The 58,310-nt window shown below is 42.4% G+C and overlaps 3 protein-coding genes across 4 annotated transcripts; all 3 read right to left on the bottom strand.

Moving 5' to 3' along the window:
* Positions 1 to 31,118: 31,118 nt before the first annotated feature.
* foxk2b (forkhead box K2b) lies at positions 31,119 to 46,601 on the bottom strand. Of its 2 annotated transcripts, none has more exons than XM_071528601.1 (9): positions 46,140 to 46,601; positions 40,461 to 40,655; positions 38,320 to 38,473; positions 37,450 to 37,596; positions 36,886 to 37,079; positions 35,664 to 35,866; positions 34,849 to 35,094; positions 33,840 to 34,046; positions 31,119 to 32,859 (listed from the first exon to the last, which is right to left on the bottom strand). In XM_071528601.1, exons 1-9 carry the CDS (start codon positions 46,430 to 46,432, stop codon positions 32,642 to 32,644), a joined length of 1,857 nt encoding a protein of 618 aa, XP_071384702.1. In that variant the 5' UTR covers positions 46,433 to 46,601; the 3' UTR covers positions 31,119 to 32,641. The 2 variants fall into 2 exon arrangements, with proteins under 2 accessions (XP_071384702.1, XP_071384703.1); XM_071528602.1 differs by having other exon boundaries at positions 31,119 to 32,853.
* Positions 46,602 to 48,855: 2,254 nt separating this feature from the next.
* On the bottom strand, positions 48,856 to 53,716 carry LOC139651612 (transmembrane protein 238). Its single transcript, XM_071528605.1, has 2 exons — positions 53,174 to 53,716; positions 48,856 to 52,987 (listed from the first exon to the last, which is right to left on the bottom strand). The coding sequence occupies exons 1-2, from the start codon at positions 53,679 to 53,681 to the stop codon at positions 52,977 to 52,979; spliced, it is 519 nt and encodes a 172-aa protein (XP_071384706.1). The 5' UTR covers positions 53,682 to 53,716; the 3' UTR covers positions 48,856 to 52,976.
* Positions 53,717 to 54,867: 1,151 nt separating this feature from the next.
* Positions 54,868 to 55,834, bottom strand: LOC139651606 (phosphoinositide-interacting protein-like). Its single transcript, XM_071528594.1, has 2 exons — positions 55,757 to 55,834; positions 54,868 to 55,309 (listed from the first exon to the last, which is right to left on the bottom strand). Exon 2 carries the CDS (start codon positions 55,273 to 55,275, stop codon positions 54,868 to 54,870), a length of 408 nt encoding a protein of 135 aa, XP_071384695.1. The 5' UTR covers positions 55,276 to 55,309; positions 55,757 to 55,834.
* Between the last annotated feature and the right edge of the window lie 2,476 nt (positions 55,835 to 58,310).

Raw genomic sequence — 58,310 nt, 5'->3', positions numbered from 1 at the left:
AACAAATTAAAGTTTATTTTTATTCATATTTTGTTTAGTTTTAAGACAATAACAGAATTAATTCTTGCGTCTGTTATTTCCCTCGCTTCTAGACGCCGATAGGTAGAACAAAATAAAAACAGAGAGAAAAAAAATCACATGAGGCAGCCAATGGCCAAAAGCCTCACAATCTTTCACAATTTACCCATAAGGGGAATCTCAGGATCCCTAGCATGAACAAATGAGAAACAAATGTGCTGCATCCCGTATACTCATCTTTAAAGGTAAACTGAGTATGAAATGAGACATCCACTAATTGAAAAATGTGACACCTATCTGTATAAAATGATTGCTGACAGTTATTAGCCATCATCATCATGATCCAGCATTCCATGCTTCCAAAGTGATAACATTTTAGATAATCAATAATATTTCAAGAATCATCACATAACATGTTTGTGTTTTGTCTTGTTTGTTTTAATTGGATACATTGCAATTTGGAAACCCTTTAAACAAGAATGGTATGGTAAAACAAAATGCCTGAATGACAGCGATGCCTACCTTTGCCTACCTCTCAAACACCAGCCCACTTTAAGTGAAACAATGATTTGCTATGGAAACAACAGAAACTGAGGGAAATGCTCTTCTTGATGGCAGCTGACTGACTTGAGGGGGGTGGGGTTAAAGGTCGAGGGAAGAGGAACATTGAGAGACATCGACGGGTCACGTGGGCCCAATCAGCTGCAGATAAAGTAACTCTCTAACATACTTGTGTGATTGCTCTTCAGCTCCCTCCATGCAACACATCGCTCTCTCTGAAAAGCTTATAGTTGATTGGTTGACAGCTGCTCTGCCTCTTTGTGCGACCTGCCGTTTCATATATGCAGTAAGAATGATAATAATAAGTGCTGTTACGGTAACTGGCAAAAAATATAGACTATCATCAACAGGAATCTGTGATGAACGACTGAAGAAAAAGTGTGTTGTGAGAAATCAGTCAGCTGAGCGCAGCAGCAGAGTTCGTCAAGGACAGATATAGAGACAAATTCAAAGAACCTCGGCCTTTTTCGAAAATGTGATTTCTCACCGTGGCATCGGACTACAAAGCATGACTTGTGTGTGGTGTGGTGTGTGCGTGTGTGTGTGTGTGTGTGTGTGTGTGAAGGCAGAGGGGATTACACACTTTCACAGAGGGGAACTGCTCCTCAGTCTCAGGAGTTAACTATCTATCACGTCATGAAGATTTCCCCGAGACATTTTTATTTTATTATTAAATTCGCGTTTGCTGTACGGAAAAAGAAAATCGGTTCATGTGACTGAATCCCGCTAAACTCGGTGAAACAGCTAGGAAGCAGTCGTGAAACATCATGGGTTATAAGAGCCTGTGAGTCTAATCAATGAGCCCAGTGATTATTATTTAGGCTTAACATCACCGTCTCTGGCTCCACAGAGCCTCAGTAGGGTGTGGGCTTCCTGCAAGGCTGCTTTGGCCTATAAAAGAAAAACACAATGGATGAGGAACGGTATTATTGTCACCTACAAAAGAGCTGAAGCCTGAAAGCCTGTGTGAAGAACTGGATGAGAGACAGAGCCTGGACGGTTTTTCCTTACGCTTATACTGTAATTATTCCTTGCTTTCCTCTATGCTGATTTAAGCACCCAGAGCCTGAAAGTATAAAAGTTCCTTACACGCAAATTTTCTGCTTACAGCTGAACCCAAAGTCTTAATTTATAAAATGTTTTCTTGATGTAAAAATCAGCAATTTACAATGATTTCCCCCCGACTTTCTGTGATATATTAAAAGCTGAAATGAAATTCCAGTCATTCCAGTCCAATTCCAATCATTACTCATAAATACTTCATTGTTTTTTTTTATCTTCTTTTGAAATAATTGTATCTTGTAATCTATGATCAAGTCACAGAATGTTTTTTGTAAATGAAGCCCCTAGTGTTTTCTAATCTCTTAAGAATGCACCATTGTGAAATTGTATTTAAAAATGTAATTTTAAAAAGTTGGCATTTTGAGTCTTGACAAGAGGCTGACATGTCAATTCTCAACTGAAATGTTTTTCTGTTTTTGTTTTGTTTTGCTTTGTTTTGACTTGCAAAACAGGCCTGAAACGTTCATCAGCAGGTGATCAGGTGATTGGGAACCTCGGATGTAATTCATACCAAGGTTTATTCAGTGCAGATATTTTGCAAATCATGTAAACAACCTCCTTTCAAGGCATCTGAAAGGCCGGAGTCAAGGTTCCCTCCATTGTTTGAATGGTTCCCACTGGGACGGTTCTGTAGTTTCAGACGAGCTGCAGAACTCAGGATCCTGCTGTACTGTGAGTGCAGGATAACCGCTCCAGTCCCTGTAATTGCTCTGCTAAATGTTACATAACAGGAATAGTTTTCCACTCATACAGTTGGAGACTCAGCATCGTTTCAGTTGCTGCAGCAGGCTTAAGGCCTCGCTGCCTGCTGCTGCTGAGGGATTATTCCAATCTATTTCATCATGATTATTCATTTTCCCCGCTTTCTATTATCCCCTTTTCAGAGAGAGAAAATTTGGTGTTTGACATCCCTCGATCCATTTTTGACATCAGGTCAGGGTTTCGCTTTGGGCATTATGTTGCTCGCACACAGTTGTTATTGTGTATCCAAAGGATATTTCAGGACAGGCTAAATGCACTGGGTGTAATGTTAGCTGAACAGAGTGACTGCACACTTTTGCCTTTTTCACTTACCCTACATACCTTACCTTAGTCTTTACACCAGGGAGAGGCATTTTAGTCTGTTTTTTGGCTGCTTAGCAGTCTGATCCAAGCTCTTACCAAGCTGCCAATACTACTGATACTACTACTATACTAATACTAATAATAAAATATTCTCTTTGATTCATTTAAATGGTTTCATTGTTTTCATATCCATGTAATCCAAAAGTAATCTTATGACAAAAAGACAATCTAAATGTAATGTAAAAGTAATCTCTGTAAAAAAAAAAAAGTCATCTAAATGTATTCTACAAGTAATGCAATTGCAAATATATCAACTAAATGTAATCAAAAAGTAATCTAACTACAAAAATGTGATCTAAATGTGATATAAAACTAACACTACTACTAACACTGCTATTACTAGTACTTATACTACTATTACTACTACCACTACTACTACTACTACTACTACTTCTATTACCTCTACTGCTTCTACTTCAACTACTTTTACTACTGCTACTACTTTTACTTCTACCTCTACTACTTTTACTTCAACTACTTCTACTACTGCTACTTCTCCAGTTGCTTACAGCTAGCCTACACATTTTCTCCAGAAAAAGTAACTTTTCTAGTTCACATTCATTGTGTTTGTTGCTCCAGATCAGTGGCTCCTCCCACAAGCGGTCTTGCCTTGTTTTGGAAAACAACACATTTACACGCCTGTGCAGTCGTCGGCATCGATTTTCTACTTCATTCCTAAACATTTCCCAGAATCGGCGGAGCTCAAATTGTGGCTTTGCGGGTGCAGCGGCAGTGCTTCACAGAAAACAGAAGTGGGCCATGAGGGATACTTTAACACGATCTAATTTCATTGACAAGTGTTCAGCAAAACCTTGACTCAGCAGATGGGCCAAATGTGACAAAGGCTAAGTGTCAGGTTTATGTTTCCTTGGTAACCTTGCCACCCGAGGAGAAGCTTTCCTTACAAAAGCCAACGTGTGTGACGCTCGATTAATGAATCCATCGACACTGAAGCTAAATGACATACTTTATGGACTACACCCCCGTGATTTACTCTATCTTACTCTATTTTAGGAGTCCAGATTCCCATTTCCAACAAAACCACCAAGCAGAGGTCACATTTTGGCATCCATTTTAAAACATGTTTCTTATGGTATGATATGATAATTACACCAAACCATATTTTGCTGTTTTTTAATGTGTTTCAGCATGAGGGACTCGGGGGGGAAAGGAACAATCTGTTTGTTCCTACACTGGTTCAGGCTTTCTGCCATATAGTGTCAACAGTTTGTGCTCCAAGCCTTTCTGCTGCTTATCTTCTCCCTGATTTCTGAGCTGGCTGACTTTTTGCCTGGCGCTGCCTGCCTGTTCATCATCATCTCCCCCTTTGCCAGCAGATGAGAGATATTGAGATGTGGGGTTGGTCATGTCCACATCCCACACACTGCATTAAACACTCGCAGCTCCCCCCTCCCGTCTAAACACTCAGTTGCCCACACGCATCAAGAGGGCTGCAGGTGAAGCAAGTACCTGACAGATGTGCTGTGTGTATTTCTGGAGTCTGCAGTGTGCTCTGCTGTGCCGTGAGTACAGTAATAGAGGCAGGAGGGAAAGTGCTGCATGGAGAGACGCTTCTTCACTGTTGATACTTGACTGTGTAACTGTGCAGATTAGCTTTCCCAACATCTACTGCATCATGTAAAGGAGGTGGACGTTGTGTATTGCAGCATGGCATCTACTGTCTCCTCTTGATTAAACATCATTAGTCAAAACAGGAAGAAACCTACTGTGGGGACTTTATGGACAAGTTACTTTGCTTTCATATGTCTTCTTTGCAGAGGTGGGGACTCGAGTCACATGACTTAATTGCTTGAGACTTGATGCATGAAGAGAATACTTGAGACTTGACTTGATTTGGGTTCTTTGACTTGTACTTTGATGAATTGAAAAGGTTTCTAAAGTCTTGACTTGAGATCTTGTGTTTGTGTAAATGACTTAGATTGAAAGTGATGAGATTTGTTCCAGCAGACGACTGAATTTAAATTCTGTTTTCTGAATTTGTATGCAATGATTGAATTTACTAAAGTTGAAACTGATTATAGAAATCAAACTCATGATGCTTTTACCAAGTTTTTATCCTATTAAAACCATATTGCATTGAAAAGTCCTCGATATTTAGTTTTCTTTAAGATATTAAATTGATACTGGACTCTTGATTTGTTCTGACTTGACTTGGTGTTCTACATTTAGACTTGACACTTGACTTGAGACTTGTGTCTCAAGACTTGAGACTGACTTGGGGCTTGAGCAAAGTTGACTTGGTCCCACCTCTGCTTTTTTTGTCAATTGCTCTTTACTCGCACATTGGGCAACTTCAGTCAAGCTTGCGTCTCAAGACCCTGAATGTGTTGACTGCACTGATTTGGCCTCTGAACAAAAAGTCAATGGGTAAGCTACTTAATGGAGTTGGCTTTGGAGTGTGCTGAAGTGAAAAATGTTAAAAGCCAAAGCTTTCCAACACTACTTGGATTTACACTTGGGCACACATAGGTACATCAGGCAGTCTAAACTGTGCCTTTTTATTCCGGGTGTGGTCTGTGTCACTCTGATTCTGCCCTGGGGAAAGTGCTTTTATTCTATTCTTTGTAATATTAGATTATGCTGGATATAGAGTTGCCTGTCTGGATTACATGGTGAAAACAAATATCTCACTCTCTGAGCAGCCTGAGACCCAAGTTGCTTTTGAGTGCATCTCCCAAACCATACATGCTACTATGCTGCATCCTGTTGTACCTTAAAGAGGACATTCCAAGCATTTCAATGACATCACATCTATAGCGGGTGGGAGCTTAGGAACTTCCTCTTTCTGGTGTCGCAAAATGACACACATTTCAAAACAGACATTTTATGGAAAGAGGTTTACTTAATTATGGTGTTTGTCAGCTTAATATGTTTTATGTTAAAGTTTAACCATTTTTACACTAAATAAGAGTATTTGTACACTGTAGTGCACATCTGGATTCACAGACCCTGTTTTTGAAAGACGATGCGGAGCTGAAGAGCTCAGAGGGCGAGACGTCACCTGAAACTGTCTGGCATCCATTATGGGCAGCCAGTATTACATCAGTTAATATTTGGATTTGAAATGTGTTTGAAATATGGATAATGATGATGGCCTACTGTTTGTCCTGATGATGTAATGCGTGAATGTCCCACTTTTCCTAATTTTCCTGGTCTTGATACAGTAAAGTGACAAAATTGAAATCTAGAAACCTTTTCTTTTTTTTTCTCTCTTTTGCTGTGTCTCAGGAGGTTGAGAGTCCTTGGTCATTGTATGCCACTGAAATAGGCTGATGTATGTCAGTTTAGCAGCTCCAAGGACTAAACCAATAGAAGAATATGCATTGGAAACTAGGTCAGAGCTATTCAAATCAATGCTTCAGTGCGAGTGCTAGTTTCAAGGTCTGCTCAATATCCACAATGTTGCTAAACAACAAATATGAGCACAAGCATATGCAGTCTCATACCAGTGCCACAGCAAGCAAGTGGAGAAAGATTTGAACAGATATTTCAACCATTTAAGTGAAAATTGTCTTTGGTAGAACATTTTATTGTATTTATGATTGACGATCATTTTTGGCAATGGGGAATGTAGTCTGCGCACTTTTTTTTTCTTTCATTTTGGAAATTAGTGTAGAAATTGTACTTTGAACATATAAAGGAGCAATTTAGCCTTTTCTGTAATTATCGATTCTGCATGCTGAGGGTAAAAAAACCCCTCTAAAATATAATGTTGGAGTTTGACCACCTATTGAGATGTACGTGCTGCAAAGTGAAAACACCCTACCATCGCTATCAAATTTCGTGCACATGATTGAGCTTGACAGACTGACTCTGTGTGAAAAGTTATTCCCCATCTGCTTAAAATATAAAACTGTTTATGATTTTTGGAATTATTCTGACCGATTGTATTTCTGCTGTGCTTTCCATGCACCTTCCCAGGATCCTCCCATTGGATAAACACCTGATTCGATGCACAGGTGTAAGATTACAAAGAATATCGCAGACCGCATGAACATAGAGCTGCTGTGGGAAATCTCTTCGGTCCTAGCTTAGGAAACGGGGGGGGGGGGGGGACCTCCTCCTCTCCTCATAAACACCATATGTTGTTTCATATTGTTTTCAGAACGCTAGCTAACGCCAACCATCTGCAGCTTGTCTCTCCTGGTTGTGCCGTTGAATGCCAGTCTTTCGATATCTGTCTCCGGTGGTGACGCATCATCGCATCGCCACCTTGTCACCTTGCCGCTCCCATCACGCGGCAAACAATATTTCCTGCTGGCACTGTTGTCTCCTCTAAGCTGGGTGTTTCCCTGGGAGCTGCCGGGAAGGGAGCGCACACGGGGGAAAGCGATACTCCCCGTGGGAAAAAGCTTGCCAAAACAACAGAGTCTACTGGGGTTAGGTAGAAAATCAGCCCGATATGATGGCCTTGGATATGATGGATATGATGCAGTTTGATCGGTTAAATAGGCTATTTATTGTGGAATTGATCAATACTGCACTGGCTGTCTATGGGAAGCCCTGATTCTAATGAGACATTTCGATCAGATTCCATTCCATTCCACAAGTATGCATGATTATGATTATGATTAGCATCCTGGGTTTCATTGGAGAGAAAAACTTTATCATCCATCATACCACAGCAGATTGTCTTTGGCATGGGCTCATAAAAAACACAACACAGAATAAATAAAAATGCTAAATACACTCACACACACTGAAAAAAACTGCTTTAAAAAATGGCACATACAACAGACAGACAGGTGTGCAAATCTGCAAATGTGTTCTATTTCTTAGTTTCCCATATAGTCTAAATGCTCTTTCTGAGGCTTTTCCACCCTGACAACAATATAATTCTGCAGAAAACAGTCAATACCTGTAATTTTTTGGCATGAAAATTGTCAAATTTAACGATGCTGAATATCGGCACAAAATATCATCTATCAATAGCTCCATCCTTGTAAACATCCGTATTGGCCTTCGCAAAACAACATATCGGTTGAACCCCAGCATCCACACATGCGCGTATACTTGTTTACGCTCATACACACACTCACACACACATTGAAACAGGCTGAGAGACATAGAGACGCGCAAACAGACTCTCACACACACACACACCTACACACACACACACACACATACACACAAACACGCAGACTCACTCGCCTGCTGTGCGCTGCTCACAGACTTGTATGGAGTCACATGCTGTCAGCATGGACGGACACGTTTTTGAGCACATGCCCTCTGTTTCTCTCTCTCTCTGTTTCTCTCTCTCTCTCTCCTCTATGTCCTCTGTCTCCTACCTTTCCCTCCCATTTTTTTCTCTCTCTGCTTGATCTCTCCCTCCCCTTCCTGACTTCTTTTGTACTGCTGTCTCCTCGTTTTCCCTTTCTGGCTCCCTCTCTTTTTCATCTTCCCCCGAACTCTCGCTAAATCTCTTTCTCCATCCTCCTGCTCCTGTCTCATACACAAAAAAACTCAAAATATTAAACTGCTGTGGCTGTGTTGTGAAAAATAGTGTGTGTGTGTGAATGTGTGCGTTTCATATTTATGCATGCATGCGTGTGCAGGGTTGGTTGAGATGCACCAGTTTGCAGGACAATATTGAGTGAGAGAGAGAGCAGAGGGGGAAACAGACAGTGGACCATTTTACTTTGCCCCTCTCATTTTTCCATGACACAGAGCGTAAACAATCTGGACCCAGCAGAGTGCCTCATTAAATGACTGCTGTCTGCTCCCATTCCAACGCTCAGTTGATTGAAGTTGTTGGTGTTGAGCCAAGGCGTCCACTGTGAGGGAATTTACTGTGGCCGGCAATTAGAAAATAAATGGTTTTATCCACCTTTTCCAGCATGGAGTTCATTTTGATTCCCCGGCTTCTTCGAATGTTGCAGGTATGTTGATGTCATTGTCCATCATCAGGGTCATCAGTATGTGCCGTAAAAGGCTGGTAAAGATTTATATTGATTAGGGATGGGATATATATAGGGTTGTTAATGTACAATGTAATAAATATAAGTTCTGTCTGACTGTGCAGAATTATGTTTATTTCTGAGCCGCAAAGCGATGGCATTGGCTGCTAGAATGTAAACAACAATTTAAAAATGTCATTACAAAGTGCAAATAATTTGGATGTAGGGCTTGTGAAACTGTGATGGTCAAGCGTCTCATTTGTGATTACTGCAGCAGAATAACATGTAGCTAATATCACAATTCATTTTTCTGCCCCACAATACGTATTGTCACATTTATGTATTGCGATATATTGAATTTCAAAACATTGTCCCATCCCTAATATTGATTGATTGATTGTTATCCGTGTGGCATTGCAGCTCAAATTGGCTGCCTGAACCTATTTGTCCTGAACATCACCCATTATAACTTGTGAATTATTTTAGTACCAGAGAGCCACTTGAGACCTTCAGTGACACAGTGAGTATTCTGAACTCTGAGGCATGATGGGAAAAAGAGCAGCATGGGAACCTTCAGTCTTTCTGCAAGCACTGGCGAGCAGAAAAGTCTTTGTTTGGTTTTTGTGGCTGATTATCACCAGGTTGGTATCTAATCGCTTTCTGAGCTGTCGTGTGCTAGCTACAACTTCTGTAATGATGAATAAAAACAAATTACTTTCATCTGGAGGTTCTCTTTCCAAAGTGACACAGTGAAAAGATGTGAATGAACAGTGACCCCGCTATTGGCCATACTCCAGTTAAGGTCTTATTCGGGTTAAGCTGTTTACGCACTTTCGATACTCTGTGATTGAGTCTCTCTCTCTTTCTTCTCTCTCTCTCTCTTTCCCTGTTGCCATGAATAAACCAACAGAGTAGAACAGCAAAAGACTATGAGAAATCCTCTTTGAATACAGGGGAAAGAAATGATGATCCCAATAGTAATAGTACGTAGTAAGACTGTAGTAAGTACTTGCTTGCTGCCGTGTTTCTTTTTGTCAAAATCAAAACGTACCCACAATGCTGTGCAAATTTGAGTGTATGCAGACGGTGTGAACCAAAGGTGAGAGATGTTTTCATGCCTCAGTAACCTGTTGAATACGGGAGTAAGCCAGGCATCTTACTCAGGTTATTCTAACCCAGTTAGATGTTTTCATGCGTTGACCCAAAACCAGGCTACTTGAATTCTCTGTGTATGTAAACAAAGCCACTGATTCACCGTTTGCCCTGCTGAAGTGAATACAGCACACACAGCGTTCTTCAGGCTGCAGCCCCGTCTGTTATTTTCCGGTGTGCTAGTATGGTGCTGCGGCACAGCAGCTGCTCCCCCGGTGGTGCCGCCGGCTCTGTGGTGCAGCCTGTGCCGCTCCCTGCATCCTGCCTTCAGGTGGCCAGGAGCAAGCCGGGCCGGGGTCTGAACACACAGCCTGGGGGGGGGGAGTGGCCTCAGGCTCCCCCTTGGAGGCTCACCAGCCAACCTTCAGGCCCAGTGACTCACACAGGCACTAATGTCACAGCCCTAACTAGTAATGAGCATTTAGTTGCCATGGCGCCGGATCTGCTCCGTGACACACAAAGGCTTTGGCTGGAAAGAAGTGTGGGAGCATCCGAAAAGGAGTAAAAGGAGTCAACTTGTTGCTGTGCATGAAGTCTACATGTTCTCTTTATTAGTGGGGGGTCCGGGGACCACCAGGGTCCTTGAGGGGTTTCCAGGCAGTCCCCAGCAAATTGATGAATTGTTAAACTTCAGCATTATTTCATTTACAAGAAGTTAACACAATTAGAGAATGTAGAAGAAAGACTATTTATCTCTGCCAAGGAGGTTATGTTTTCGGTGCCGTTTGTTTGTTTGTTTGTTTGTTTGTCTGTTTGTTTGTCTGTTAGCAGGATTACGGAAAAATTACTGGCCCGATTTTTATGAAACTTCATGGAAGGGTGTAGCGTGGGCCAAGGAAGAACCCATTAAATTTTGGAGCGGATCCGGATCCGACTCACGAACAAGCAATAATAGCACGAACCTTGGCGGAGGTCTGCGCTCTCCGAGTGTCCTTTTAGTTTGATCATAGTTTCATAGTTATGGAAATATGGACAAAATCATATCTAACAATACAAAATGTTCTCAGATTTGGGTGTGAGAGACAAAATCTCATTAAATGGGGGTTCATGGCCCTAATGAGGGCTAAATTAGGGGTCCTTGATGTGACAAAGGTTGTATATCATACAAACTGCATCATATCCATCACAAGTGAACAAAAAGGATTAAAGGACTAAATGCACATGGTGTTATTTGTTTTCCCTCTTAATGTAAGACATGACGACTAATCTTGTTAAAGTGAAAAGTTGGAACGTGAATGAGATATCAAATAAGGTGAAAAGATATAACATTTGATCACACCTGAGGTTCTTACCTTGTGACATGGCCATGCTGCAGGAGACACATTTGGTGGATCAAGATTCAGTAAAACTTAAGACAAAGACGGGTTGGTCAGGTATTCTCTGCCCCAGGAACAACAGCATCTAGAGGAGTTAGTATTCTTATAGCAAAAAAAGATTTCGTTTAGACTTATAGAATCAGTGGTGGACAGAGAAGGGAGATACTGTACATTGTAGCCTACTGTCTAGGTTTTTAAATAAATGTTTATGCAGCAAACACGGGTCAGGCGAGGTCCCCATCTTCTCTCAATTTATTAATTTCTAGATATGCAGATAGTCCAATTATTCTGGGAGGAAATTTGGACGACTGACGGTTGATATCTGATTTCTAATAAAACACCAATATCAGCCCAATATATCAGCAAACTGATATATCAGTCTAACCCTATAATATAATTTGGGATTTCATATTTTTATACACTTTAGTGCTCAGTTGGTAGAGTGGGAGTGGTGCTGTAAAGTTGTAATTTACTAAACTACCAACTACTTCACAATAAAAGAAGTTCACTTACATTTTATTTATGTTTATTTATGTTTATGGAATATTAACATATAAAGGTGTTGGAATTAATTTTTTTTTATCAGGCTTGCTTGTTTCTACTGCCTGCTTTTATCCTTATTGTGCTGCTCTGTTTTTAATCTAATCTCCTGTAACCTTGTCAAGCTTACAGGCTGTAAAGGCCACCACTGTCATTTTGGAATATGAGCAACCTCTTTATATTTGTGTCGTTTTTTGGGGAGGAAAGGCAGGAAGTTTGGCCTGTACACCGGCACTGAAATGACCCCAACATCAGCTGAAAAGTTATCTGATGCAGAGTGAAAACCAAACAGGCAAAATAATTCTACAATATAGAGAAAATGAGGTGGGAATCAAGGTAAGAAATCGAAATGAAAATGAAAAATAAATATGACGTTTTACTTCCTATTTTAAGGGAAAACACATGTAGTTTACTACCTTAACTACATGGCAAAGAATTTACTGACAGAAATAGTAAGATTTGAGTTTTGAATTACCACTAAATCTTAGCAAAATGTACTTAAACTAGTTGTTGAACGACATGCAGGTAACTATTCCCCATCACTGTAGCAGTAATGCATACTGCAGCTACAGCCAGTTTGACAACATCCTTAAATATCAGTGTGTTTGTCATGAAATTATGGTCCATATCTACTCATATTGTCTACAATATATTTAAGCTACTTGTTAAAGTCTCGCTCCTGGATATCCCAGTCGAAGTGCTCAGCCATCACTAAAGCACTAAAGGAATAGTTGTACAGTATCAGTAGAGCAGAAATAGTAGACCGTTGGCTTTGACCAGCTGATGGGAGGATTACCGGGAAAATCCCTCGGTGTCCTGGAAACCTTAACTAGCCTCCTAAATGTGTTGCAGGACAACTTTGGATCTCTGCAGTTACACAGAACCGGAAGTGAAACAGTAGAAAAAGAAAGAAAAAAAAAGTGATGATTTAGTGCATAGGTGTGTTTTATATTTGAGATATGAATGCTGCTTTTTTCATGACAGTGCTTCGGGTTCAGGTCCTACAGAATCCAGGACTAAATCTGCATCAAGAATAAAGGATTAGTCCCTGTTTTTGTAACCCACACTTATGTCACCTCTGTTTGTGAGGGAAAGCATGACAGCGCTGTGTGTGACTCAGTCAAAAGAGGTCATAATAATAATAAACTTTATTTGTATAGCATTTTCAAGAAGTGTTTACAAAGTGCTTTACACAAAAAAAGCACACACAGTACAATATAAAACAATAAAACAGCCAAATAAATAAATAAAAATACATAAATCAATAAAATTATAAGAGGGGCGAGCATAATCAGGCAGATAAAAAAGTAATTGGTTATGTAACTTTCATCGGCCTGTAATGTTTTCATCAACCTCAGCTAGTGTCATTTTGCTGGTCCCATATGGTTGTTTATAACATGCTCATATCCATGTAGGCCTTGTGTGTTTGTTTGTTTGTTTGTTTGTTTGTGTTATCTTTCCAACCTGATTTCCCTGTGTCATTGTATTACTGCTTGTTGTTCCACTGTTGTTTTTTTATTTCAATTCTGAGATGTGTCACTGTCATTGTCAGGTACCAAACCTGTTGAAAGAATAAAAACTTAAATGACAAAAAAAAAAACCCCCAAAAAACAAAAACAATACAAAACAGCTTCCAAAGTGTGTGAGACAAAAGAGTTGTGATGTGCGTGTCACAATGTGCAGCCTTGGAGAAATGAGGAATAAGCGCTTTCTCTGTTTCTAGGCAACATCCTCACCGCCCGATTGTGGTGAGTTCAAAGGAGAGTTCACGCTGTCTTATGTATTCTGGGTTTTAACCGACACGACCTAGTTTCACTCGCACACCGGCCGCCTCCGAGCCGATCGCCTCTTAATTAGGCGATGCTCTTCCACTGGCTTACTCGCTTACCTTAAGTTGCTGTGACCTTACTCGCATCTCTGGCTGGGGAAAAAAATAAATAGTTCCCCTCTGATAGGATGGAGGCTCCTCCCTGACCACAGCTAGTGAATGTGGTTTTGTTGTTGTTATCGTTTATATTTTCGATGTGTGAACAGAGAAATCATTCTAGTGTGGGTTTTACTCAACCATCAGGGGTTTCAGTCTGTAAAACCTAAAATGAACCCGGATAAAAGAATGTTTGTTTGGGTTTTAATGGAGAGTTTTAGTTGCTGTTTCAGAGGGTTTTGGGAGAAAAAATAAATCATTGCTATTTTTTTAACATGAATTTAAAGTAATAATCTGTATATAAATAAATGTCCATCTTGCTACTCCATATTGATATAACACAATAGTGATTCAACCTATACCCAGTTCATGAAAGATTTTACATCCTTTTACATCCCAAGCTTTTACATTTACAATCCTCTGGCACACAGGTAGTGATGCATTTTCGGTTTGTATGGAATAAACAGAAGAAGAACTGGGTAGTTAGCATGAGCAGCGGCAGCCACCATGGCTGAACAGAGAAAGGAGGGAAAGGAAAAGGAAAAAGATGTTGCAGTACTGGCCACACTGTTTGATTGACAGGTGATCTACAGGAGGTGCAGCGCAGAAACAGCACAGCAATGGTCGCTTCGCACCAAAGATGGAGACAAAATAAAAAACGAGAACCTCACGGAGTACCACTTAAAAACAAAAACATTCTCTATCTGCTGCCTCAGTCCAAAAATAGCAGTGCTGACCTTCAAAAAACCCATATTAGTCAATTCCTTTTCTCTCTCTCTGAAAAACAGAGAAAATGATAAATGGGCAATTGGGTGCAATGCAATGAATTTGTGACGCTGCAGTGCAACAGGTGCTAATTCATCTCTCCTCTTTGGCTTGAGGCAGGGGGTGAGGAGGTATGGATGCGTGAAACAGGCGCTCAGGGGGCATGTAGGGTAAGACTCTGTCCTGGTCGTGTCTCTTTAAGGACGGTGCTCAGGGCGCACAGCAGATGGCGGCTGCAGGTTCAGGACAGCCACGGTCTGACCTGATGACACGTCTGTATCAGCACTGTCTGCCTGCAGCACAGGGGACACTGCAGTAAGACACAAAGGCAACACCAAGGGGGGGGAGGTATGACCATTATTGATCACTTTATCCCTATGCCTATTCAGTATTATCCATGCCATATTTATGATAAAACATTGGCATACTGGTAATTACTCTTCCAAACCATATTCTGCAAATTTCCCCCCCAAAAAATGTGTCATTCTCTGCAAAATACAATGTTCTGATTTTTTGAGCAATTTTTGAAGTCAGTAATTTTACTTCTATATAATGTTTTTACTGATGCACTGCATCACATTTTAAATTGCATCCATTACACAGTAGCCCACAAACTTTGTCCCCTATAAGCGCTGAAACAGAAACTGGCCAGTCATAAGTTTATCTGCATCAAACCTGCTCAAGCACGGGTAACGTTAACTAACTGTAATGTTTAATGATATTAGCTTAGTTAACATTTAGCCAAAAAGCCATCCATCCATACAGTGTTTGTGTTAGCCTGGTTGTTGTCTAGCTACTTCGCTAATCTTGCTAACTAGTTCGATAGCTAGTAGCAATAGAAACATCAAGGACACATTATTGAAAATGGGACTGGGCATTTTCACAATCTGACTAACATGAATTTCACAACCTTATATTCGGATAGAAGCAACATTAGCCAAAAAGCCATCCAACCAGCTGCTGTTGGTTTGTGTCTGCCTAATTGTTGTCGAAATACATCAGCTAACATTAGCTAGTTTGATGGGCAGCACAAGAAACATCAATGGGGATGGGCATTTTCAGGTTTTTCTTTTTTTATATAATTTAGCCTACTCTATATGCATTTCATGAGCTGCTTTTCCACTTGTACTTGATATATTTCGAATGTAGCAGTACCTCTGCTTCAGCAGGATATTTTGGTGCTCTCTCCACCCCTGTACACAGCTGATGTGAGTGTGTGGCCAACAATTTCGTCAGTCTCTGGCTCTGCAGGATACATTGGTTGATTTTCTGTCGTTCCCTGTGGAGGAAGAGGCTGACTACAGCACCAATAGATAAACCCACCGCCGAGCAGAGGATAACCGAACATCAAGAGAGACAGGCAGCTGTGTGGGCTGCATGTTCCTCCTGAAACAATGCCAATTATCCTTTTTGATAGAAACTTTCAAGTTAGAATGCACTATTCTTTTCCCTGTTGATGAGAAGACAAGAAAGGATAGAATTCTGTAACGCTGTTTCAATACAACACAGTCTTCATGAAATTTTGTGAATTGAGCACAAACTCTGAAACTCTGCAAATGATGCGAAGATTACATTTATTCACTACGAATTGGATAATGTGAATATAGCATGAATTGGACACACCTTTATCACCTGTTTGGCATGTGAAAAGGTTAGCTATTAGTTAAGTTTAGGTAAGTAAAACAACTTCGGTTAAAGTTAGGGTTAAGCAACTAAAATTTGGGTGAAGGTTAGGTTAAAATAAGAAAAACTTTAGACAAAAAAACCCCCAAAATTTATTGGGAATTGATCCCAGGTGGCTGGAGTTGAAGGTAAATATATGCGCCTCCTTCACGGAATCGTTTTGCGGTGGGAAAATGTATTTCTCTCACTTTTCATGCACAGAACACATATTCACATTTTAAGACATTGGGCTCATTTCACGAAATTTCCAGAGATCTACTTTTATTTACCGCTGGCAAAAAATAAACAATAGAGATGCTTTAATGATGGACTAAATTCACCTAATCTTCCCCAACACATCATGAAACTTTTTTGGAAGCGGCACTTTGGGAGGCTGAGTGAACACTGTCTGCTTCATGACATGTTATGCTTCACGCTGCCGTCGTTCACACACACCACACCTGCATACCTGTTGGGCGAGACATTTTTTTTCTCAATATCAATCGTCAAAAAGAGAACATAGTGTCCCTGTAACCTACATACCATCCGAAGACAGGAACTGATTCTCTGTAGTTAGCGAACACGCCAACTGACTACCGTTTTTTGGCAACCGCTCTGTCTGGTGCTGGAACACAGGATAAAATGTTTGCTGTTGCCCCGTCTTTGCCAGGAAAAACATGAAGCTGAGAATACTCCATTTTTATATTTAGCCAAATTTGATGATTCAAGATTAGGTAGAAAGGCGAAGATGACGGCGAGGAGGCGGCGGCGTTTGATGGGTTTTTATCAGCGCTGAGATGGGAACATGACAGATTTCAAAACAAGGGAACGTAATCTCTGTCTCTGTTAATGAGGAAAGGAAAAGGTTATCAGAAACCCGGCAGGAACAGGGAGATGATTTGTTCCCTGCTCATATGCTGTCTCTATTCTGGGCAGCATCTCAATTTGAAACCTGCATTTTTTTTTTTTTTTAATGTTCTGAGACATTCAGCGTTATCATCTTTGGCATTAATGCAGTGACAACATCGTCTTCTGTCAGTCTGTTATTTATTCAGCCATGGGAAATGAGAATAATATCTGTTAGGAGGGGAAGACAGAAAGAGAGAGAGAGAGAGAAAGAAAGAAAGATAAATTGCAGAAAAGAGTAAAAGGCCTCCAGATGTGTGAACAAATTCTCACAGCCAGACTTCAGGACTCAACAGACGGGGGGGATTCGGAGCGCCCGGGATCAGAGTTGCACCGATTAATACATTTCACTTTTATACACAATGCCCATGCCCACCGCTACCAATAACCGTCCCATCTGCATCTGTGTGTGTGTGTATTTGTGTGTGTGTGTGTGTGTGTTTTTGTTCCTGGTGTATTTTCTGGTGGAGCCAGTCCAGAGAACATGCCACAAAGTGCATCAATCCAGAGATCATCCAAGGTCCTCTGTGTTACGTAACACCGCTGCATTCCAGGTAGGATCACAGCTTGGGATAAAGCCCCTGCGGACTGAATACTGATTCATGTGCGAGACGAAAAACGCACATGTGCACGCCAAATGGACACATACGTTAAACACACACACGCACACGCAAACTGTATACACATGCGTGCGCACACACACAGCACAGGGCCTAACCTTCCTGATTTAGACCCCATGTACTGTTGCCTAAGGACAGCGAGTTAATCTCGATTAGATGAGTGTGTGTTTGTGCCCATATGTGTGTCTGCAAATAAAAAAAATAAAAAAAACCCATTTCATATCCTCTTCCCTGTTAAAACATTTCATGACCCTGTGTCGCCGTGACCTCCCCGCGCTTCGGCTCAGAACATTGCCCCCTGTTTATTTACTGGCCTCCTCATGCCTGCTCATTACAGATGCATCTGTTTTCTTCTGTGAAGAAGAAGAAGAAGAAGAAGAAGAAGATGTTTTCGTGCTCATGTCCTACTCTCACGGCAACAGAACTCGGTATTTAGCGCCCTAATTCTCGTGGGACGACGTGGGCATGGAGGGGGCATTTAGGGCTGCCGTTCAGATGGAGAGAGAGAGAGAGCACAGAGACGATGTGAAGTCCCGCTCCTGCTTTTCAGCCGGTGTGTCGTGCCCACGGCCCCGGGCCATAGGGCCAGCGTTTTTTTAGGGATCTTAATCAACCAGTGGGGTGTGTTGTCGTCTGGCAGTCCTTCTCTTTGCTCTGCACACCACTGCCTGGCTGCATGTCACCCAGATCACAGTCAAGAACCCTCACCGCACAATCATTCCAGTTGCTGAATAATACAAAGCAAACAGTGACCTACTTTTCGAAGCAGGGAACATGCGAGAGAGAAGACCCGGAGCGGAATCCACCACCGCGGAGGAGGACCGAGGAAGCCGGAGTAGGGAGGAGCGGATGCAAATGAAGGGGGTGGAGAAGCACCGGCGGAGAGTTTTGGGTATTGGTGTGCGGTGTGAGCTGGGAGGAGAGGGGTGTGTGTGTGTGTGTGTGTGTTGAGAAGCAGGCGGCCGGCAGGTTCGACTGAGCGCCGGGACTCCGGTCCAGAGGGCCCCGGCGTCCCCAGCCACGGCTTCTGGCCTCCTGCAAATGTGATTAAACACGCAGGCACAAGAATACTGCAGCAAGCCCCTATCCTGGAGGCCTCCCTGCACAAGGAATGCAGTTCACAGACACAGGGCCTCACACATGTGTCACACCATCAATCTGGGCAATGTACACTTTCTGACCCTGTGTGCTTTCTGCCCCTTCTGCATTCTTTCTGTTTGTACACCCTTTGTTTCCATTGCGTTTAGCCTTCATTCAGGGGCTCCAGGTATGGGATGTGACTTTTGCACTTGTTGCTGGTCCGCTGTGACGTCGGCACGGAAGGCATCGTGTGGACGGAAAATCGAAAACACGCATAAATAGCACGCATAAATCACAAAGCCATTTTTTAATTAACAGAGAAGTACAGAGAGATTTTTTTCCCCCCTACCATCTAAAACACTTTCAGTCTTGATTTATTGCTAAAGTGCCATTAACATGCCTGTCACATAATCATTTCGGGGGTTGATTAGAGGTTGACAGGGGCTGGTTACGTTTCTTAATGAGCATAATTAATGAGTACTACTGCATCTCATACGTTTTAATGATCCGTGACTCCGTCTTAGAGCTGAAACAATAACAGCTAATGATTTTGCCTTTAAGCAGGTGACAATTATTCACTGGGTAACTTGAATGGATGGGATTCAATCGTTTTCATGCCTCTGGTCTCTATTAGGAGTTGGACCAGCCAGTTTAAAGCTGCACTAGACAGGATTTTTTATGTTAAACTACACCTGTCGAAATCACAAAAAAGAGTGTCCCATCACCCCTAATTGAAACACTGTAGATTCACCCTATTTGCCCAAATGAAATTCTAGTGGTGTGTGTGTGTGTCACTGTCCGTAAATCTCCTCCACTCACATGAAGTGGCAAATTGAAACTTAAGAGCGAAATACAAACTGTCTGAGCGTGCTGTGTGCAGTTTACTGACTAAACATCGCAGGATTTCTGGGTATTGAAGTACAAGGAGAGGCACAGATCATAAAACCGTTCAACAGTCCACAAGCTGAACTACAAGTGTGGAATGTTTCGCACAAAGCTCTAAGATATAAAGCCTCATTCATCCCTGAGAGCCGCGCAGTGGGCGTTCCCCCTCACCTCATCCTTCTTCGCCCTTCTCGATCAGAGGGCCGCCTCTCTGATAGCACAACAGGGTCAGGCGGTCATGCAGCACGGCTCAGAGAAAGCCATTCTGAGAAAGGGGGCGGGTATGCATATCCATATGAAAAATGAAATGTAGGCCATGTCGTCAGCAGCAGTTGTGCAGTCTCACTGGTAAAATTAGATGGCTGTACATGGGGGGGGCACACTGAGCTGAAGTTCACGGTGTTGTGCTGATGAGGGGGATCCCAGTGTCATCGGCGTGTCACTGTTGACTGTCAACACCACACCTCACTGGGCGGCACCATGTTCTTCTACTGGAATAGTAACACCTTTAACACCTTCAGCTTGTTCCTTCCTACTGAAAATAAGATTGTAGTCATACTGAGAAGAAATGGATAAGACATCTCATCATGTAGGACACAAAGAGGGTGAACAGAGTCTAGACTGGCCTCCTATAGAGTGGCCTGCTATGGAATTAATATTAGGGTTGGACTGATATGGATTTGGCTTTTATTAAAAATCTGCCAGCCAGTCTGTGTCATCCACCTCCATTATGATCCTATATGATACAGTTTACATTGCCAAGCATAGATTATTTTGTGGTGAGACAGATTCTACAAGTATTGTAGAATTGATCAATACTACACTGGTTGTCTATGGGAAGGCCTTAACCTGATTTGTTCTAATGGGACATTTTGATCAGATTCCACACAAGTATGTATGAGGCAAGGCAAGGCAAACTTTATTTTGTAGCACATTTCATACACAAGGCAGATTCAATGTGCTTCATATAAAACACAAAAAATACATAATTTGTCAAGTAAAATGACATTATCATTATCATTCATAGAATGCATGAATATGATTATGATAATGATTAGTAGTAGCAGCAGTAGCAGCATATTATCCTGGGTTTCCATAGAGAGTCTCCCATGGTGTAAATGCTGACAAGAATAAAATTATCGGGGAAAACACTGAACACTTGGCATGAAAATGGTCAACTATATGGAATATTAGCTAATAGGTTCAGCTTCAATCTAAAAAAATATTATTATTGCTATCCATCCATCCATCCATTTTCTATACCCACTTATTCCTATTAAGGATCTAAAGCCCATATCATTTGAACCCTAATAAATCACACCAAAATGATGAAGTGAGCCGCCTTCTCTATTCAGGGATTCACCTGAAATACTACTCTCTCTACCTTGGGCCAAATGAAGGATTATTGCGGCAGCTTGACCTCTGACCTCCCTCAGCCGAGGGTGAAGGGGCCGACTGCTGGGTTAACCTCCTGCAGCTGTCCGCAGCCACTGAGAGACTCATCACGCAAAAAAGGATTGGGCACTTAGAAATAAATCCATGGATAAGCACAGCCAGGGGTAGAGGTTTCTACACCCAATTCTATTCATAATTACACCTTTAATTTGCTGCCTTCTTCTTTACTGGGAGTAACTTGTAATATTTTTTTATTTTTGGCATTTTATGCTTTATTTGAGAGATCTAGTGAGAGAGAGACAGGAAGGTATGGGAGAGAGAGCGGGGGGAGGACATGCAGCAAAGGACCACGGGTCGGATTCGAACCCGGGTCGCTGCGGGAAGGCCTGAGCCAAATGGTACGCGCCCTACTCGGTGAGCCACCAGGGCGCCCCGTAACTTGTAATATTTAACTGAAAATAATGGAAAAATAGCACAAATCTAACATAAACGCACTAGAAACCTCTACAGTGATGTAAAACAGTAAGGGAATGCAGGAAATTAGCAAAAATAATCCAATCCTGCTGGAATAATTGAGCTGTCTGGATCAGACTGTGACAATACGGCTTTGTGCGGACGCCAAACCAAAGGTGGGGCTTGGTTCTCAGGTCTTGCTCTGCGCTGGTAATTAGAGACTGGAGTGTGTTGGCCGAAGCGGCTCTGAGGAGCCCACTTGTCATTACCGATGGCCGCTGTGTACAGTGCTGTGGCTTCGCATCCCTGGTGACACGCAACCGCATCGATTCTTATACAATGTCACGTGTGGCCCGACGGGGGTTTTGTAAGTCACCTTTGGCCTCACTTCGCTTTCTCCTGCATCCATATTCAAGCTTCCTGAGAGCCTCTCCTCATGATGCCCAGTGTTTTCGCTGCACATAATGAGATTTGTTGCTTTTTTTACTCCTTTTTTTAATGGAGAAGTAGCAGTTTTGTATTAATACTGTATGTTTTTACAGACAAAGGCTGGACCAAAGAGACTATTACTGCACAATAGCATAGATTCTGGCAAAGAGCATCAGTTGGATTGGTGGTTAAACAGGACAGGATGGAAACCTGTAATAAACCTGTAATATTGCAGAATGTAAACATTTCTGCAATATTGACCAGAGCATTTGTATAGAGGATAAGCTGATAAGACGCACCCTTAATTGATGTTGTAGGCCTACTAATTTTCCATATGCGAATCCATATGCTAACTGCACCTGCAACACAGTGGTATTTTGGTTTTCATGTCATTAAATTTTGTTTCATTCTTATTTTTATTTTGTCCTATTTATGTTTACATATACATTTTTTGTTGTAACATGTACTTGTACCTTTACATGTACATGTACATGTAAAGGTCAATAGATATATAAAAAAAGAAGAAGAAAGAAAACAGGACAGGATAGAAATGTTTACTTTATATCATGGCCATGTCCATAGTGTTTTAGAGGCAAGCTGAGTGATGCATCAGACCGCAGAACACATGAAGCAACTGAAATGACTGCAGCTGTATGCAGGCAGGCAGGCAGGCAGGTGCACAGGTGTGTTTTTCTCTCCGGAATACGGCCAACTGCATCTGCTATGAAAGGCTCTGCTGCAGAGAGGCTGGGTAGTCCTGGAGATAAGACGCAGCAAATTACAACAAAGCCATTATGTTATGATGTAAGGTTACCATTACAGAATGGGAGCGAGGAGCGAGATGTGATGTTCGCACAAACAGGAAGTCCTCCTTATTGGGACGGCGGCATAATGTCCTGCGTCAGGCCGGCATGAATTCAATTTAGCAAACGAATAAATTAATCAAAGAAACACTGACTAAAACAGAGTGTGTTTGTGTGCTTTGTCCGTGTCTGTGCTGCAAGATATGGAAGCCCACGAATGCTACGCTGGCATTAGCTCAGAAACACTGCTGCCGCAGTGTGAAATAGGCCTTTTTGTTTCCTTGGGAACTGAGGGGAGGCTTTCCATCTCTAAGCCTTGTCAGGAGCTGAGTGCTGGGGGAGAATGACACTGACCAATTAATAGGCGAGAGGGCCGGCGGCGCTGTGCCTCTTAGATGGCCTGGGTAAAATACCTTCAAGAGCCTTTTCAATCACCTCAGTGAAGAATGTAATTAAAAAGCAAGAAGGGAAAGGCATGGAAAACATAAATTATGAAAGCGTTTGGCTGCACTTTATTCAAGAGCGTATCAAATCGACTTTTTTTTTAATTTTACTTATTGTATTTACTCTATTTTCTGTGGATAAACGTTCAGCATCTTAATTCACAGTAGTGCAACATTTTTCATTAAGTCCACCGCATTAACTGAATGATGGTACTCAAACTGTATATTACTGGAATGAGGCCTTTCCTGATGTGTTTTGACAGTGAGGGTGGGAAGAGAAGGAGCCACATGCCCCAAAGTGTGTTTTTCAGTTTTTCAGTCACCTTGATGGGATAATGAGTCTGATTCTGGTGCTTTGAGCAAGATCATAAAAACAGACATTTGAAGTAATCAGCAAATCCTGTTTTGTTCAGGTCAATTCTCCAAACCCTCCTGGTTGAACGTGGCCACATAATATTGAATTGAAAAAAGAATGAGGCTGAAGATTATGAAAAATGCACAAAATGTTCAGACAGAGGCCAACAGACAAGAACTGTGATGGGGAAGTTTCCATTGATGAGCACTGATAGGTAACAATTTTGGCACGGGAAATGAAGCCTCCATCACCAGTTTCCGTCTAACCAAAGTCCAAAAATACATATGTTTTTGTTCACTTTTGCTCCATCTTGCACCTGCAGGACTTTACATTTGAGTTATTGGTGTTTTTTGGATTCCAGACATACAAGCTGAGCCTTCAGGCGCTCGCTGCAGCTGAATGCCCACCTGATGTTACGGAGATGCCAGTGTGTTCCTGTGCGTGATTGAATATTTGTGAATGGGCCAAGAAGACATGAGATCCTGGGTATTGGGCAGTTGAATGTTATGAAATAGATGTCTGTTTCCCTCAGGGGACCATCGGTCTGCTCCTAACAGGCAATCCTGTTGGGACTTGGCCTGTGGTTCTCATTTCAGGGGGGAAACTGGACACTGCTGCCTTTTGCTGCAGTCCTACTTTTCTCCCAGATATATGGGAATAAACATTAGAATGACTTGATGGTTAAAATCGAGGGTTGTGTTCATATTTTCAAACTCGTTTGAAGTTTTCTGTAGACTTTAATTGCACATAATCAGCTTTTTTACACTTAACACACATCCACCTAGTGATGATACATTTGAGTTCAGGTTTTGCAGCAAACCAAACATTGCCATGTCAGCCACAAATGAAAAATCCAGCAGGTACTTCTGTCTCGCCGTGACATTTTATGAGCTGTGAGATTTAAGATTGTTCATGTTTTATTTGACTGCTGGTATTTCCCAAGTTCCCAAGTAGTATTTACCACCTGACAGCTGAGGTGAACAGTGTTTTCAAGTAGGAAGATTGTGTCTTCTGTATTTCCCATGTGACCTGAATGCAGCATCAGAGCCAAAGCTCTTGGCTTTTCCACACCTCACATCTTACACACAGCCACAGATTACTGTCAGGTTGGACTGATGCATTGGTTTGACGACACATTAGGCCGATATTGTCCTTTTGTTCAGAATTGGACATCGGCCAGTCAGTGTGGTCCAGCTTCTTGGCAGCGTGGAAAAGCCCCAGAAACATTCACACCATCAAGTGACTAAAATTCTCCACTGAAACCCATTCAAATGAAATTCACTGAGGCAAGCTGGCAGCTCCTTAAACCAGGTTTCATTGGTATGGAATAGGCACGACTGAACTGATCATAAGTTGTCATAACAGACTATGAAAATTAGCACTATTCATTGCAGTTTTTTTTATTACATGTTCACTGTATAATTAACCAGTACTACATTTGTTTTTGATGGGAAGCCCTTAACCTGAACTGATTGTATTGGGGCATTTTGATCTGATTCAAAGCATGCATGAATGTTCTTTATTATTGTTATTATTTCAGAAGGCCGACCAGAGAAAAAGTTCCAGTGTGGTCGGAGTATTTTGCTCAAGGTGGGGTGGGTCGTCCCGCCTTGAGCAACTGCTAACCCAACTAAAACAATTGCAATCGTCTGGGATTCAGTGAGTCTGGGGTTCAACAGGGTTTTAGTGTCCCATGATGGTCTGAATGCTGTTTCAGAGGCTTTTCCACCCTGACAAGAATAAAACTCCTGAAAGAAACACTAAATCCTTGTAATTTTTGGATTATTATGGCATGAAAATCGCCATGTAAATACAGAATATTGACACGTCTATCTAGTCTACACTGAAAAAAACAAGATGTGAAGTGTGTAGATGCAATTTACTCTCTAAATCTTGAAGCAGTGAAATTAGGCTTGTAAATAAAAGACTGAGGTAACTTTCTCTTTTGATAGTGTCTTTCTGGCAGATACTGAATATAAAACACACCTCACAGTCCGGCAGATATTGTGTTGTGAAGGGCCACAAAAAAAAAAAAGTGTTAGGGGACGGATGCACTCCATGCACTCCCTCATGGGGCCTCTGTTGTCGGTCCAAGAGGAGCCCATGTGATGTTTTCAGACCACTTCATGACCCAGAGGCACGGCTTGACCCCCGGACCTCCGAACCCAGAGCTACCAGTAGCCAAACGCATGTCCAAACCCATCCAGGAGAGAGAGAGAGGGAGAGAGAGAGGGAGAGAGAGAGAGAGAGGGAGAGAGAGAGGGAGAGAGAGAGGGGGAGAGAGAGCGAGATAATTTGAAAACATAAAGAAGAGTATTTCTTTACTGATTCTCATAAACTAGCTGTGATACTTGGAGTGGAAGATGATAAGTTTATAGCTGAATATATATCAGCTGTACATCATTCAAGACATTGTGATTAACATTGTATAGCTATTGACTGTAAATATGTATGACTCTGTAAATAACATATGATATATATTACTATTTTGTTATATTTGTACCATCGTGTTGTTGCTATTTGCTAATCTATAATACTGCATCTCAAGTTTCCTTTTCTCTGTTTGTTTGCTTCCTTCTTGCAGTTAAATGTATGACATGAATTTGAATTTTGAATCTGAGAGACAGAGGACAGAGACAGATAGAGTCAGAAGTGGAAAGAGCGATAAAAACAAGAGATGGCGAGGCAGAAAGAGAAAGACAGACCCGAAGAGACAGAATACTCTCGGTGACGCTGACGCAAAGCAGGAGCGCCTCACACAACCTCGCATGTCAAGTGTTTTTTAGCATCACATTAACATGTAAAGACGGCACAGCACAGCTCACCGAGGCCTGTCAGTGAAATGCCTACTGAGTGCTCTTAAGCTTCCATTTGCCAGAGTTTTTTTTTTTTTTTTAAGCCGTGAGATTTGTGGGAGCGTGCATGAGTGTGTATGTGTGTGTGTGTGTGTGTGTGTGTGTGTGTGTGTGTGTGTGTGTGTGTGTAAGGGCTTTGGGAGGCGGTCCAGGGCCGGTTGTAAGAGCCGCTCTGTTGTTATCCAGAGGTTGCAGTCTTCTGTGTTGATCTCCACAGAGGGTCGGTCATCCCACCCAGAGCCACTCATTTGGCAAAAACGCGCCCACACAGCCTCCCATAGTAGTGCATCTTTCCGCTCGGCTCCAAAAAACCGCCCACATCTCTCTCTCTCTCTCCCTCTCGCCTCTCTGTTATTTTTCTCCCACTCTATCTCTATCACACCCCCCCTCTCCTCTCTCTCTCTCTCTCTCTCTCTCTCTCTCTCTTTCTCTCTCATCCCTCTGTCCTTGTCCTCCTCACCGCTGCATATGGAAATGGCTGCTGCCTGACTATCACCGGATGTGAAGAGCGGTTGAGAGACATGAGAGAGTGAAAAAAAAGCCCACATCAATGATTAGATTTAAGACCAAGGATGAGGTGTTATGAACTCTCTGGTACTCTAGTGCAGCAGTTCTGAATTTGCTGTTATGCTGTGTGTGTGTGTGTGTGTGTGTGTGTGCCTAGTATGTGTACGTGCAGGTTCACATGCATTGCTCTGCACTGTCATCATGTGGTGGATGGCTGTACTGCAGCCTTGTAGACTGGTTAAAGTAATAATCTGCGACATTTTCATATGAATAAATGTCAGTTTTGCCATTCTCTATTGATATTACACAACGATGAATCAAACGTCATCCAGTTCATGAAAGCTTTTATACATTTGTTGTCTTGTGTCTTTCCTGGGAAGTGATGCGTTTTACGTTTCCAAGGAACTGTTTTATGCAATGCAAGGCGAAAGACGTCACAGAGCTGCCCACACTGTTGCACTGACAAGAGATTTCTGGGAAGTACAGTGCAAAAATACCAAAAACGCCAAATGAGAGCTTAGCACCAAAGACGGCAAAGCAACAACTACAGGACTGTCAAAATCCAAAAAGGTGGTTCATAGCTTAAAAAACGAGACAGAATACTTGAAAACTCCAGAGGCTGGAGCTAAAAAGCAGCTTATTTCAGTTCTTAAATTAACTTAAGTATCTATTGTACAATAAAAATGCAGCTTCCAGCCTGAGCTTGTGGCCCAGGCTGTGAATGCCGCCGTTGGATATAAAATTCCCCAGAATTACATGGTTCTCACAAAAAAAGGATTATTGTTTCTGCCGTGTTATTTCAAAACAGGGATTGCAATGATTACCAAATAATTGGATTTGGACTCTTAAAATAGCAGGATCACAAGAGCAAATCCACGTGGAGAGGGAGATTTTGTGTAACCAGGATTTTGCCTCAAATTCAATTCTGCTTCATCGCGATGCACCAATAACAAACACAGAGGGGGTCGACATGTTATCTTTGTAGCTTGTATCATGTTTTTTTTTTGTGTGAATTTGACCTCTCACATCACACACCAAACCCCACCATGACACAGACAGAATCCTTGTGGAAACGGCAGCATTAAACAGCCTGTTACAGCGGAGCGGCTGCAGTCAGACATGCAGAGGAGAGATATTATCAGAGGATTAGAGGCCTGGAATAGTTTTATTCTGGGAATACAAATAGCAGGCAACCCCCGTGACCTGAGAGACTAAGCTAATAAAAGGCATGCTTCTTCCCTTCTGGCAAGTAATGGATCAGGCCAGCTTTGAATTTAACTCCGTGAATGGTTAGATCTTCGTTTAAGGGGAAATAGCTGCTTCGCTCTTCTTTTGGAAAAGAAGGGAGAGAGATAAGATGGAGATAAATGGGATTTTTTTTTTTGTGGTAATTTTAGTCAGGTTGCACACTCTCCATCTATCAAACCCCCCCCCCCCCCCCCCCCCCCCCTCCAGCTTCCAGAGTATCAGCGCTCGATACAGGCAGTTGCAGCAAGCTCCTAGTTTCTATGGAGACTCCACCTACACAGCCAGCAGTGGAGGCAATAGAACTGTGTTCACAATGCCAATCTCTCCCTCTCTCTCTCCCTCTCTCTCTCTCTTCCCTGTGTTTTTGAATGCTACCACTGCCCGACTCGTCTCCCTGCTATTCTTCACCGTCCCTCGCTGTCTGTTTTGCCAACGCGTCCCACAAAACCACCGATCAGAAGCACTCGCGCGTAACAGACTGGATAGGTTTTTATGTTAGATGTGCGTTTTACACATGAATGGCCGCTCTTGTGCGTCCCGGGCCGGCAGAGGCGGAGCCCGGGGTCAGGGCCTCTGATCTAGTATGCACACACTCATTAGGCCGCCTAACACCGCTTAACACCGTTAGGGTTATATGAGTTGTTACGTAACCGGCCTTATTTTGACAGGCTTGAGAGTCGCTGAATACCTGCCACTGTATGAGAAGCCTTCCTGGGTCAGGCTCCGCTCCACCTCAGTCCATTACTCATAGTCAGATGTCCAGTATATGGATTTTGTTTACATGCGACCGACATGGGTATTTGAGGGCCGGCATTACCGGTATTTCTGTACCGAAGCTGCCGATAGCTGATATTTTGTGCCGGTATTCAATATATTTCAATTTTTTCATTTCCATGCCAAGAAAATGACAAGTACGCAGTGTTTCCCCTCGAGAATTTAGTTCTCGTCAGGGTGGAAAAGTCTCTAAATTTAGACCAAAAACTCTCCACTGACAACCCAGGATAATGAAATTCTTTAAGGGTTAGACACTCTGGGATGCATTAGGCCTTTAAAGGAAAACTCCACCTTCAGATCCTCTCACAGTTAGATATCATCAATCTGTGATGTTCAACGCAATCCAGGAGTTAATCTGTGATAAAGTGTTGTAATTTACTTTTCTGGTGTACGCCACTTTCCCTCAACCTGTCTTATCTACTTCTACTTCACTTAGTGGTTTCCTACATTTCCCACAATGCCTTTTGACAATATCAGCCTGATATACTACAGTATGTGTCTAACCCTAACTCTCACCTCAGGGGCCTCAGGCTGACATGATATACAGCTTACGGATTCATTCACACTGACTTCATTTTATTTCCCTCACTTATTTCTTTTTATAAGTCCCTTGGGGTTTCTTTGTCTCACTCACAGTTGGTCTTCTCTCTTTTATCAGTTTTTAAAGTGCCGCCCGGCTACACGATGCTTCCTGCTGCTGGTTGCACTTGTCTCTATGCATCTCAACTGTTTCTCTCTGTTCCTATACTCTCAAATACTCCACATCTGCGACCATGCACATGACCTGTACATATTTCTGTATATGAGCTGACGCATAATTCTGGACAAGTCTCTGTATGATCTGTGATTTGTATTTTGTATCTGTAGTTCTGTATGATCTGATAATGAGAATGGCTTACAATGCACATCTGCACACATTTCTGTACATATGTTCTTCCAGCTGTACACCTGACAATGTGAACAGCTAACGATGCACACTTGCAAAATCCACTTCTAACTTGTAAATCTGTCAGCAAAGATGTGTTATGGTTTTTTTTATGTCCTCAGGTTGTAATTATTTGTTGTACTATCTTTGTATTTGTTTCTATTCGTGCCCATATCCTTCTCTCTGCTGCTGCAACAGCCCAATTTCTAAAGTCTCATCCAACTAAACTAAACTTGAACCTTTCAATTTTTCAACGTTCAAACTCCCTGCTGTTTTCCAGCACTATTGCTTGGAATTTGTGTTTTTTTTCACCATTACTTAACTCATATATTTGCATTATTTGTATGCTGTATATAGAGTACATAAGAGCTCAATCATGCATGCATTATTTCAAGAACAAATAACAAAAGAGGTAAAACAGGCTTGTTAGGCAGATGCTGTTGGTCATACTGTTCTGCGGCGCCACAGAGAAAAAGAAAATTGATTTCTGCTGCTGGGTACTTAAGAAAACATAATGGTGTTTTTTTTGTATTTTCACTTTATTTCATCGCACTTAATCTTTGGTGTGGTGAGTGGCAAAGTTGAACAAGGTGACGAGAAATGTTCCCAGCAGCTTCATTAACATCCTGCGGGTCTTGCTGTTGACTTCTCCGTTACCGCGGCACATCTGCCAACAGCTCATGCTTTTGTTAACCGTGTGCTCGAGGGCTTTCTGTGATAATCGCAAAGTGAGGAAACACCTCCAACACAGCAGCTTTATTTAGATCCCACAAGACAAAGGTGGAATGTGGGAACTTAGCAGGGTGCAAACTGGATAATTGTTTCACTGTTGTTGGGCGTCTCTTTTCCCCTCCCGGACCACATCAGACATTAACCCACAACACGCTACTATCGGACGTAGTGAAGCAAAGATCTCACATACTGTACCGCTATACTCTCATGAACACTCTCATTTTGTGAAAAACATCCTGAGGCAATTGAATTTTGTCATTTTTGAGGTAAAACAGCAGTGCAGCAGAGGGAAATACATGAAGATTAAAACCGTCAATTTTCCAATCTTTCACCACTTTTGTCTTATTTTATAAATAATAAAAGGTCTAGGCCACAGCAGCGGCCTGTGCCGATTAGAATTAGCGAAAAAATGCTTGTGTGCATGACAAATTATGGTGTATTAGGGTCCAGCCATCTTGTGTTAAAGGCAGCAAAGTTTATCTGGTACTTTCCTGACCAGCTGACAGGATGAAAAACACTCCTGCACTGCCCCCCTGTGGACAACAGTGGAACTAGCAACAGAATAGGACTAGATTAAAATAATAATAATAATACGCTCAGTGGGTTGTTGATTGAGAGTCTGGGCCCGATTCTAATATCAAAGCCAAAGATACAGGAAAATAAAATAAAGGTTTTAAATTAATTTATTAAAAAAAAAGCATTTCTCCACTGAAGCAGAACAAACATCAATCAATTTTTCTTTACTATTGTTTGGAACGTGTACAATCTGAAAACAGACTCGCCAGGTCGCCAGAACAGAGTAAAATAATCAAGCAAAGGGTCTGCCAACACCACAAAGTCAACACAGCCAGGGGGAACGAGGAAAAGAAGGGTGGGAGAAAAACAAAAAAAGGGGGGAGGAAAAATAAAAACACAAACATTTAATCAAGTGCAGGTCTGGTTTGGATAAAGCAGGTCTTTTCCTCTGTTCAATTTACAGTTAACAACTCAGGTACTTTTCTCTTGTCTGATACATGCAAGGTCAAGGAGACATCTGAAACTACACATGGAGATTTCATATGCTTATATCATATTGGTTATCTGTGCAAGTATTAAAATATGTAGGTATAATGAAGCAAATTCATATGGATATGACAGAACAAGGATCTGAAAGGGGGCGGGAAAAGGAAACAAATACTCCATTTACCGAGTATCATTAAGAAACTACACTGTTTCACCGAACAGAAAGGAAGTCCACATAAAAAAAAAAGAAAAAAAGTGAGATTTCTAAACTTAGCTCAAGTCACGGAAATGTCACCGACCTCACCGTTTGTATGCTTCCTTTAATTAAATTATTACTTATCTATATAAGTGAAAATACATCCAAAAAAACGAATCCTATGCTCCACATATGAACAACAAAATACTGCATATCTACGTACAGCTGCGATAAAGGAAGGTCAGTATTATGAAAGGCTAGCTGCCAAAAGGTTCAGGAATATTGGCTCCGAGTTGTTTTTGATCCCTTTCTGAGTGCGCTCATCGTTGACCGTGTCACCTTTTTTTTTTCTCCTTTTCTTTTTAAAAACACCAAATGCTCGTCATGCTGCTTGGTTGGTCACTTCATCCAGAGCCGTCCCGATTGGTCCGGGGAGGACGGGTCCGCTGGCTGCCGGAGCCCCCAGTCTGCACTGAGGTAGATAAGACAGAAAGGCGGCGTCCGGCCCGGGCTGAAGTAGGCCCGCCCCCCGTCGGACCGCTTGAGGTCAAAGGTCAGCTCTTAAGGGTTAATTGTTGTTAAGGCTTCCTGTGGTCTTGGTTTAGTCACCCTCCTATTTCAGTGGCAATGTCTCACAGGGGACACCTTTCAATTATGAGTTTATCCTTGTCCCATTTCAACTCTTTTTTTTAAATTTCATTCTCAACCCACTTTCTTTTTCCAGTCTTTAAAGGGGTGGACATAATTTTTTTTTTCTTCCCGATGCTCTAGAATAGATAACCCAAACTGAAAAAGAGAAAAAACATAATCCTCTCCGTTTGGCACCTTTGGGAGTCGATGGTAGAAGGAGGACAAATGAAAGAAACGATGGGGAACGAGAGAAAAACTGTGGAAGGAGGAAAACAGAGAAAAACCTAGAGAAGGTGTGTGTGGTGGTGGTGGTGGAGGGGGGGGGGGGGGGGGTTGTGTGGTGTGTGGTTGGATATAAGACTAGTTGAGGTGGCCGCCTTGGTCGTTAGCTGCCGACGAGTCCGAGTCTGCCGCGGTGGCTGGGGTTGAGGTGGAAACTTCGTCGTCCTCCGACTTGATGCGTTTGGCTTCCGGCTGTTCGCCGGCCGTCTGGTCGCCGTTCTGCCGTTTGGTGGGGAGGGAGGCGGAGGCCGAGGCGTGCGCCGCCAGCAGGTGGAGGGGGCTCGCAACAGCTGTGGCTGAACAGGAGGAAATGGAAGGGAAAGGGCGGGTGAGTAAAGGGGAAATGTTTCACTGTCGGAATTGTTCAAACGCTGGTTAACCAACATCTGTAGGCAGGAGGCCTGTGTGGATGGCGGTTTGGCCCAGCTGCTGCTAATGTGCGATAATAGAAAACACATTTTTCCAGATACGCAGGAGAACAAGGGGGAACGCGCCGAGCCTTTCAGCGGAGGCAGAGCGAGTGTCGTAACAGTTGAACTTACAAACAATTGTCAGAGAGCTTGTGGTCGACTTCAGTTTGGTGGGCTGAATTACTGCTGCAGAGGGAGTTCTCTGGCAGTCAGGTGGGGAGTAGCTGTCATGATAACGTTAACCGCAGATAACACGGAACAGGCTTGGACAGCTTAATTTAAAGTAGTTTAAGAGATGAGAAGTCGAAGTTTAAGGAAGAAGTGCATTCACCCGCCAGAAACGATTCTTATCAAAATAATTTAAATCCTACACTGATTTTACGTGGTGAGTGTGAGGTTTTTGCGTTCATTTCGCGTTTAAAAGGAAACAATGGATAGCCTAAAACATTTTACAAACCAAGCAATACTTCTAATAATTTACTTGTGCTTGTTTGCATCTTGGTACATTTTGAAAACACTGAGTTACCGATTACTCACTTACAGAAGACAAAGACTGGAATATTACACTTCCTTAAAGAGCTGCGTTATAGGAAGTCTAATTTTAAATACCCTTTCAACTAAACTACATACATTTGCAAACATGCAGAACATTTTTCTTATCCTGATAGTACAGTATAAATAGTATACTATCAAGTGAAACAGTATAATATAGGACCTTGAGAGAAGAACTGTGTGGGCATCAAATTTAATCCCCAAAAACAAAATAAGTAAAATTAATCTCTGAATATTAAGACGATTAACATAAAAACTCCCCAAAACAGTGCAGCGTCTCAGACAAAAAAATCACTGCGGTGTTTGTGCCTCACCTGAGTTGGCCTGTCCCTGGATGGCAGTGGTGATGCTGTGGGTGCCATTCTGTGTGATGGCCTTAATGGGCAGCTGGTGCTGGCCCACTGGGGCAGGCTGCACTATGGTAACAGTCTGCAGGGGCGTGGCTGACTGGGAGCTCTGGATGATGCGACTGGAGCCGCCTATAGAGGCGTGGGTGATGGTCGGAACGGGCTCTACTTTCACTGAGAGACGACAGAAACAGGAACAACGGTGTCAAGGACCGTTCAAGAAAAAGCCTTTCGACAAATGCAGACCTTCAATTGACTGGTACATTATCTGCACCATGACAAATGTCAGAAATGGCTCAAACTACAAATCTTACAATTGCATGAGTGAATAACACACAGTTAATTCATAGCTAGAGTGAAAAGGCTAATAGCTAAACCAATTGCTGGCAGTGAGCTATTATTTTCCGTACTGGTTAAATTGTCATATAGAGTGGACAGCTGGGACAATTTGATGTGACTGCAGAAACAGTCACAACTCTGAAAGCTGCAACTTTAGGGCTTCTTGGCTGAAATAGGTGAGCTTTATATTTATAGACAATCTAACTTCAGTGGCCTTCTTCCCTACCTTGTCAATTCAAAAATGCCATCTCAAACTCCAGAAAGTTTTGCTGGTGAAATCTCATTCATGTGTGAGGATGCACGAACTGTAGTAAATATGAATGAAATCCTTGCAAATTTTCTTCCAATGAAACACTCAGCCATATCTAGACTTTGTTAAAGTTAAGTAACTGTTTATAGTTCTTTAAGTTTCCTGTTGCTAAGGATGACATTATTTATGATAAAAAACACAACATAAGGATGAAAACGTATGCATAATTCTAAGTAGGACCGGCTTGGGGTGAATTTGTTCTACTCATTTTTCGAAGGAAATCTTGCGTAAATCTTTGGTTAAGATGCTTCATACAACCAGGCCCTGGGATGTAGCAGCTACTGTGGCTGGTAGACGAAAAGGTTTCCCACCAAGCTCCCAACTCACCTTTGATCTCCGTGTGCTCCCCGTTCTCCTGCGGCTCGCTCTTGGGGATGATGGTGGCTTGCTGGGTGATCACCGCAGGGCTGAGGGATCCTGCCGGGATCTGCTGCAGGACGTGGACAGCCTGGACGGCAGGCTGCGAGGTGCTGGTGGTCACTGGCGAGGCCATGGTGTAGGTCACTGGCTTGATGGTTTGAGGTAACTGGCGCTGGACTGCTATTAGTACCGGCTGGTTGTTGACAGGCGAGCCTGGAACAGATCGAACACAACCCCCGCCGCTGGTATTATAATGACAGTTGGGAGTATAGATCGCCGCCAGGTTTGTTTAGTTTAATTGATCTAATCAGACTCGATGAAACTTTAATAACCCCTGTGGGGAAATTGGGTTGTGGCAGCAGCAAACAACTGGATACTGCTAAGACAAAACTGTATATATAAGAAGGAAGGTATTAAAGATATCACAACTGACGATTACAACACTGGAATGTATTAAGTTATAAGTAAACATAAACGAATAGTGTGAAATATATGAAATACAGCAGGCATGCAGGGTGTCCAAAAATAACAGCAGTTGGAACATATTGAGACAAAGAAAAAATTAAATACATGTATAATATGGAAAATATCCCAAAAATAGATGCAGCATGAAAACGGATTAAAAATATAGCAAGTATGAAGAGATACTCAATACATAACAAATGAGATCATATGAGAGCATGAAGAGAAATATGTGAATTTACAGCATATATGTGAAAAATGTGCATCATATTCACATTAATAGGTACAAACCGACTACTCGATCGAGCACGGTCTCGTACCTGGTGTGTTTTGTGCAAAGCGTGCTTCCTGGATGACGGCCAGTTTGGGCTGGACCGTCATGGCGGTGGGCGGGGCGGGGGCGGGGGCGGCCTCCAGCTCCATGGGAACAGGGGAGCCCTCTCGTGATAGGCTGTCAGGGGTCTGCACACCGCTGGAGTGAGCGGAGAGCACCCCCGAGTGATTGGGTGAGGCCGGGGCGCTCCTGAAACAGGTGGGGGCACAAAAAGTTCATATTAAAATAAATCTGCATTAAGAAAAAGGTGGCTATGGGTACTTATATAAAAAACATAATGATAGGTGTTTTCTCTATATGGACTGATTGCATTATCCCCAAATTCATGTCCATATTAGAGTAAGACTTAAATGTTTCCGTAGGACAATTTGCTTTGCAGCCAGTAATCCAAAAACACATATTATACACATACAACAATAAACACACATTAAATAAAAACACACAGCAACATCATCAAACTATAAGATGTGAGCTTATGGTGCGATACTGGTAATACTTACATGCATCACAATATAGTCAGAATCTAATTTTGCTATGATACTGTGTTTTGATTTGCTATGGGATTATGTACATTACTGATACAGCTCAGGGGACATTGAACTAAAGTTTACATAAATTAGCATTTCCACTGGTCCATTCTAGGTAAGGAGAAATTAAATGTAATCAATGCGCTGTCATGCATATTTACTGATGTGCAATAATACGGAAATGCATGCCAAATACTATTTAAACCAAAATGTATGCGCTCTAAAATTATGCAATCAAAAAAGCACATATGCATGAACACATCATTTTGTGGTCTAACGTGTCAAACTTAAGCATAAAATGTAACCAGATTATGTTAATGACTACTTTGTAACCCCATAGTTAGTGGCAGGCTGTCGAAATCTGAGTGTGAGAGGTTGTAAGTTTTTGTTTCCAGGGTATTTTCATACTGAATTGCAAAGCTTTCAGATGGTATTAATTATAATTACGCCAAACTCATCTAGCACCATTTGGTTTTATTGTACAAACTGAACTCACTGGCCTGCACCAACCATTTCTGAGGCCACAGTTTGGTCAAGCGGGGCCTCTGCTGTACCAATCTTAAATCAAGCCAATAAACTGTGATTCTGCTTATTGCTTAAGACGACTAATAATGTTTGTCAAGGAAGGTTTGAGTGTGTGACCGGCGAGTGACAGCAGGATAAGCTTGATAAAAACCCAACCTGGAGGAGAGGGGTCCGTGGGGGGTCCTGAAGCAGGGCACGCCCCGGGGCCTTCGTTTCCTGAAGGCCTGCTCGATGAGCTTGCTCTCGGAGGACGGGTCTATCCTCCAGAAGGAACCTTTGCCGGGTTCCTCCTGCGACCGGGCCACTTTGATGAAATAGCGGTTCAAGGACAGGTTGTGGCGGATCGAGTTCTGCAACAGAGCAAACACATTAGCGGTGAAGACAGAAGTCTTGCAGCAACAAAGCTGGCAGCTGGCAGACTAAAGAAAAACACAGATTTTGAAATACGGTTATGCATCTATAGAATATCGGTTTTAGTGAATACGATGCATCCTAACAAATTATACAGGTCATATTAAACTTATTCAATGTTGGAGAGCAGGCCTTATGACTAGAAAAATGCTCTCCCAACTATGACAACTATGCCCCGAAGGTTTTGAGGCATTTCAGCTGCTTCGTGCCTACATTCCTCAGCAACAGTGTGTTATCTGTTGTACCGTCATGCTGACTTGATATCAGTGAAAGCGGTGTACCGATAGAAGGACCCGGGCCAAAACTCACCTGCCAGCCCTTGTCTGCAGTCCTGTAGTAGGGGTAGTTCTTTGTGATGTGAGTATATATTCCATTTAGTGTGAGCTGCTTGTCCTGAGCCAGTGTTATGGCTTGGACGATCAGCTGTGCATAGGAGTACGGAGGTTTGGAGTCATCCTGTGGCACAGAGAAGGAAAGGCAGGTTTTTAAATCACATGGCAAGACTCTTCTGTTATATCCATAAAAACATGTGCCATCATGCAATCATTTAACAATAAAAACACATCATTTATATCTTAAAGCTGCACTAGGGAAGATATTTATGTAAAAATACAACTTTCAGCCCAGCTCACAAAATGGAGCTGCAACATCCCCACTAATTGAGGCCCAGTACATTCCCCTATTTGCCCAAATGAAATTCTGGTGTCTGTATGGTCAACATTAGATCTTCTGCCTCTCACATCCCTTTGGTTTCCTTTGGTATGAATAATCACAGACCGGCCGGGTTGGTAAACATGAGTCTGCTGTGTGCAGTTTACTGATGACACATTACAGGATTTTGGGGAATTACGGTTCAGATTTTTCAAACAGCTGCGATTTGGAGACAACCTTATGCGAAGTTGCCTAATGCAGCTTTAAGATAAGATTGTTTGAGTTATTGCTGCATGATTTTGACCAAAAATAAACAATGAATTTGCAATTTCAATATTGCAACACATGTGGAAAGAGTTCCTCTACATATTTTTGGCAATTTGGGAATTACAGTTGTCCACACTGCAAAATGTGTGAACTCTACAAACAAACTGTAGAGTAATAATGCCTTAGCAACCTTTCTGTAACATGTAAGCATTAATACAGAGTGGCTAGACCAACAACGTCATCCACCCAGCCTGCTCTCACCTTGGGACTGTCCCCTCCTGAGGCCTCTTTGTCGTTCTCAGGCTGGGAGTTGTCGTTTATAAGCTGCAGCTCTGCAGAGCTGACCATGCGACCACCCATCCTGTAGCCTGAAGACCCGGCGCCCCGCGGACTGGAGGGGCACGAGTTAGCAGCACTAGGAGGAGAAGCAACAAGACTGTTAATACAACACACACCTGATATACAAACAGACATCTGAAAACAAAAACGTCTGTGGGCAACTTAAACTACACGCAGAAAAAAAAACAGGGACAGGGGTCGCAAATTATCCTTGGCTAGAAATCCCATATGCAACACATCTGTATCATATTATTGTAACCGGTTACAATGTTTGTTATGCATTGTCCCTGACAAATGAACTAATAAATAAAAATGCAGAAAAAAACAATTAACCAACACAGTATGAAACAAGTGCTTCAACTTAAGAGATAACCAGCTTGGCATCTCTAGGAAGGAGGACAATTAAATACCCTGGCTCAGCTCATCCATAGTCTCTGCTGCAGTGGCCTGCAGTCGGCCAACACCTATGCAAATAGCCTTGCCTCTCAGATTGTCTAGAAAGTACCGCAGTCATTTTATGACCCACAATTGCCTAAAGCAATAAAGCATAAGGATCTTAATCATTTCAAATTATCAAGTAAATGGATTAAATAACTAGGGGGATAAAAGGATTAATGTAAAGGAAGATTTCCATATTAAAAGCCCATTCTCTGGGGACTCCAGAGATGTTAATAAACCAAACAAACACTGAATTATAGGAGCTTGGGATTCCCACATGCACAGCAGTGGCTGCCCTTCTACTCTTAATATCTAAAGAAAACCAACAGATCGAACGCTACTTATTCCTATAAAAGGCTTAGCTGATGGAAGACTGTGATATACGGTCGGTTTTACTACTGTTGAGAAAATTCACTTATTGTAAGTCACTTTGGACAAAAGCATCTGCTAAATGACAATGTAATGTATTGAATTTAGTTAGGATTTGTGTTGGCACCGAGACAATTTACATGCGTGTACAGTAGACACACCTTCAAGTGAGACTTGAGTCAAGAGTAACAAAGGATAGAAACCTGGTATTGATCTGAGTCTACTGGGTTGTTTCTTAGCCATCTGGCCAGGTTGGACGGTTGAGAGGATCTACGACTGATGCCGCCGCCTCCCACTCCTCGCCCCGCATTCAGTGAACTAAGCCTAAGCTGATCCCCATATAGAGGCCGTGTCAAGGTTAGCCGACACCTCGAGGTCAGCTACGGTCCGTGAGGGACTGACTTTTCTTTGGATTTGGGATCTTAGCCTGACAAAACTGCAAGCCTTGTCGGTGGTGTTGGGTGGTAGTGCTTTACTCAGTAAGGGTTAAATGCTTTATTTACTACTTCTCCCAGTAATATAATATAATATAATAATAATTAACCTTTTTAATAGAGCACTTTTCAAAACCAAAGTTACAAAGTGCTTCACAACAAGGAAAAAGTGCAAGGAACAAAACATGTAGTGCAAAAATAAAATCTGAATGTACTGTAAAAATAAACATAGCAAAGAGATTAAAAAAAGACAAATGACGATAAATAAATAAAAAGACAAACAAAGTGTCAGTAAACAGTCAGTAGTGTAGTAGTCACTATTTCAGTTCCAGTACTTAAATTACAGTTACTGAGTCTAAATATCAGGTTCAAGTTGAATTATATATATAAAAAAAAAATATATCCCACCCCTTCCACTGACTGATTAAAACCCTGAAGCTGACTACTTTTGACTACCAGTAAAGTTGTTTTTTTTTTTTTTTTACTATTTTTCACATTTTAGAATAATAGCAAAGACATCAAAACTATGAAACAACACAAATGGACATAGTACATTCAATCAGGTGTGTCCAAACTTTTGACTGATGTAGCATGGTATGTAAAGCCCTTTGAGACTTGAATGTGATAAAGACCTATATAAATTAACAAGACTAGACTGGACCAACCATCGTCTGGGAGGTTCTTTTCTAAAAAAAAAGAATCAATCTGATGGGTGAAATAATCAAAGCGGCTGGTGAATTTTGGATCCCACAAACCCAAGTTATTTTCCTTCTCCGACTCAAGGCCAGCGAATACCCTATTTTTTTTTTTAAGAGTGAGTACCTAATGGTGCCAGTGGGCGACGGCAGGGGGCTCATTAGGTGAGCGATGTTGTCTGGAATGTTGATGGTCAGAGGAGAAATCTGGGGCTGTACTGGTTTCACTGGGGACTCCGGTGCTTCACGCTTCACTTTCTTCCCACTGGACAGCGCTGTGAATGTGATCTTGATGTTTGTGCTGGGGAACCTGAACGTGCACCTGCAAATAAATACAAAAAAATAAGAGAAATGGTATCAAAAACCTGGAGCTCTCATGTCTTCCCCCCCCCCCCTCCTGCTCCAAGTGCTGAGGCACCCACTGGAGAAACAAAACCATTTCAAGGCACATCCAACCGCTGTCGATGTGAAAATACTACACAAAGCCACAGATGTGATAAAACAAGACACAATACGCTGCCAGTCTTTAATTAGCCGGGAGAAACAATGTGTATGCTGTATGCTAGTTAATTAAATCTGAATACTGATGCAATCATTTTGTTTGACGGTGATTGCCAAACCACACTTGAGCTCCCTCCATCATTCCCACACCAGTTGGGAACCACTGATGTAAGCAGCAAGCTCCATAGCATTTATCACACCAACCTCGACTTTACTGCAGAGTACTGCTAGCAGAGTATGGCTAGCTCTAGGGGGGACAACACGCCTCAGTGGAGGATATGGCTAAATTTAGGCGGTGTGGTAAACACAAACACATGCTTGAAGCACGCTCCCCTCAGCACCATGTAAACAACAGCATGCATGCCTTGGATGGAAGTGTGCATTTCTTTCTGTGGTTATTTTAGGAAAAATCTACCCTCATATACACTGTTAGATATCATCAATCTGTGATGTTCAGTGCATTCCAGCAGTTATTTTGTGATAATGTGACGTTATTTACTTTATTGTTGCATCCACTTTCCCTCAAAACTGCCTTGTCTACTTCAGTTAGTGATTTCCTACATTTCCCAGAATGTCTTTGGAAATTCCCCAAAGAACAGGCATGAGCTCCATTTAGCTGTGGGTTGTATGTGATAGGGGTAAAGTTAAAGGTCCCATATTGTACGCTTTCCAGTTTTATATTTTATGTCTTGATGTCCATTAAAAGCTGTGTGTGTGGTACCATGTACCAAAAACACTCTCAATCCATTTTTACACGTTCATTTTCCAGCATCTCTCTGAGCTGTACCAAGAACAGGCTGTTTCTGTGTCTTTAAGGTTTATTAATATTAACGACCCCTCTGTTCTGATTGGCTAATCGTTTCATGAGTGAAATGTGAGACACCGCAGCCCGGCAGCTACAGGTAGGGAAAACTCTCCGGTAAATAGACAATGACAACCGCTCAACCGCTTTGAAAAAAATTATTTGTTAGTAGATTGTTTCTTACAAAAATGATAATGAGCGAACCTTTGTGACGCCACAAAGTAACGGAAGTCCAAACGGCTCGTTTAGAGGCTCGCTTTTCTAATATGGATTGTGTGGATTTAGTTGGCGACCGTGCGTTTTGATACTTTCACGAGGCTTAGATAGACCATCCAACTCCTTTATAATGAAAGAGGCAAGGGAAATCCCTTTTTCCACGATATGGGACCTTTAACTTAATATTGGATATTCTCTGTATACATTTTCTCCAATATTGAAACCAGTGGTTGTAAATTGTTCTTCCTCTTCCAGCAATCACAAATATATTCATCAATGTGCTTTTACTTGTTTGCTTTACAGGTTTTTAATGGTGGAGAAACAAATACCCACCGAATATCTAAGCTAACTTTACTCTGGGTTTTATACATGTAGGTGGAAAGAGTCTTAGCAATGCTAGGTGCCGTTGCCACTAGGAACAAAGTGAGAGTCGCACCACTTAAGACCAAGGAATGCAAGGTACTAAGAGTTTTCAGTTTTGATAAAATAGGCTCATCATTCCTTTCTGATAGATGTTTATATCAGTGGGAAGGAGGGGAACAATTGAGGGAAATCTGCATGACTGCAACATTCACAGATACCACTGAAGGAACAATTCTAAATCACTGTAAAGTTCGGGCAGCCTGACACCCTAGAGACAGAGCGGGCCCAGATTGTTTTGCCAAGGCCCCGTTATTCATTTGGTTAAGAGTGCCAGGCACAGCACTTCTTTGCCAAGCCCTAACAGAGTTGGCATCTACAGAGAGAACTATGTCCCCGACACCTACGTCTCAAATTAGCTTTGCCACTCACAGAAGGAGACTGAAACACTTCCTGGAGCCAGACTGGTGAGGGGAGACACTTTCATTATGCATGTGCCCTCCAAACACCCTTTCAGGAAGGGTATAGACTTCCATCTCCGGCAAAGACCTGATAAAGATCTGATAAAATTATGGAAGATCCTTAAACCAGATCAGAGCATTTCTCAGAATCCAACTACTATGTATAACTAGCAGGATAATGCCAGCCCAATACACCTCTGAAAACAGGAATACACTCTTGTAAATGGAATTAGAGATGTTAAAAACAATTGTTTTTCATTACGTCATATCCTGTTTGTCATCACCTGCTGCTGATTGTTGTTGTAAGGTCAAACATTAATATTGCCTCCAATACTAACTAGTCTGAAATAACTTGCTGGCCTTAAAACAATTCATTAAAAACAAGCCCTGGACTCCGGCTTTGCCTGGCAACCACTAGGACGTCTTTGATACAGGAATGCTCAGCTTTAGATGTCACATTCCATACCGAGCGCTGTGTATGATTACAAAGGCAGCGCATGCTGGGTTTACAACCCTAGAAGTTCACACTGTGTGTGTGTGTGTATGCATGTGTTTTAAGATAGTGTTAATACATTGTTGCTGTAGGGGGCTCAACAAGTCGGACTGATAAATTCTTCCTGAGGAAGTAGATCACCCACCCAAACCTCCCCCCACCACTGTAAAAACAAGCATTTGCCTTTTTAATAATTAAAAATGCAGACTTTTAAAAAACATGATGCAATGCAACAGTTTGAATTAATATTGGAAATCTCAATACAACAAAACATGTCCGAGTTGAGCTCACAGAATAGAAAGCCCTGTTCATTTTGTTGAGCACCCCCCCCCCCCCCCCGCCAGTCACCATGCACTCATCAGGACCTCTTTGCCAATTTTTTTTTTCTCCTCTATGCACAATGAGGCCTGAACTCCAAAACACAAATGCACAGTTGCTATGCTGCTAAGCTGTGAGGATGGCAACAAACAAAGCTTGTTCAACCGAAAACTTACCAGCTCTGTATCACAGCAAACACTTTCACTTTACAGGGCTTTAACCCCACCCCAACCCCCCCACCACCCCAAACATTTTGCAGAATGTAAACAAAAGAAGAGTGAGAGAGCAAGAGTAACAACTTCGGAGAAAATCTGTGGGTGTGGAGAAGACAGGGAGGGAGGACAGGGAGGGAGGACAGGGAGGGAGGGGGGGCTGTTCCTTTCTCTGTTCTCCTCAGTCTGTTTACATCACCAAAGAGGAATCCCTGGAATATAACCAACCTGTCCCCTGGGCCAGAGCTCAGCCAGTTCTCTCATGCTGTCAGCCTGCTTCCTTAGTGGCACCCTTCTTATGATCCACTGGTCTGGGTTGTTCACGTTAACTGCGCTAACTAGTTACAGATTACGATAAAGCATGTGAGGAAGGTCGCGGCCATGCTAGGAAGTGTCTTAACCAACAGGAGTAAATGCAAGTGTATTAGGACTCTTGCTGATTAAAAGCTCTTTAGTGCCAGTCAACCTGATCAATATGAGAACATGAAACCACTTGGTGTTCCTTGAATGGGAATTGATCCATGTACCTCATAGTACAGTAACAGCCAGCATGATGTGTAGTTAATGGAACAGGCGTTCAAATCACAATCATGTCCCAATACATCAGTGTCTGCAGCAATATTATTCTAAACCTACAATTCCTGTAAAGTTAATAACGACACAACAAAATAAATGAGGACATCGATGATGGTGATAAAAACAATTACGAAATAATTTCAAATACAAAATATTACAATAGTATGAGCAAGCCAGCAACTGCAAATGACAGACCAAAAACTATTGTCCATGTACATTCAGCAGTGCAGAAACTGGATTAGACTATCAAGCAGAGAAAAACAAACCAAAAACGAAGTTAAGCCAAGAATGTAGTTAATGACAAAATAAACCATATAAAACACACCATAAAACAAAAAGCAGATGTAATATTCACTATAAAGGACTTTTTAGCAGTCCAGAAATTGCATCAAACCAAACCAGTTGACTACATTTTTGCATTAACTTAAGGAATTAGAGAACAGTTTAGAGCAAGATGGAAACTCCTGGTCAATGTTGGTTGTGGCTGGTGAGTTTGTCTACCCGGCAAGTAAAATGCCATAGTGCTTAACTAAAAAAAAAAGAAAGAAAGAAATTGTCTGGTCCAAATGTAAACTGGCTGTTTAGTTGGTTTATACTTCTTGGTCAAGATGTAGATTACATACTGTATGCTGGTTATTTACACAACATGCCAACCTTTTGTGATAATTAGATTTTTCTTTTGTCCCCTCTCTCCTTTCTCTGTGGACTGCATGGACTGTTCTAGAATAACACAACGTCTAAGCAATGTAATGAACTGTAGTGTACTGAAAAAGTGAAGTGCAATCACAGCTAATGTTAAGTTTTATGTCCTGTTTTTTTATGTTTTGGGTGGATCCCAGGAAAAGTAGCTGTTGCATTATGCACAGCTAATGGGGATCCTAATAACAAACAAATAATAAACTCCATTATAAAACGACGCAAAACGTCTGAGGGCATGTTCTAAAATCAAATCCATATTATTTTGTTACAGTTTTGAATGAAGTTTGGCGAATGTTTTCTCCATACAAGAGACACGTATCGGTGATGTAGGTTCCCCAACGGATAACAAACAACGGTTTCAAAACAAAGCCTTTTCACATTGTCAACAACCCTCAAAGTTAAACAATGGCATAGTGCAGGCTAGACGCTACAAGTTACCTACAGCTAGCCAAGTTAGCTCATTAACTTTCTACTAATGGCGACTCCTGGTCTGATAAAGCTACATCTACAGCCTACATATACAATGCTAAATGTTTAGCAGATAACTGGTGATATATTGTTTAGCATAAGGTAGCCAGTCTTAACGAAAGGCCAAAGGTCCAGCAGGCCCCCGTCCTGCTGCTGTTGTGAGCCGGTAGGGCGGGGACGGTTGGTTTGTTTACGTTTAGGGGTCGAGAGGAGCTCCATTCACAACTACAGAGAAGCTACAGCTAACTGCTAGCTAACTTGGTTACCTGGCGGCTCAACGCATGTTTAACATAACACAGTATAACGTTATTTCTGACTTGGGGATGTTCATATGACAAACGGCAACTACCATTAACATTACACCATATCACCATTAGCATCGCATTTAAAATCTTGTGATGGCTAATTAGACACGATACAGACACTGAGGAATGTGGCTATCGCTAGCCGCTGGAGGCAATGAGGGAGCCAGCCAGTGAGTAAGCCAGTCGGCTAATTAACACGGTTACTCACGAGAATGACAACAAAGAAAAAGAGCATTGTGGACAGGATGCTGAGTCCTAGCTAACAGGCTAAAACACGTGTTCCTCTCAACCTAGCTAGCAAATACAAACCAATGTTGTTAACTGTTGACTTTAGCTGGCTTGGCTAACACCAACAGATAGCATTAGCATCCACATGTTCACCAAGGGAAACTTACATTCGTGGTAGCTGCAGAGGAGGGGCGCCCCGTCTGAGGAACACTCCATCTACAAACACCCCGTTTTTACCAAGACACCTCAGGTAGAAGTCTCCGCTGCCGGTTCCATCGTCGCTGGCCGTGAATATTTCCAGATGCCTTCGGGAAATGAAGCTGGAGTGGCCCATGCTCACGTCCACGGAGCCCTGAGACGAGTTCCTGCCGATGGTCACCGAGCGCTTTTTCATCATGTATTCGAATTCACGGCCCTCGAGCCGGGCAACCGGCCCAGACGATCCGCTTACCACGGCCATTTTCAGGTTAAAGCCTCTAAACGCCGAATACTTTGAAAAATAAAACACCGGTATACGGACGCCCGACTGCGGCCTTTCAAAGGCGTCGTAAATGGAGCAAATCTACAACAGGGGCATCAAATTCAAAACAGGAATTTAGAGGGGAACATGCGAGGCCAGGGACAGCGGCTCCGACCCACCGCCGAGAGAAAGGGTAGCGGAAAGATCCAACCAAACGGCGCAAGAGGCGGATATGCCTTTACTGACAGCGCGCCCAACCAATGAGATGCGAGGAAGCGCATGCAGCTACGCGGCTGCGGCCAATCACACGTAAGCATTAACCCGAGGACAGACTCAAGGTCGGTTGATCGGTAGCAATACGCGCATATGCTTGGTTAGATATAAGAAACGGCAGGTGGATGTTTATACAAGAAGGGAAAGGATTAAATCAGTTTACACGTGCAATCCCCCATCCCCCATAATGATCACATGGGGGATGGTTATTGATCATCCACGCTCATGCATCGGCAATAATGTACACAATGCAATAATGAAATAATAAAAAACCCCAAAAACAATCATAGCGATGTAATCGACTGGCAAGAAAATCAGCTCAGTCACCACATCGCACCAGCGCAAAATCACAGTGCAAAATGTTCTTCCTCGTCCACTACATAATCCATGCCTGGCTTTGAATATCCCTCCTTCTGCAGCAGCAGCTTGTTACTTTATAATCATGAGTTTGTCCATATTTTAGATAATCATTGTTACAAAAAAAAAAATCTTGTTGCGTCAGCTACTTGTTTATATTGCTTTTTAATATGAAATGAGCTGGTGGTGCTGCAGGCTTGTTTGTAAGCCCCAATGATATTGTCAGGGTGAATGACCCTGCCATCTGTAGCCTGAGACACTTGTTTGTAAACAGTGGAGGGTTATGGGGAGGTGGGCTGTGTGTGTGTGTGTGTGTGTGAGTGAGTGTGTGAGTGGGGGGAGGGGTTGTCAACACCTCCAACCAGACCTCTTACAGGTCAATCACACCTCTCACTAGGTGACAAGTAATGAACATGCATTAATGGTCTGTTTTCACTGAATACAGTGTCACCCTGAGACCAAGATTCATTAACATACTAGTAACCTGCTCTTGTTACTCTTGTTGAACCCATTTTTAGTTTGAGAAACGCTATAATAAAACAGGGAGGAGGCCAACAGGGGGAAGGCCAAGCAGGAACAGCACATTGGAAACTGATATGAATCATCATCAAGGAGAAACAATCGCAAAAAAACCTAATTTAATTGTCATTACTTATCACCAGGTGACAATTAATGATGTTGCATCTGCATGAGACACATCACTGTGACTCCATATGCTGTGATACTGATGATGTCTGCTCCTTGGTGGAAATAATAATGAAAATTTGATACTCATATTCTATTCCTGTGAAGCGGTCTACGACTTCTGGGAAAAACTTAGTACTCATGGCTTTAATTTCATAAATACTTAATGCCACTTTGTACTGAAAGATATGATTTTTTACTATTGCAAAGCAAATAAGTCCATTGAAATATGACCCACTTTTATCATCCTTGCTGATAATTTATTTCATAGCTAACCAAACATAATAATAAAATAAAGAAATGACCAAAGTTTGCAGTTTTTGGATAAAATTTGATCATAAAATTGTTAAAAAATGGTCAACAATGTGACAAATATAACTGTGTTAAAATTATATAATGACATAGTCACTGTTAGAAACTGAAACATCTGGTTTTTCTTTCCCTATCTTGTATTTTATTGATATTCTTGCAGTTTGTTTTCCATATTTGTTGAACTTTCATGTACTTCCAACTGTTGACCTTTCTAACCATCTAATGCAACTATTTTTCTCAACAAAATGTAATAACCATGCATTAATAGTCTCTTTTCACTGAATACAGTGTCACCCCAAGACCAAGGCCTATCATTGACATAGTGGTAGCCTCCCCTTGTTTGTGTTCTGACCATATAGTTTGAGAAATGAAGGTGTAAAACAGGGAGAATGGCAAAACATTTCCCAAAAAAATCCAAGGGGATATAGGCAAATCAGGAATAACATACTGGGAATTGATATGAATCATCATAAAGATAATAAAACTGAACAAACAAATGCAATACTTATTGTGCTATACTATATGTACAAGTGCCATTGTAGGCCTACTAGTAATTGAAACAGCAGTGATGAACATTTCAAGTGATGTCTTGAAATAAATAGGTTTGATCACTGTTTTTTCTCTGTATACAGGAATATGACTGGATACTGGATAATAATAATGCTTTTAATGTGGTGAAATTGAGTTGTGAAGAGAGTGGCTTGGCAAGAAATATCAACTCATTGGTAACTTCTCATTTCGTACAACTAAATCATTATAAAATTGAAGAATCGAGTCAGCAGCCTCTCATACTGAAATAAAACAGGATATTGTGTGTTTGTTTTTCTTTATTTTCCCTTTTTGAAGTTGAAGCAGTGATGAGTTCAAGGGACCCGTAACAATCTGCCACATTCACCTCACTACAGTATAACTTCAACTCTACCAGCCACTGGAGGGAGACATGCACCTCCACAAGCCTCTCAAGATGGCATCATGAAGTCACCAGCCATTTTAAGCATTTAGCTAAAGCAGTGTTCAAAACAGAAAACACAGGAGTGTCACCTGCCAGCGTGTCTGGAGGAAATGACAGGCAGCCAACATGTACCAGCACTTGGCTGGTGACTGTTCAACCCAGTCTGTTGTACTTTGTTTTTTCTATTGTGCTTCTAGAGCAGGTAGTGCAGGTTTTATCAATATTGGCCGACTTCCCCAGACTGCCTAATGGCCCTGTTCCCTATCTCTCACTAGCACATATTAATACACATTAGAATACAAAGTCTAATTGCAGTAATTCATTGATTTGACACTGCTTTGATTTTGTAAGTCACAGGTAATCGTGCTTATCAGAATGATTTAATGGAGCTACTTAGAAATCCATATCTGAAAGCTTTAGGCTCTTGAACTGTCGGCCTGATGACTTTTAAAAGGGTGTAGCGGGAAACCTAATGTATTATTGTTCCCTGCTTTATTTGATTAACTTACTTGTGTCTTAGACTTTAACTATCTCTCTATCTCTCTATCTCTCTATCTATCTATCTATCTATCTATCTATCTATCTATCTATCTATCTATCTGTTTAGATCTGTGTGTACATGCATGTATGTACATTTGCATCTTTTTTTTTTAGTCTTTTTCCAGTGTTTTCCATGTATTTGTCTTGTGGTAAATACTTGTTTGTCTAGTGGTGACAGTCAGTCCCATTTTCACTGTGGGCTGCAGGAAGATTAGCAGCCGCTGTGGCGTAGCTAATGGGTATCCTAAGTATAAACTATTAAGTGAAGCTCTTTAAGACCGTGTAGAAGCAAAAAAAAAAACCCCCCAAAAACACTTGATTGCAATTCACAACAAAGTAGCAAGCCTAATATCTGCCGAGCATTACCTGTAAAGTGACAGGGGCGTACGCTCTGCACGAGGTGATTTTAGGGGACCTTTTCACTGTTCTTAAGGCAAATCCCCCTAATCTGCGTCTCTCATGGGAGGCGATAATGTGCCGTGATGAGATGAGTCGCGATCAAGCTGCATCTCGTAATGACATCTACCATCATGACAACTTGGGATTTCAGCATAACAGTGAAGTCGGTGTCCCATGGGCAGGGGGGCTGAGCAGCAGGGTTTCCATCTCTCTCTCCCTCCCTCTCTCTCTCTCTCTCTCTTTCTCTTTGCAAAGAGAGCCCCATTACGCCTCTCCTCCATTTCCTCTCTCAGGGGCAGGAACCAAATGGACACATTAATAACACTCTCCATGTCTGAGGGAGCTAATGGTGCCCTGAGTGCTGATTAAGGCAGGGAAGAAATGGGTGTGGAGGAGGAGTAGTGTTAGTTTCATTCTCTTCACTGTGCTGTGCTACAATGAACAAGCCGAAGTATAACTCCGGCACTTGACGTTATTTGAGGCAAAACTGCTAATTGGCAAAATGCTTTGCCACTCGGAATGAGGTGTTATGTCTGACGATGGTTGGAGCTTTTCACTTGCTTCACTGCTTTGGCAGGGAACATGTTTCCTGAGTCTCTGTGTGTGCCTCAGTAATTTTCTTTGTGTGGAAGTTGATGAGAGGGATGTATTCTTTCTGTCGGCCTCTTTCTTGACTGGGTGGATCTCACTAAAATTTCCCCGAGCCAAAACCTACAGCGCCTGTTTGGCTAGTTTTTCGAAAAGCAGTCTCACAAAGAACACAACAACACTCACTTTTAAGCATGTCCTGTGTGTTTAGTCACTTTTTTCAAGCTTGTCTGTCTTACATCAGGTTGCGGTATGAAGCACAGCACATTTGTTGAAATATAAATATCAATTGACACTGTACACAGGTGATGACAATGAGATAAATTAAGCACACATTCATATTGCAGTTTTAAAATCGTCCCAATAAAAGTGCATGAAAACAGAAATGTACTTTCCACTCCGACACAGTCCAGAGGAATCACTGCTATCCACAGATGACATCACACATATATCAAAGGGTGGAATAAAGTCTCAGTTCATCTCCTGAGTTCTCATGGGTTTAGCCAAGTGTTTTCCTGGTCATGCCTGGCTGTGGACTTGTCACATATCCTTCACTGAGGCACAAACCTCATGGAGTTAGAAGAGCCTTGGCCTCAAAACCTGACGAGAAGCTCCTGCTCCGCTCTGACCTGCCAATTCCCTCCTGATGCAGCTAGGCCGGCGTTTACTAGGCCAAGCTTCACTCACAGCCACACTGCGTCTCATTTCATCAGGATGAGCTCCTCGTACGGCACGGTGAGGCTCCCCATGTACCAGAATATCCAGAAGAACAGGCTGAGGAAGATAAGCAGAGGTCCGGAAAGCACGAAGAAGTCCCAGAAACTGAACGGTGCAAAGATCCCCAGGAAGAAGAGGATGAGGCCCACGACGTCAAAAATCAAAGCCAGCACCAGGAACATAATGGAGTATTTTCCCTGCGCCATGGTCGGGCCGATCGAAGGAAGGGTCAGCGTTGTCTGGAGGTGCGACGAGAGTGAGAGGAAACCTCTCCAGAAAGTGGCTTTTCTACCCTCTGGATCATTCTCTTGCACTCGCAGCACTCCTTACATTTCTCTCATAGCAGAAGACGCAGTGGCAGGACTGGTATCCAACCACAACTCCTCTTGACAACTCATTCAACAAAAGCATTCGCAGTCCAACCTCATTCCTTTGCAAAACTGACTTGTTTAACACCTTTCATGTAGTTAGCGTCATGTGATAGATCAACCTTTTGTCTGTACTCTGCGTGACAGATGGATGCACATATATTTCCTAATCAGCTGCCACTTGAACCTCAGTTTACACAACGATAAGCCTCCTGTAATTAATTAGGGTTCCCTGATCTTTTTGTTAAGCTAATAAAACCAAAGTGATTCAGGGCCGCACCAGCGTGTCGCATCTTATATCAGATTATTCAAGGCTCCCTCCTGACTTTATTATCACTGAGCTCAGAGATGCAGCCCAGAAAACATATTCACCCTTTATATTTAGCCTGGAAGCTGGCCTGGTGAGTGTGTACATTGCGTTCATGCGTTCCCTGATAATTTGCTAAGTCATGCTTCATGCCTCACGATAATAATGACACCTATTGTTAAGTGACTGGCATAAAGAGGAAATACAGGCAATGGAAACTTACAACTAACTACCTTGTTTGACCAGTCATGCTGTCACTGTTTGTCACTGTTATGGGGCTTTGACTTACCAATGTGCTACCTGTCATTATATCAGGAGGAGTAGCAGTGATGAATTATGTTCATGTACTGTAACAACACCCTGAGTTTGATTAAAGAGGCTTTATGTTATCAGTCACGTTCAGCTGAGTAGAAGGGCCACTGCTAACCCCTTTTCTAACTTTCTATTTGCCAGAATCTATAGTTATTGTTATTAACCTGTTCCCATCAGAGCTGTGTTATTTGCATAAGGCGTGCCATTGTTGTAACTCTGTGAAAACCTATCCTAGGAGGCTATGTTTTCCATCAAAAGTGCTGAGTTAAAGTGTGAAATGTGTGTAACTTCCATATGTACATGTTGCAGAACCAACCCCCCAGGTCACATGACGCTCTGTTGAGGCCTTCAGGCTTGTTTGACCCACACCACAAAGCCAAACCAGTCCGACCACTGTTGTTGTTGCTTTGGCAGCAAATCAAACAGCAAACAAGAAGACTTCACGTTACTTTGCCCGGAGGCGGACACGACCTGGCCTCTGCGCTACTGGGACGCATTGCTATAAAAGAAAATTTGTAATCTACATTTGATCTGTGGAATATGTGACAAAGCATTTCATTCAGCGTTGTAAAAAAAAAAAATGAAGATGAGGAGTATCCACACAGGGACATTTCACCTCACGCCCTTAACGGCCTTTCTACAGAGTCATGGTGTTATGGTGATGACGATAACCAAGATCTTCAGGGATTTTGGACGAGGCCTTCGGAGGGTCTTGACAGTCGTGGCATCGCAGGCCTAGGAATAGTCTTCGGAAAAAACAAGAAACTATGTTATTTTTGCTTCCATTTAGGGCTGGGTGAGAAATGAAGCCGCAGGCAAACACATATTCTTTGCAAATCCCCACACAGTATTTCAAGACCCATAGGCCTATTTCCTTAGGGCTATTTCAGCACAGGCAGCTTATCAACATCAGAGAAGTCTTTCTATATTACCCGTGAAGGTGGCATCTGTCGGCAGGTCAGGCCTCTTGTTTTTCTTCTCGTCAGGCAGGGAGTCCAGGCTGGCATCATAACCCTGGTTCAGGTAGGCGGTGGATTTCCCCCATGTCACCCTGCTGGCTTTGTGCGCGGGCAGACCCACCTGGCTGTAGTCCTCATCATCCTCAACACATTTTGCACGAGGACCCTCACTCTTCAGCTTCTGGCTCAACCTTTCTGATAACTTCCTGGCCAGCTGCACGAAGCTGCTTGTCTTTTTCAGGGAGCCGTCAATGTCATCGTCCGAGACCTGGATGTTTCCTATGTACCACATGAGCCAGCAAGCCAGGCTGCCGAAAATGATCAGCGCGCCGCTGTAGATCAAGAAATCGCCGTAAAACCTGCCGTCGATACGCAGGTTGGCGAATATGCCGACGAAAATGACGATCAGACCGACGACGTCAAGAATGATAGCTATGAAAAATAAAAGCACGCAGCCGCCTATGCACTTTATCGCGTCCATGCCGGGAGCATTACAGAGCGACCTGAGCTTGTATAACGGGAGGATGCTTCATCCTTTTTACCTGAGCTGCCGGAGCGCACCTGTGGAGAGACGCCCCGCCTTAAGCAGAGAGTAAACAAGGCATTTCCCTACGCTTATCCTGTGTGCGTACACTTTAAACACACGCTCAGAGCCCTCGCTAGTTTGCATTTTGTGTTGCTAATCAACGATAACACTGCTGACTTTACAAATATGTAGTTCAAAATAGGCTTGCGACAGGCTGACCAACATGTCACATCTGGTCTCATTGCCCAGATGCAAATGATGCAGGCCTGACGAAGGACTTTTTAATTTGACAGTCAAATGACTATTCCCTTATTATACAGGCCTCTGCATTCCATGACATGTGAACTTTACCGTCAATATGTTGCATATAGCACAAAATATCTGTGCAGAAAACAATGTTGTAACCCAGAGTTCACTCTATTCTAACCCTTACCTGTGAGGGTATAATGTAAGTTTGTTTGAACAGCATATTTAAATCCTATGAAAATGTTATGTGCTTTGTATTCGAGGCTCAAACTTTCCGTCTTGCATAGGTCAGACTAGTCAAATTCTTGCCCTGGACATCTGAGGACATCCCATGCATTCTGGGTAAAAACACCTACAGCTGCCCTTCCTTGCCAGCGACTGAGTCACAGGATACAGTGTTCAATGCATTGGATGCAACTACACATAGTAAACTGGGCACTGACAATTATAAGCTCTTACAGCCTTTAATTATTCATTAATCCACATATACTGTACCACAAAGCATTAGGAAATCCCCCCCGACCCCTTTTCCTTCATAAATATTCATCAGGACAGTTTGCTTTCTAGTATTCTTCTCGCCAAATTGTAAATATGCGTGAATAATTGCCTTTTATATAGCACATTGTTGTCCTTGGGCGCTCACATTCTTTTGACAATGCTTAATGACCATGGTTATTTAGTTCTAATGTAAATCTTGTCATGCACATAGTGTTGCCAGTCTTGTTGAATCAAACAAATAACATATCACCACGCAGAGTCTTTAAACAGTCGTCTTGCTGAAAAGGTTAACCCCTCTATCCAGTGTGCTTTCGGGAAAAGTTCCTCATTCGGAACAGCGTGCTTCGTCAGACTTCCCCTCCCAGAGTGATGTGACAAAATGGCAACGCCCTGGTCGTCACAGATTGAACATCGGAGGCCTGTAGTAACTGAGGGGCCTCTTCACGGTGGGCTGCTTCCTGTTCTCCTTAGTGATGGGGATCAGGACCACGCCCACCACGAACACCATCAGGCCAATGGACAGCAGGGCCGGACCCAGGATGTTGGTGACCTTCTTGCAGTGGCCGGCGAAGTACAGGCCGCTGATGATGAAGCCGCAGGCCAGGAAGCTGCCCCCGGTGGACATGAGATGGATGGGGAACCAGTAGATCTCACAGTTGCTGCGCGGAGTCTCGGTGGTCCAGAGGGACTCGCTCCGCGACAGGCTGAACACGGTGCTCTCTGTTCGGCTCGGGGGGGTCAGCTGGTCCCTGGACTGGGAGAGCGTGCACTCCCCCAGGGGGATGTTCTCCGGGCTGCCTGGCATGGCCTCCTCCGCTGTCTCAGCCTGGGTCACTCCTCTGTCGGAGAGAGGTGGAATACGAATTATGCTGTGAGGGAGTAGCAGCCTCTCTGAAGTCTCAGTCTCTGTGTGGAAACTGACGTAGGCGAGTTATGACTGATGGCTAATGAAGTTATATCTTGATTTGAACATTAGCATATTACATAGTGAGTGATATTGTCTTTATATCACAATAAACCATGATAACTATGATCAGGAAGCAACTCAATTATAGTGATGCCAATAAGACAAAACAACTTGCAAAATGAGTGTTAAAATGTTCCATGTCCATATTTTCTCAACACTATGGACTAATAAGTTGTCTCTATTATATTGCTATGGCTGCGTATGTTTTCCTAAATCACCCTAGCTCTAACAAAAATGCTAATATTTCCACTGATTTGCTTTAGGCAAAGCCTGATATAGCTCAAACCAGGACCAAAATGGAAAGTAGATGACCACCTACCTTTAAAATCTGGAGCACGTTGCTTTGGATGTATTTCTGAGGAATGAGCGATAAGTTTAAATCTCTTCACCATCAGAAAACATCCAGAAACCTGAAGGAAAAGCTGACAGAAACTCCCGCAGGCTGTCCGGCCAGTGAAACCAGTACAATGCAGTGCTGCAGATACCCACCCTCCTCTGCTTTCTCCACCTCCTCAAGAGTGTCCTTTGACCATCATCCCTAACCATCATCTGCCATCGCCAGCACTCAGTCCTGATGGTGCATCCAGGGCGAGGAGCTTGCCTTCCGGTCCCCAGAGGATATCCATAGAAGCTCCACTGCAGTGAGCTCAGACCTCAAACCACTCAAGCGGACGTCCCTCTTGGTCTGTACAGCGCTTTCAAAAAACTTCTGCGGACGGCTCGGACGTTGCCTTTTGTTGGAAACGGCTGAGAGTTTCCATGACTGGGAAAATAACTGTCTCAAATGGCTGAAATACTTTCCACACAAAGAAGAGCTGGGCAGGGCAGCGGCTAGGAAATGGCTCTCTGTTGTAGCTAGATTGATGTAGCAAGCAATCACCCGTACAGACTTTCCAATACAGCCTGATATGTTGGTATAGTATCGACCACAAAGTACCCTAGAGCAATTATCCGCAAGTTGTAGTTTTGTTCTGTGAACATGAGATCAATGAAATCTGTGTAGCATCATCAAGCCTCAGAAAGTGGAGGAAAGCATATAGAATTTTGTTTTCCTGGACAAACTGAGAATTTTGTCCACCTTGCGACCCCGCCCTCCTGCATTTTCCTGCCTCAGACTCAAGAGAGGAAGCACACTGTGATGTTGTTGCAATATGATACTCATGTTTCCATTAAACTGCCTGGATATTACATTTGTGACTTTGTTGCTTCGTGTGCTCTTTTGGAAAGGCACAAGTGTCAGTTTGTGGCCATTGATCCGAACATGATCCCTCACTTTAATAGAATTACGCTCTACAGAGGGCTCCTAAGCAGGGGAAATGGCTCTTTAGGATTACTACTTAGCCAACTCTTGTCCCAAAAACAGCCCTCGCCCCGATCTTATTAGATTATCGCTGTTATCTGTCTGAAATGCACCATGGTAACACGGCAACACCCTGTGTCACACACATTTGATCCAACCTGTCAATACATGCAATGAATCAAATAATCCAGCAGAGGGCAGTACTGGCATGTGACTTCTTGTTTTGGGCAAATGATTCAACTTGAGTGTATCATTAACTTTTAGTGAGGTATTTCATACAGAGATAATTATACATTGTTTTATTCTGTATTTTGGTAATTACCCTTAATAAACTGCAGGCTCCTGTTCACTCTGAGGTGCATTTCAGATCAAAGTATTTTATCTCGCAGCCACATGTGAGAAATTAATTATCCATTGCATGTAATGTGCCAGCTTGTGATTATGATGTGCTTAATTCTCCTTAATGGTCCATTTAAGTTGGTTGCATCCATTTTGCTTGATCATAGTCATTTGGGGTAATTTTTCCACTGCTGAATAAACGTAATGAAAAATAAGGTGCAGCTGCAGACTTGCATGTGACAGGAGGTTTGATCAAGCTTGGTCATAAGATACTTGGAGGGGAAGTTAAGTAAGTCAGGGAAAAAGTAAACTCCAGTGTAGTGATCTGTGCAGGAAGTCCTTGAATAACAAAGAAGTGTGAAAGTTTCTATACTATACTGCATTAATTAGGATACGACTGATATATGGGGTTTTGAAGGCCAATACCAATATTTTTGCATGGAAGCTGCCGATGGCCAACATCTTTAAATTTGACCATTTTCTTGCCAAAAAATTGCAAGTATTCAGTGTTTCCCCCAGAATTTTGTTTCTTGTCAGGCCTCTGAAACAGCATTTAGACCATGCTGGGACACTAAAACTCTCCATTGAAACCCAGGATAATGAAATTCTTTAATGCAGGGTGACTCACCACATCAGTTCAACAGCGGGGGTTAAATGAAGAATTAATTCAGTAAAAAACATTATTAAACAGTTAAACAAATAGCATGTGCAAGTTTCATTTCCGATTTTCCAGGCTGTTTCTCTGTAGCTGTGGTCAGGGAGGAACCTGCATCGTGTCAGAGGTAGACGACATTGATTGGCTGATACCCAGTATTAAAGAAAAGGTCAAAATCGACCCAATATATCGGCAAACTGATACATCGGTCTAATCCTATTTGATAATACAAACACAGTGAGTTGCCAGGGATTAGAGCTAATAAGCCTCGTCTTGAGTCAGCATGCTGAGTTTGTTGGTTTGGAAGGGGTTAGAAAACAGTATTAAGACCGGATTCAAATGAACTGTGGACTTTGAGGTGCGGTGCACACACCCTGCGGTTAAAGCCACCAGAACTAAGATGCTCTAACAACTCCAACCCTCACTGTTTTTCTAGGTTGAGGATTAAAGAGAAATACTTTTGGCCAAATGAAGCCTCACACAGGGCCTCGTTAACTCCTGAGCAAATATCAATAACACCTCTGCAGTCATTCATCTGCTCACAAATCACATTTGAGGTAATATATTGCTGATTTATTT

The sequence above is a fragment of the Centroberyx affinis genome, unplaced genomic scaffold (assembly GCF_046629955.1).
Source record: "Centroberyx affinis isolate AG114_WGS23_722 - 3 ecotype Tasmania unplaced genomic scaffold, CSIRO-AGI_Caff_v1 ptg001691l_1, whole genome shotgun sequence".
NCBI classification, from domain to species: Eukaryota; Metazoa; Chordata; class Actinopteri; order Beryciformes; family Berycidae; genus Centroberyx; species Centroberyx affinis.
The sequence above is the reverse complement of the archived record's forward strand: the minus strand, read 5'-3'. Positions and strand labels throughout refer to the sequence as shown.

What these genes read in the sequence shown, in the direction of transcription:
- foxk2b (XM_071528601.1), bottom strand. Translation starts at nt 46,432, where the DNA reads ATGGCCGTGGTAAGCGGATCGTCTGGGCCGGTTGCCCGGCTCGAGGGC. An exon ending in CCTCTGCAGCTACCACGAAT is followed by an intron (nt 40,656 to 46,139) that starts GTAAGTTTCCCT and finishes ATTTATTTGCAG; the next exon opens with GTGCACGTTCAGGTTCCCCA. An exon ending in GGAGCACACGGAGATCAAAG is followed by an intron (nt 34,047 to 34,848) that starts GTGAGTTGGGAG and finishes GTCGTCTCTCAG; the next exon opens with TGAAAGTAGAGCCCGTTCCG.
- LOC139651612 (XM_071528605.1), bottom strand. Translation starts at nt 53,681, where the DNA reads ATGGACGCGATAAAGTGCATAGGCGGCTGCGTGCTTTTATTTTTCATA.
- LOC139651606 (XM_071528594.1), bottom strand. Translation starts at nt 55,275, where the DNA reads ATGCCAGGCAGCCCGGAGAACATCCCCCTGGGGGAGTGCACGCTCTCC.